The sequence below is a fragment of the Saccostrea echinata genome, unplaced genomic scaffold, assembly GCF_033153115.1.
Source record: "Saccostrea echinata isolate AGI-Se365-2 ecotype Australia unplaced genomic scaffold, CSIRO_AGI_Sech_v1 ptg000002l, whole genome shotgun sequence".
Taxonomy (NCBI): Eukaryota; Metazoa; Mollusca; class Bivalvia; order Ostreida; family Ostreidae; genus Saccostrea; species Saccostrea echinata.
Genome location: NW_026889751.1, coordinates 1 through 50,935, shown reverse-complemented (window position 1 = coordinate 50,935; position 50,935 = coordinate 1). Strand labels below are relative to the sequence as shown.

Sequence of the window (50,935 nt, the reverse complement as noted above, 5' to 3'; positions counted from 1 at the left end):
AGCATTCCTTCATTTTATCATAGTAACGAGTAGCAAGTAAAAATAAATTTAAGAGACAAAGAAAACATTGACCTACTTTAATAATTGTATTGTAAGTCAGAAATATAGAAAAAGCTTGGGGAACATATCTTATTAATGTCTTGTTGCATTGAAAAGTCTATCAGTGCTTGGAACCGATCACCACACCAGATTAATTGCAGGAAAGAATTAATGACTGAGAGTTAAGTTTTAAGGAAAACTTTACGCTAATTCAAAATATACCTCTTTCCCTTCATTAAAATGTCATCAATTACAACATGATTCTGTTTTATCGAACTTCCCATGTTAGTATAATTATAGAATATATTAAGGATGAAGAACAAGCTTCTCGAAGGATTACCATATTTATCCAAAACTTTGTATCTTTTAGAGGATTCTTGGTACTTAAATCTCCTATAATTACAATATCATGTTTGAAGCAAACTAAAAGAACATGATATTCTCCCAAAGTTGGCATTAAATTAGTTTAAAAAAAAGAAAGAAATACCCATGTTTCATTCAGACTTCCAGTTGAGCAGTAAACCATTCCTTTTTCCTTTTTCATGCAGGTTGTAACCAGTAATTATCTGATATTCAGTGATACATGTATTTTCAAACATATTCATATCGTGTAAAAGTTGTCATTTCATATTTCAAATAATTTCTAGTCTGTAGAATGCAAAGATGCTTTGATATAAGAAATGTAAAAACAAATGTGATCATATCTTACAACTTTTTAAAACATTCTTTTAAAGGCGTTCTTGTTTATTCTTGGAGGTTGTTCGTGACCAATAATTGGTATCCAAAGCAGAAACACCTCATATTAAATAGTTTTCAAAACAAAGAAATTTTGTTAAACAAAAGCATTATACCAGTGGAGCGTTAGAAGGCGTTCACACATTGTATATTGGACTTCTTTCATAGTTGGACTTATATACGTAATTATGAAAGCTTATTCAGATTACTTTTATTAAAAAATGTTTGTTTTCATGGTACAGCAGTCAACATTTACTATATATAGTTCATACTTTTACTCTATTAGATGTTTGATGTAATGTGCGAGTAAAATATGGGGTCCATTCCCTATTGCTTGCTTCATTTCACTTTTCAAATTCTAAACTCCTAGAACCAAACTACACAGGAACAGGAAATGTTATGTGATCACAAGTACAATTGTATGTACGTCTTCTACCTATAAATTTCACTTTGCAAAATGCAGTCGGAATTGAATGTTTCAAACATAACTAACTTAACTATTGTGACAAAGATATGGGAATCAATGGTCCCTCCAGCTTTTCAGTTTGTATTAGGGGTAGCAGGGAACGCTATAGCAGTGGTTTCTCTAGTGTTATCCAGGAAGAGGCATAAATGGAAACCATTTTACAGACTTGTCGGGGGTTTGGCTTTGACAGATGGAGGGGGGATTCTACTGATTGGTGTACCGATCATGATGAGATATTTCTCCAACTTTACGTACGATTTTCCTCAACCTTTATGTGACTACAGTGCGTTTATCATATCATTTATGTTGACATCTTCAGCTATGATTGTTTGTGCAATGTCTTTGGATCGTTTCATGGCTATTTCGTATCCATTCAAATATAACGTCATTGAGAGGGAGCGTCGTGCAAACATCATATTAATTTTTGTGTGGGTTCTTGGCACGGTAATTTCTAGTCTAGCTCTGATAGGAATCGGTTCCAATGTTATTTACTATCCAGGTTCCTGGTGCTTCATGAATTTTGTGGGAACCTCTACTTTAGACAGAGTTAATTCATACATATATTCAATATTTGGACTCTTTGTTTTGTCTACGACTATTTCCCTCAATTGTTTTGTAATGGTAAAACTTTGCAAAAATGTCAACGAAAAGAGAAACGATCAAAGAAAAAGACAAAGCACCATATATAACATGATTTTACTGCTAGTGTTTGTGATTGTTTTCACCTTATGTTGGAGTCCACAAATTGTGAGTATTAAAAGTCTCGCCTGATATAATCCTATATTTCATTGAAATGTTAGATTTTTTAAAGAAAAACTATAGCTTACCTAAGGTTTTTCATTCAAAAAGACTACTTTCTTCTGGCGACTCAATAACTTCACCACCAATAGATAGCTAGTTAATATTGGGTTGTAATGAATTTTTCTTAGAAGAACTTATTGAAAAAACAATGTAATTTTTTTTTAAATCATGCAATCAATTCTTTTTAAAAAAAATGAACTGATGAACCCTCAAATTAGTTTGAATAAAAACGAAGTACTCAGTGGGGAGACGAGAAATAAACACAATTTTAATTTTTCAAACATTTTCCTTTTCAGTTCTTGATACTTGGGTATGCTGCACTGTTGAATAAAGAAAATCCTTCAAGAGATTTATTAATAGGCAGGATTGCAATGACAAACTCTGTGATTGATCCCTGGATCTATATTCTACTTCGGAAGGAAAATCTCCAAGCACTCCAGAGACGATGTGGGAGATTCTGCTGCAAAGTTTCCTCAACAGACAATGACAGACAGAGTGATGCTAATTTCTATTTAGAGCAGTCAGAGTCTATATGAAATGCTTAAAATAATGCCAATTCAGGCGAATGTTGGAGTCCACAAATTGTAAGTATTAAAAGTATCGCCTATGATCTCATATTTCATTGAAATGTTTTTTTTAAAACAAACTACAGTAAAACTCGTTTAGCACGAACACGGATATTGCAAATTCACGGATTTAGCGAAGTCTTGGATCCCTAGCTATATAGATTTAACGAATTCCCAATACGGATATAACGAATTACGGATATAGCGAAATAATTTCACAGGTCCCAGTGACTTTGTTAAAACCGAGTTTTGCTGTATAGCTTTGCTGGTACTTTATTCAGAAAGATTTTTTTTTAAAAAGCCTTTGTCTTTTTCTCGCGACTCGATAACTTCACCAATAGATAGATTGTTAATATGGGGTTGTCATTAATTTGCCTCAGCAGCAACTTACTGAAATAACAGTATGATTAAAAAAAATCAACATGCAATCAATTCTTTTAGAAAAAATCAACTTAAGCAATAAATTAGCTTGAATAGAAACCAAATATTCAGAGGGGAAAAGAGAATTTTAATTCTTCAAATATTGTCTTTTAAGTTCTTAATACTTGGATATGCTGCACTGTTGAATAAAGAAAATCCTTCAAGAGATTTACTGTTGGCCAGGATTGCAATGGCAAACTCTATGGTGGATCTACTTCGGAAGGAAAATTTCCAAGCACTCCAGAGACGATGTGGAGGATTCTGCTGCAAATTTCAGTCTTCAACAGACAGTGACGGGCAGAATAATACTAATTTCTATTTAGAGCAGTCAGAGTCTACATGAAATGCTTCGAATAATGCCATTTCAGGCGATTCATGATTATTATACATAGGAAATTTGCGAGATCGTGTTCAAATGAAAGAGTTCCTGTATGTCTTATCTGTTGACAGAGAACTCAATCAACAGAAGCAAAAAAAAAAAAAAATTAAATAAAAAAAAATGAATATATATATATATATATATATATATGTATATATATATATATATATATATATATATATATATATATATATATATATATATATATATATATATATATATTGCATGAAATGATTAAAACTATAGATATTTACATTTCATACACATTCAGGAAAGTGAGGTTCAACTCAGAAATCTATTGCAACAACTCCGTAAAATGTGAAATCTGAATAAAGATCAAACTACTTTAAAAATGTTTTTATAAATACAATACATATGGTGGAAGAAGAAAACATTTACTTTAAAATTTGATTTATCTTATTTAATTCGTTGTCCACAGAATGACAAAGATGAATACATCTTTTCAGACTTAGGACAAGAACTTGAAACATGGCTTGTACAGGAGTTATAATTACAATGAAGGGTTTGACTACCCCCTTGTATATAATGGTTCGGTGTTTTCTTAATGTTTCATTCTTGTTTATTGGCATTTCCTTCCCAATTTTAAAAAAGAATGCATCAGCCAGTTCAACAAGAGATTTCATTCAAGATTTGTTTGTTTGATTGTTTTTTTTTTTTTTGTTTAAAAAATATTTTTAAGCTTGCAAATTGCATTCTTTTTATATTCTCTTAAGACAAATAATGACTGTCAACCTATATCTGGTGTTTTATCGATTTTTGTTTTTACAAATATTGCTACTAGTAAAATTCTTTTTTTTAAAAAATTATTCACTGAAATTGAAAAGTATGATATACAGTCAAACCTCGTTATGTCGAACTCGAAGGGACCGAGAAAAAACTTCGAGATACCGAGGATTCGAGATATCGAGGGTAAAATACTTAAAGAATAAGTGGTTGGGACATGCAAATTACTTCGACATATGCATGGTATTCGAGATATCAGTGTTCCAGATAACGAAGTTCAACTGTATTCTCACATATTCAACAAAAATGTAATTTTAAGATAGATTCTCATTCATTCTGATTTGTTTTTGTTTTAGATGTTCTTTATAGTAATTTATCTGTGATGTAGCTGTTCTTTTGTAATTTATTTGTGTTATAGGTGTTCTTTATGGTGACTTATCTGTGTTTAGGCGTTCTTTCTGGTGACTTATCTGTGTTTAGGCGTTCTTTGTGGTGACTTATCTGTGTTTAGGTGTTCTTTGTGGTGATTTATCTGTGTTTAGGCATTCTTTATGGTGACTTATCTGTGTTTAGGTGTTCTTTGTGGTGACTCATCTGTGTTTAGGTGTTCTTTATGGTGACTTATCTGTGTTTAGGTGTTCTTTGTGGTGACTTATCTGTGTTTAGGCGTTCTTTGTGGTGACTTATCAGTGTTTAGGCGTTCTTTATGGTGACTTATCTGTGTTTAGGTGTTCTTTGTTGTGACTTATCTGTGTTTAGGTGTTCTTTGTGGTGACTTATCTGTGTTTAGGCGTTCTTTATGGTGATTTGTCTGTATTTAGGCGTTCTTTGTTGTGACTTATCTGTGTTTAGGTGTTCTTTATGGTGATTTATCTGTGTTCAGGCATTCTTTGTGGGGACTTATCTGTGTTTAGGTGTTCTTTATGGTGACTTATCTGTGTTTAGGTGTTCTTTGTGGTGACTTATCTGTGTTTAGGCGTTCTTTGTGGTGACTTATCAGTGTTTAGGCGTTCTTTATGGTGACTTATCTGTGTTTAGGTGTTCTTATGGTAACTCATCTGTGTTTAGGTGTTCTTTGTGGTGACTTATCTGTGTTTAGGTGTTCTTTGTGGTGACTTATCTGTGTTTAGGCGTTCTTTGTTGTGACTTATCTGTGTTTAGGTGTTCTTTATGATGACTTATCTGTGTTTAGGTGTTCTTTGTGGTGACTTATCTGTGTTTAGGTGTTCTTTGTGGTGACTTATCTGTGTTTAGGTGTTCTTTATGGTGCCTTATCAGTGTTTATGCGTTCTTAATGGTGATTTATCTGTGTTTAGGCGTTCTTTATGGAGACTTATCTGTGTTTAGTTGTTTTTTATGGTGACTTATCTGTGTTTAGCTGTTCTTTGTGGTGACTTATCTGTGTTTAGGTGTTCTTTATGATGACTTATCTGTGTTTAGGTGTTCTTTGTGGTGACTTATCTGTGTTTAGGCGTTCTTTGTGGTGATTTATCTGTGTTTAGGTGTTCTTTATGGTGACTTATCTGTGTTTAGTTGTTCTTTGTGGTGATTTATCTGTGTTTAGGTGTTCTTTATGGTGACTTATCTGTGTTTAGGTGTTCTTTGTGGTGACTTATCTGTGTTTAGGTGTTCTTTATGGTGCCATATCAGTGTTTATGCGTTCTTAATGGTGATTTATCTGTGTTTAGGCGTTCTTTATGGAGACTTATCTGTGTTTAGTTGTTTTTTATGGTGACTTATCTGTGTTTAGCTGTTCTTTGTGTTGACTTATCTGTGTTTAGGCGTTCTTTATGGTGACTTTTCTGTGTTTAGGTGTTCTTTGTGGTGACTTATCTGTGTTTAAGTGTTTTTTGTGGTGACTTATCTGTGTTTAGGCGTTCTTTGTGGTGACTTATCTGTGTTTAGGTGTTCTTTATGGTGATTTATCTGTGCTTAGGTGTTCTTAATGGTGATTTATCTGTGTACTATGTTTTTTGGTGTTCTTTATTCTAATTTATCTGTGGGTTATGGGTTACTCCTACCAATGAATTTACATTCCCACAAACAAACTTTGTCGAAGTAGCAATTCATCGAATCTTTGGTGTCTACTCGAGTTACCCAAGAACTAATAAAATATTGGTTATCCACAAACATTGACCCCCAGGAATTAAAATGATTCTGTAGTATTAATTTTGTGTTTTAGATTTTCTTCATCATTAGTTATCTTTGTTTTAGTTGTCCTTCATTTTAAATTATCTATGTTTTAGAAGTCCTTCGTTTTGAGTTACAGATGTGTGCCAGAAGTGAAGATAATTTTATTTTTTCTCTGTATATTTCATTGAAAACAACATTTTGTAAAATCACTGGAGTGACAACATTTCTTGACAGATTTTACCACAAAGAAACTGGGGGGATAAGCCGAGCCATATGCCTACATAACGATCGATAAAAAAATCAATAAATTCATTTTACAAAAATTTCACTTTTTGTTGAATTAATGTAATGCTTATTACCATTTGCATATAAATTTGACAAAACCTGAATACTGTAACAGCGAAAATGATTCTGATTAACACAACAAAATGGCATCACGCTCAATTTTCACAGAAACTGACATAAATTGGATGATATAACTACATTTTTTAAATAGAGTGGGTCATCGTACCATTTTTTTGAGAACGATTAATGAAAGGCAATGGAAAGATGTTGCTTTTTACACTTGCAAAAATTTGGTATGAAGACCCACTCTACATAAAAAATTAAGTTAACTTACTTAAATTTTCACCGTGGTCTTAAAAAATTCTAAGTCCAAAAACGCTTGCTAAATATAGAGAACTGTATGCTATTTAAATGGAAATGTTAGTGTGACTCTGTGGTCTAGTAGTTAGCGATGAGCTCTTTAATGGGACGTTTATTGAGGAAAGTGTTCGAGTCATGCTCTGATTTTTTTTTTTTTTTTGGTTTTAATTTTGTTTTACTTTATAAAAATGTATATAGGAATAACATATTTTTCACTGGAAATAAAATATATACATGTAGTAATGAACTTATTTACAGTAAATTATTTAAAATGCCGGATAAAAATAATAATAGATATTTGAATACTTTTATTCCCGTTTTATTTATTTTAAATAAAAGCGCTTCTAGATCACCATTATCATTATATACGATGTTAACATTTTCATAATATCTCCACAATAAGTGTAAACACTCAATATGCAGATTAATTAATAGAAGTCCTTACCCATGTTAGACATTTGTGACAGTAAATGAAAGTCAACTGTTTAGCTTGTTTAGAATATAAATATCATTTTGAAAACTACGGTAAACATTAAAATGCTTAAGTAAATTCGAACAATTGAGAGATTTTTTCCAATAAATGTTCTTGCATAGCCGAAAAATGGGCATGGGCACATGGCTCGTCTTATCCCCCCAGATTCTTTCTCAATAATCCAAGAAATTGTTATATTTGATAAAAACAATAGTTTTTATCTGATCAGCATCGATATTTAAAAATATTGTACTTAACTTAAGTGCGACATGAAAATTTAAGTCATATGCTAGTATGCACAATGAATTATATAGTCAACATTGATCTAACTTTAGAACTGATGTAAAAGATGAACTATCTTTTTCTAAAAACTGAATATGTAATGATCTTTCAGAAAAAAAGATAACTACACATTTCCTGGTTTAAGTACTGAAATAAATAATGAAATTAGACAAAAATTGACCATTTTCCAGCGATTTAACTATATGTGCTTTTCATTAAAATATATAAAGAGAAAAAATAAAATTATCTTCACTTTTGGAACAGATCTGTATCTATATTTAAGATTCATCGATTCTGATTTATTTATGTTTAGGCGTTCTACCTGATTAACCTGTGTTTTAGATGTCCTACATTCTGATTTATGTGTTATATTTACTGTAGTGATGGAAAAACTTCGGACGTAGAAATCCTGGAATGAAAATCTGCCTCCAGACATATGCAACACACTATACACATTGTTCTTCTTTATAATTAAATATTCTCTCGTCATTCATTGTCTTGCAGCTGTAAAATAAGAACCAGATTTGGAAATATTTGATGAAAAATGTTATACGGTTTAGTTCAGAAAACAAGCTGTAATTTATTTATATAGAGCTAATCATTGTATTTCTTACACAGGACAAAGTTTGTAGTCTACATTCGTTTCCTCTTTCCTCGTTCACATCCATGCCTTATTTCCACATGAAGAACCTTTAAGATGTTCTAATTACAAATGATTTAATTTATCTGGTAAAGGTAAATCGATTAAAAACCTCAACCTTACAAGATTTCTCTATAAAGTGCTGGACTTGTATTATTTCACCAAATCCAACGCAAACGTAGATATACACATTTTGACTCTGTATGATTTGAGAGTTATCAGGATAATATACATTATACTTGTTCAGTTTTTTGGCGGTGAGAATGAATATGCCCTCCCCTTTTTTACAAAGTGCTAAAACCTGAAAACTGTATTAAGTACACGTACAGTAATTAAAAAAATATTATCCAATGCATCAAAACAGATAGAGAGGCAATGACACTTTACTGTGTTGTTAAACATAGACAATATTTCCATTTTTGGAAAGTTTTACAGGCATATACCTAGTCTATTTACAATGTAATAATGGAGTTCATGACAAGAATTAAATGTGTTGATAATCTCGTTATCGAAAAATCAAATGTTATCTCAGTACAGAGCTGTAAAAAATAAACCAGGTGTTTAATGAATGTCAATTTATTCAAATAAAAATGGGAAAATTAAGATAAAAACAAATGAATAGCCCACATATGTATAAATTATTTTTGATAATGTATTTTAAATTTCAACTATCAGCTATTCGTTCTGTTATTTAAAAAATGAATCATGTAGTATTTCTCTCATCCTGTCTGATTTAATTTTCTGTCTTTCCTGTCTAGTGGTTTCGCATTTAAGTTTTTTTTACAAGAAAAAGATGTAAGGCACATTACGTAAAATACAGGTATATATTGTGGTTACTCAATTTTACCTAAAACAGTCCGTTATGTTGGTGAAAACAATACCCTGAAACATTTTATGAATAACTTGAACACTAGCCTTTTTTGAAAAAAACATTTTCTCTTAATTTTTAAATAAATGCAAATGGAATTTTTTTTGAAACATTTTTTAAATTTATTTTTTATGTTGAAATTTTTTTTGCATATTTCCCCGGGAAGTATATGCAAATCGCCGTGATCAAATTTGAATTTCACCTAACAATGTTGTTTAATATATATATGGAAGAAAGTAATATTTTCAAGTTTCTCAAGAATTTCTCCTCCAATATTTCATTTGAAAGAGAATAAATCAAGTTTATTATTTGTTAATTTAAAAAGCGAATAGCTGCAGACAAAGTCATGCTTTTTAATATTCATGATGACATGTGAATTGCTAAACTTTCATAATTTCAATGAAAGAGTGAATTATTATTATTTTTTTTTTTAAAAAAAAGATCCTTTATTATTTACAAGCATATTGTTTGTTTGTTCGTACGTTTAGGTGTTGTTTTGTGTCTCTTTAAATGCCTTGATGTCTGTCACTAATTTTTTCACTTTTGGATCTGCATGACGTTTGAAAAATTGATATAAATTCATGAACCCACGTTCTCCTGAACAAAACAAATCAGATAAAAGTTTTAGTCTTCTTCTTTTCATAGACATACATTCCAGAAAGAATATGAGACACTTAAATTTAAAATATATTAACCTGATGGGGAGAAAGGGATCAAGATAAACATGGATAATACGGTAATACAATGAAATGTTACGTGTCATGTTCATGGTTCTTCAGTAGGAAAATAACGAGGTTAAGCACTGAGTGGATTCAAATCTTGTTCATATTGCCTCTAGATATGGTTATGTCTGATTTGTCTTTGCTGTTTCTGTAAAAAAGAAAATGTAGAAAATTTAGAACTATCAATGAAATCCTTAAATTATTAAAGAAACACATGAAAGAATTAATCAAAGATAAATTACCTGTTTGTATATCAAGCTGAAGGTGTATATAATTGGATTCAAAGCAGAATTAATTGGTAGCACAAGAACGATAACCCATGCATATATATCAAATGAAATTTCCAGTCCCGCATATGCCGCTATTCCTAAAATGAATTTGTTTTTTTTTTTCAAATTGCTACTTCTTGCGTATTTATGTACGTTTTCAAAGTTTACATATATTTCTTGAAATATTCATATGTCAATTTTAGCACACAATACAATACAAAAACAATTTCTCTGGAAACACATTTTCTTGAATTAAATAAGCATTCTTTAATAAAGAATGTGGGATGTTTTATAAAAAGTTTTTATGATTAATCTTAAAAATAGCATTTCAACTTTAATTGTTTAGAACAACCTTTCCAAAAAGAAGATTCTCACCAATCAAAATAATAGGAATCCAGCAAAACGTATCGGATAATACAACATATGTCAGAGATCTTAACACAGCAATCTCTCTTCGAGTGTTGTCGTTATTTAGGGCTTTTCCAGTTTTCCTTACTTCTATGAATATCAGTATCTGTCCAATCAGTATAGCCATGAAAATCAATATGTTAAAGCCAATGAAACCAAATGTAGAATACTTCCAACCCTCCAACCTCTCTGTAGTTAAAGGAAGAGAGATACATACTGTGGATCTGCTGTAAAAGTCATGGTAAAATAAAATTGGAAGTGTTGCAAATATAATACCAAAGAGCCACACGATTATTGTAACGCCTAAAATTTCTTTTTTCCTCCTCTTAAGTCCTGCAGTAAACGGGTACCTCAAAGCTAAGTATCGTTCAACTGTAATGAGAAATACAAAGAGTACCGATGTCTCACTGGAAAGCATTGCTAATAATCCAGCAACTGTACAGGTAATGCTGGATCTCCATTGGCTATCGTGAAATCCGTATACGTTACGATATTCCATATCTGCTAGTGCGATAATGAACAAGTAAATACCCATCAATAAATCAGAAAAACTTAGATTCAGAATGAAAATTCCTTGTGACAGAGTGCTTCCTTCTTCGCTGCTTCTAATGCGGTAATAAATTACGTAACTGTTTCCTACCAACGAGAAAAGGGCCATGTACCATATCATTTGTGCAAGGAATCTTACGTTGATCAACTGTTCGCAAGAGGAGATTCGGTCTTGTGGAGAAATACATTTTGATGCATCAACAGACAATGGTTTGGCACAACAAATAATGTATGAGTCTGTCGACATCCATTCAAGGTTACAAAGACCTTGAAACATAGTTTTTGACACGCTTAAGTTATTTCCATGTATATATAGATATTTGACTTCCTCCAGTCTTTGAAAGGTATTGTAGTTCAAATAATAAATTCCATTGTGTGATAAGTCCAAAATCTGAAGCTTTATTAGGGCGACGAATCTTGCGGAATCAAGAATTCTCAATCTGTTTCCTGTGAGGTTCAAGGTACTGAGTAAAACCATGTTCTCCAGAGCCTTTCTGTGTATTGTATGGATTTTATTGAAGGCAAGATTAAGTGTACGTAAAGAAATTAGTGATGAAAATGAGAATCCATTTAAAATTTCAATTTGATTGTTTTTTAGGTTTAAATCTCGGAGTCTGCTTAAACCCGAAAACATATTATTCGTGATTACTTTTATCAAATTAGAGCTTAAATCTAAATCAGATAGCGTTCTCATTGAGTTTGTAAAATACTGCTCCGTATTTGTAATTGTGTTGTGACTTAAAATTAATTTTGTTATTGAACCTAACAAGTACAAAGATTTAGGCATTATTGTTCTTATTTTATTGTTTCTTAAATCCAAATATTTAAGTTTAGGATAGAAGATATTACCCATTTCGTTAGCTTGAATTATTTCTATTTTGTTGTTTCGAAGATTTAAATACCGTAACTTTGGAATGGAGCTCATTAATAAAATCTCAAAACTTTCAATTTGGTTGTGTGAAATATTAAGATATAATAGATTAATCATGCCACCAAAAGTATTCTGATTCAAATGCCGAAGATTGTTAAATGAGAGGTCGAGATTTTGAAGATTAGATGATCTTAATTGATATCCTAGATTTTTCACTGTGGAATCGTTTATAGAACATCCTGAAATATTTAAATGTAAGAGGAAACTAAAATTTCTTAATTTTCTTGTATCAAAGCTGCTTAAGCTAAAATCAAGTACTTTGACCTCTTTTGGGATGTTTTCCGGAGAATGGCACCTGAAGATTACACCTTGACATTCACATTGAGAAGGGCAAGGTAGAATACACTCATTTTTCATTTGAACACATTCTGAGCTGTTATATCTGCACATAAATTCGTCCTCGTTATTTGGACAATTGTTTTTCCTATTGCAAACTTTGTCAACATGTACACAGCTCCCGTCATCACATTGAAATTCGGTTTTATCACAAGGACCTTTATCTAGATAACAGAAAACATTCATCTCTGATTTTGCTATCACGAAATTTTAAAGGATATTTGAAATCAGAGGATGAACCAACTTGCAATTATATTAATTTTAAGAAATACATTGCTTTGAATCTTTGAGTTACTAATTTTAAAATAACAACAAACCTTTACAAATTCCATTTTCGTGGCTTATTTTTTCTAGTTTTAAAAATCCAGGTGATATAGCTTGAAATTTTGCAACAATCACTACCTACAATAGGTGTGTCAATATTAAAAAGATAAAATAATTATGTATATTTCACTTCATTGTGTTACATTTAACACTTAGTTATTTTTGTGCAAAATATTTAACTTACCATGTAAGGGGTACCAAAAGGAGTCTGGAAAGTTGCTATAGCAAAACTTTTCAACTCAATTATTTGATGCTGAAAAACTATTTTATCTGATGTTATAGTCGTGCCTTGTGTAATAAATACGTTCAAACTGACATTAATTCCAGAATATGAGATTGTTATACAACCAAAACTAGACGATGAAGGTTGTGGTGTACTGTATAAGACAGCCCTCTCCTCCATATCTTCATTCAAATGTAATTTACTTTCAGCCAATGCAAACATTTCGCCTATTTTAATGATATACATATATTCCAGCATTTAAATAACATTAAATTTAGCAGTATTTTTCTAGATGTAAAAAATTCTCATCTGTAACATAATTTTTGATACACATATGCTCATTACCCGTATTTTCTGCTATTTGTCGATTCCATTTTATTCCATGCTGCATCTGTTTCCAACCGCACAAGTCATTTTCAAATTTGCAATCTAGAAATCCAGTGTCTATAATAAAATTCTCACAGTTTGAATGTAGACAAAATTTATTCATTGCTTGAGAATTTTTTTTCCTTAATGACCTATCATAATTTCAAAATTTTATTCTTAATTTTATTTATTTATTATATTTATTTTTATTGTATTCATTTTAGCTATTTAATGTAAACTGAAGATTATATGTAGTTTCAATATTTCACTCTTTCGTATTTTTATATGAAAACGTAATTTTTCTTCGTAAATTCATTTTGCTTACTGAAGATCATAATTCTTGTTCTATCGATTTTGAAATTCACTGTCATTTAGTATTGATTTATCTTAGGACTAATTACCTTTTTAACGACGAATACATCTGAGTCTTACCACATTTTGGAACGTTACATTCCTCCCACCTCTGTTCAGAATTCACGAAGCATCCTAGCTTTTCTTTGCTTTCATCAAATCTGCATGTATTTTCCGCACCTTCCATGCATCGGTGGAGATATTTTGTTTCTTTTCGGTATCCTTTGTACACGTTTTCATAGTAACACTCAAGAGCTAATAATTGTAGGAAAAACTTATTTTATTGACTTCATTTAACAACTCAACTACAGACGAAAAATTCGAAATGTGCTCACCACAGTTTTCCTCATCAGTGGAGTCAGGACAATCCAGGTTCATATCACAAAATCCCTCCCTTTCAATACATAGGCCATCATGCAGACAGGCAAAACAATCTTGGAAATTTATTACAACATTTAAATATACATTTATTTTAATCAAAAATATCATTTTGATTTTTTAAATAGGTACCTTGACAAGTCTTCTCTTGAATATCGATTAACCTTATGCCCACTTCAACTAAAGATGTGGTGGAAAATGGTACAATTAACACCTAAGAGAAAATCATAAAGGTAAATTTATAGCAAACTCAAAAATATCTTTTAAAAAAGGGATGTTTGAATAAAATATGTTGTGAAAAAATATCAAACCTCGTAGTTTTCAGGATGAAAAGGTATGTTCACTTTTACTCTCTTCCACTCTACACTTTCTGGAAGTCTAGTCAATGTGTGAGTGGTGGTTTTTATTACAAGGTTAATACCCTTGCTACGATATTCCAGCTGCAAACAGCCTCCAGTGTAGGTAGAACGTAAGAGGGGTGATTTCAATGTAGGCAAGTTTGATAGTGATCCGGATGGCTGTGCCGACAGACGAAATACAAACTCTGTATTGGCATAAAAACGATTAAACAGAATAACTGAATAAAAATAATAATAAAATTCAAAGAATTATGGTCCCCCGCCTTCGTGTCTTAGTGGATGCGATGCAGTTATTTTTGGCACATTATAATTCAAGGTCATAAAGTCAAATATCATAATACAATCCGATAGGAATTATCACAAGTAATGCTCATGTGAAAAAAAAATAAGAAAGCCCAGTCTTTTCTAGTTATAGTTATGCCCAAAGATAAAATTTTAAATAAGTAAATCAAATTTCTAGGTCAAGATTATTATTGATTGATTGTATGTTGTTTTACGTCCCGTTGGAGGTCAATGTTATGAAGTAAAATATATTTTATCTGAATGGTATTGGCACAGGTAAAGTACATATAAAATATGAAAGTCTTATCTTCTCTCATTCAAACGCTATGACCAAAATTAAAAAAAAATGAAAAGTACTGTAGGTCATACTTCAAGGTCAAGAGGTCAAAAACCAAAGTACATTCGGAAAAGCCTGTAACAGGTAATGCACATATGTTATTCAAGAGTTATCCCCAATGATAATATTTTAGAGAAGTAGGTCAAACTTCAAGGTGAAGGTCATGAGGTAAAAAATCATAAAATATTTGGAAAGGTCTTATCACAGGTAATACACGTGTAAAATATGAAAACCCTATCTTCTCTCATTCAAAAGTTATCACTATTTTTTTTTTAAATAGGTCAAACTTTAAGGTCAAGATCACGAGGTCAAAAATCATAGTATTTTGTCACAGGTAGTGTACGTGTGAAATATGAAAGTCCTGCCTTTTCTCATTCAAAAGTTATGACCATTGTTAAAGTTTTTGTGACAGATGGACAGACAGGCAGACTGACAGACTGGAATTTTATGTTTTGCTTTTGCGAAAAGCGGGGGACAATAATAATAAAACAATTTTTCCCCAAACGTATCTGAAAAGAACATCTTAAAATTAAAAAAAAGAAAGAAAAGAAAACGGAATTTTTTTTTTTAAGTTTTAATATGTTTGATTTATCTGAATTCTAATTAATAAATGTTAATACAGGTTAATTATGATTAGGCCTACCATTCCTTGATCCAATCAACACCCATCTTGTTAATGTATCATTCTGTTCTAGTCCACAAATTCCATCCGAAAAGTCACATTTGAATGATGCTTTGAAAAAGAAAAACTTTTCTTTTCAGAATAAAATGAATTTGGCCACTCCGATCGTACATGTCTGTGCGTCTATTTGCATGTTAATTATTCCAATTAAGGGAAACAGTTAGCTTATTGTTTTCAAGGTAGAAGAATTACAGAAAAGAGTTAGCATTTATTTCTTATTATTTTTAACAAGAAGTTGTCTTTATTACTGGTAACATTTTATTGAATTTTAGAGGAGGTCTGTCGATATTTAGAGTTGCATGATGGGGCTTTCAGAACTTATCAACCAATGGATATTCTAGAAATTGTCATCTAAAAAAAGATAGGTTCCATAAGTCCTCTGAAATTTATTGCCTAGAATTCCCTTCCCCAAAGAAAGACATACAATATGTTGAGTGTTCACATAGATTAATATCTTCCTCTTGCAGGTAACGTAAAGTTTTGAAATCGGTCGGTAGATGTGGCTTATTTTCGGAAGTTAATGTTCACATACATTGTTATTGTTCACATACACTAAGTAATTGTTCACATACATTAAGTTATTGTTCACATACATTACTGATTCCACATCGAACTTCTTCAGCTACCTTCTGAATGACTTTCCCAAAGCTTTGAATTATATACACTTTGGTTTGGCTAGTCCATTCCAAGGGTTGCCAGGTCATTCCATTATTTGAAGTTTTCAATGCGTTTTACTCGAATGCCCATTAACATTACACCTATTTTTTCCTATGTAAAACTTTGATCCACTGTTTTGCCCCCGTTCTACCCCCAGGGGTCATGATTTGAACAAACTTGAATCAACACTACCTGGGAGTACTTCTTTATTAATATAAGTAATAATGGCTGAGCTGTTTATGAGAAGAAGATTTTTAAAGATATTTCTATATATTCCTGTGATAAACTTTGGCCCCCTGTTGTGGCCCTGCCCTACCCCCAGGGGCCATGATTGGAACAAACATGAATCTACTCTACCTGAGGATACTTGTATTATAATATGACTTATCATGGCTTTGCTGTTCTTGAGAAGAAGATTTTTAAGACATTTCCTACATATTTCTATGTAAAACTTAAACCCCCTGTTGTGGCCCCGCCCTACCCCCGGGGGTTATGATATGAATCTAGAGTATGAAATGAAGCTTTCACATACATTTCATCTTTTCTTACCCAGAGGTTCTCGAGAAGATTATTAAAAGATACCACCAAATTTTTAAGAATTCTTAATTATCTCCCCTTGAATGAGGGCGCAGCACTTCCTGTGAACAAACCTAAATCCCCTTTACCCAAGGATGCTTTGTGGCACTTTTGGTTGAAATTGGCTAAGTGGTTCTTGAAAAGAAGTCGAAAATGTGAAAAGTTTACGGACTACAGACGACATACGGACGCCAGACACTCTTTGATCAGAAAAGCTCACTCGAGCCTTAGGCTCAGGTGAGCTAAAAAGGTAACCCTGGAAATCTTTTTCTTGTGCATGACTATTGACTTTCATAAAATACACATTACATTCCTGTCTCACTTTAAAACCATTGATCTAAGAACGAAACCATTTTTAAAATGCAACAGTTTTCTCCTCTTTAACATTTAATGGTTTTTTTTTTGTCCAGTGCAGTTATTAGAATACAGAAAAAGAAATAGAATCCTACATGAATGTAGATATTCTTACTGTTTAAACAAAAAGGTATATCACAATACTGCCAGCGTATATTTGGATCCGTTGTGTAGCACCAGGGTGATATATCGTTCTGCGGGTTTCTACAGTAGTTTTCCTGTGCAGACAAAGATGATCCAGGGAAATTTATAGTGCCGTGTGGCCTGTGTGGAGTGTTCCTGTCCCATCGCTGACAAAGTATCCCGTCCCGAGTAGTATCTCGCTTTCCTCTGTATCCCACGCCGTTTTCTGTGTCTTTACAGTCCTCTGATTTATAGAAAAAAAACCCTCCAATGAATCGTTACGACTTTAAATATGACGGTAGGTTTGTCAAAGCTAAGGCCAAGACAAAGGTCACAAAGTGATTTTTAAACTCTAAAGACCTTGAAGCAATAAATGAAGAAGAGAATTATCGAATTTACACACATACACACCCTCACACAAACAGATATATACATATAAAAGAAACAAGACCTTATTAAAATTCAATGTAATTAAGTCAGAAATTTATTAACCAGTGTTTTTCAGTATTTTTAAATAATAATAATTTTATTTTCCGAAAAAATAGATAAGTATATTCTTTAAATCATTTTACTAATTCATTATTGAAATGATCAGGGAGACAAATTCGGGATGTTTTTTCAAGAATGAGCGATGTACTCACTTTCCTTACATAAGCGAATATCACAATATTGAAAAGGTATAGTAGAATTAACGGTGTAGCACCAGGGCATTTCGTCCTCCTCTGGGTTTCTGCAGTAATTCTCATGTTCAGAGGCATTGAGTCCCATAAATCCCTTAGAAAAACTGTGCCAATGTGGCTCTAGTACATCCCAGCGTTGACAAGTTAGGCCATCTTTGGTTGTTGATTTGGTACCAAAGTACTTTACACCTTTTTCGTCATTAAGACACTCTGCATTACCTTATGAAATACAATTTATTGAATTAAATTGAAGAAGTCTACAATTTTCACACCTTTGCATAATTTAGCCATTGGATTCAACCCAAAATTATTCAATGAAAGCGTAACAATGGTAAAGATAAAAAATAAATTAGCTGAAAGTGGTAAAAAAGGCCTAAATAAGTACATTACATTCATGTATTTTTTGTTAATTATGTACAAATTTTAAAACATACAATGGCAACAAAAACTTTGTATTAGAAATGAATAACCTTGTTTATATTTTTTTCTTAAAATGCGAGTATTGCCATGTATAGAATATCTTTTTTAATTAAAGTACATTGTAACGATTTTGCTTATTTACTTCGCATTAAGCGATTGAGGGGCAATATGAAAACCATCTATCCATCTGGGTTCAATAATTCAGAAGTGAAAAAAGAATTAGATAGACTATACGATTAGTATGTACTGGTCCCAGCTGACAAAGCCGGTAACAACATTGTCTTAGTGTGTAAGGCTCATTATTTTAATTGTACTTTAGAAGAACTGGGATTTAATTCTACAGGTGGCAATCCAACTAATTCCCATAGCTCCCTTTCTAAGGAGGAAATTCTGCAAAATTATTTGCCTGTTTTGAATATTTTTTAATATTCCCAACAACCAAAGTGAATTTGAATTACCATATTTATATTGGATTCCGAAACTTTAAAAACAAATCCTTACAAACAAAAACGCACAGCGGGTTCCAGTAAATGTTCTACCAAGCCTCTTTCTTTCCTCCTCACTAAAATATTAGCAGCATTGAAGGAGAAACTTCAGGAGTACTGTGCAACAATATATTCGAGAAGTGGTGTAAATCAGATGTGGATACTTAAAAATTCCAAAGAACTTTTGGAAAATTTGAAATCACAAAATTTTACCAAAATCGATAACATAAAAACTTACGACTTTTCAACTCTATATACAACCATTCCCCACGATACATTAAAGTCCAGGCTTTTTGACATCATTGACAGCCGCTTTTTCAATAAAAATGGAACTCGTAAATTTACTTACCTTTTCAAAGGTCGTTTGCAAATTATTTTGTTAAAAAAAAATCTGATTGTACACACAAATACTCTGAAATTGATATTAAAAAGATGCTTGAGTTTCTGATTAACAATATCTATGTGGTCTTCCAACAATCTATTGGAATTCCCATGGGTACCAATTACGTCCCGTTGTTAGCAGACCTATTTTTGTATTCATATGAAACAGAATTTATTCAAAATCTTATACATGAGGAAAAGAAATCTCTTGCTGTGGCCTTTAAATCGACATTTAGATATATCGACGACGTATTATCAAATAACAATAGTTATTTCCATTCATATGTCGACAGGATATATACCAGTGAGCATGAAATAAAAGATACCACAGAGTCTGACACATCTTTACTAGAAAAAGACGTTAATGGTAATCTATCAACAAAGCTTTATGATAAACGTGATGACTTTAACAGTTCATTCCTCAACTTCTCTTACTTATGCAGCAATATAATATACCCTTATCATGTATCACATGCATATGGGGTGTATATCTCTCATTTAATTCGATACGCAAGAGCATGCTCTGTGGCAATGCACTTTGAAAAATTACGCACTTTGAAAAAAAAAATTTAAATTGCGTTAAAATTGGGAACAAAATCAACGAACTTTGAAAACAAATTTGTGCGTTAAGAGTGTACATCGACATTTTTAACCATAAAATTGAAAAATAATAGCAACAATTAAGACTTAGTTTAAAGCAAGTCTTAAAATATTTTACTCATGATTTTATACATGTAATCATTAAAGAATTGTTTTACTGAACTAATAAAGAAATAACGTCTCATTTCTCCATGTGCTCTTTCTAACACAACCACAAATAGATCAGCCGCTGCTGCGGCCAATAATAAATTGTGACCATCTCTCTTGTATATGAATTATTATTAAATGGTAGTCCTAATTATGGACTTAATATCAATATCGAAATATTTGAAGCGTTTACGTTAATAATAGCAACGACAAAACGATTTATTTAAACACTGTCATATACAAGGATTGTCCATAAAGTTAGTAGACAGTGTTATAATATTCTAAATAATGACCAAACAGCCAAACGTGTATGATGATATTTTAGTAAATTTGTATTGTTTTAATGGACTTTGAGTTTGACTACTGTTCGTTATCTCCATATTTCATGTATAAAAATAAAAACATAATACACTATTTTGCGAACGCTATATATGAGTAAATACTTTATATATGCAATAATATTAATTATTTTTATTATTAATTAATTGATCTGTTATTTTCAATGCAACTCCTTTTGTATACTTCAAAATCATTTTGGAGCTGATCCGCTCCAATTCGCTACATTGCAAGTATATGGGACGTACTCTAACTGTGGTAAGGGCTTGTCCTGAGACACAGTTAGATTATTCTAACTACAATGAAGTATGAAAAAAATTTGTTAACTCATTAGGACCAGTACATGTGCTTTAAACATCTCTTATATGGAGATCCTACTGGGAATTATTCTTTAGTACTAAATTTTTAAACAATTAAATCATTTTATTTCTGCATCAAAAAGATTTTAAGTTCAATCTTATCGGAGTTTTCGTCCTCGTGGCCTAATTGTTGAATTTGAAATGTATAGATTGTTTACTCCTTAATTTCTGATCGTTATATTTATAAGGGTATGTACTTATGTAATGATATCTCTCCAAAATATTAGTTCAGATACTAGTTCAATTTTTTTTTGTTTTTTCTTCAATCCTTTTTAAATTTTTGTTTCTATATATATTAGATTTGCAATGAAGCAAAGGCAAATGTATGTTTATAGTTGAAAGTTAATATAATGAAACGGATTAACATAAGTTGTAACAACTTGTTTCTGAATCCTGTATGCATTATTTATTGTGTAAATATGAGGACTTATTCAAATGAAATAGTTTTAACAAAACAATTAATAAATTAAATATGAATATGTACTGACTTTTGGAACAAAACGGGATGTTACAATAGCCCCATGGCACATCCGGCACTGAAGTAAAGCACCAGGGAAGTTTCCCTAGATCCTCGGAATTTCCCGGATTCCTGCAATAATTTTCATGCTCACTGATGTTTCCTTCTAGTTGTTTGGCATAATAAGAATCGGGAAGAACTAGACTGTCCCACCTCTGGCAGTCGTAACCCTCCATTGTTTGAGACATTGTTCCTCTGTATTCTACCCCTTTCATGGTCTCTCTACATTCTTAATCGAAAAAATCATTTTATTTTCATAGTTGTTGGAAAATTATTCTTCTTAATACAAAATGAACATTAGTTTTCTTTTTTGAATTAATAAGTTTTGAAAGCCATAAATTCACTTAAAGCTGACATATGAAATTCTTATAACATTGTATTTGTAATTTCTCATCCATGTACGATAGACTACTTTTCACTGAAGGTCATTAATCGAAATAATACTTCTTGTTTACCTGAGAAGAGACAGGGATAAATGTGTGGAAATTTAAGGAAGAAATGTGAACCTTTAGCCAGATACGCCATAGCACTCCGTGTTATAGATGTACTTCTCTTTTTCGAATAAAATTGTAAATATATAGCATATACATGTAACTAATATGCATTACGGGTATTGTAGTATTTTGTGTAATGCCTTTGTTAATTGTTGCATTTTGCAATATATAGGTTGCAATATTACTATTTTGAATTAAAATTAATTATTATATATGTTTGTATGAATACACAAAATAGTATCACCACTTAAAGAAATTCAAATTTGACAATTTACCTATAAACAATTAGTCACAATCTTCGTGTAATCTGAGTTGTAAAGATACAAATTTGTTTTAATCTTTTAAAAAAAATCCATCTGATATTCTGACTAAAAGGATATAAAATGACTTTCATCATCCGAATCTATAAAATAATTATTGAAAAAATGCTAAACCAATGACACGAACAAATAATGAGTATTACATCTGTTAAGCGGGATAGAATTACCACAAAAGGGAATATAGCATAGCTCCCATCTCGTATCGTCATCTGTTGTATAGCACCAGGGGCCATCTACATTTTCTGCAAGTGGGTTTCTGCAATAATTCTCGTGTTTGCTGGCGTTCCCCGGAAGTAGGTCAGCGTAATCATGTGAATGCGGAGTTTGGCTGTCCCATCTCTGACAAGTTTTACCGGTACTGGTCACTGACTTCCTTCCTCTGTATCCTAAACCTTCAGTAGATGTTTTGCAGTCGTCCACTTTAAAATATAAATGTACATTGCAAACTTTACCTTTATAACGATATGTCATCTATACGTCTAAACCACTGAGTTTTTTTTAACTTTCATTGTTTAGACTAAAGTAATTATGGTTCCAAAACTACTAAATCCTATTTATTTTCCTCTTTACCACTAGGTCTGAGGTTCGAAATGCATTTATTAGAGGCATCGGAATTTTTTCACTAATGTCAAGATGCGATGGATTTGCATCAGTAAAGTGACACGTGACACGGAGAAACAGTGTTGCAGGTCTCATCCGAAAGACCCGTTAGACTGAGTGTGAAAATGACCACCAGCCTAACACAAGGCGAAAGGTCTGTCCACTGAGTGGCAGCTTAGCTCTACAAGAATGGTTTACTAACTCAACGACAGTTTAACGTCATACGCAACGTACCTTGCCTACTGATAATTTTTCAAGATATTCTTAATTTAAGATTATAGTACCATCAGATGTTCGTAGAGAAAAAATCAGCATGCATTACCAGGGGTTTAGAAAAGATATCAATTGATGGAAATTTGTGTATAATTCAAAGAAAAATATGGAAAAATTACTAAACGTATATTCTAGATGTTTTGTTTATCCAAACTTGTTTTAGAAGAAGCGTACAACAGCATATACATGTATAGACATTAAAATGTAGCACACAGTTCCTTTAAGTATCGAAACTCTTCAACCCCAGGGGAAAAGACAATAAAGTTCAAACTACGTTGCGTATGTCCGTAATTGTACAATGGTCTACTACTGAACATCCCGGTGGCTTAACTCTACTTGAGCGATTTATCGACATAGCCACCGAGGCAGCTTAACTGTTCAAACAAAGTCTACTTTCGGAGTGACAGTGTATCTGTGTATAGCTGTACAAGAACTGTGTACTCACCGAGCGACAGGAACTGTAAAAAAACATTCTCACGCTGAGTATCAGTTTAAATATAAAAAAAAGTGTTTACCTACTGAGCCACCATGCCAGTATAACTGCAAAAGAACGTCTACTCACTGAACAACCACTGCAATCTAACTTAACAAGAGAAGGATCTACCCTCTGAGCGACAGTTTAGCTTTACAACAATGGTTTACCTTTGAGCGACGTTCTAACTCTACAATAACCATCTACTCACTAAGCGACAGTTTAATTGTACAAGAAACGGTCTACCCATTAAGTGGCATTCTAACTGTGCAATAACGGTCTACTCACTGATATTTTCTAAAGAGTGCCTTGTTTACCATTCTAAACTTATTTTTAAATACTTTAATGAAATATTTGGAAAGAAATTAAACTAGATTCTTTAAGTACATTGCTTTTTAACTCACAAGCAACAAAGACTAAAATGAGCTTTTCTGATTGAAAAGTGTATGTCGTTCGTTTATATGTCTGTCGTCTGTAATTTTTTCAATTTTTAACTTCAATTACAGAACCATTGAATCAATTTCAACGGGGTAGGATAGAGCACAATAAGGGATCATATAGAGTGATTCCACTTTCAAGAGGTCCCAAAATCAGAATTAGTCATGGATGTTTTAACAAGCGAAAACAAAATCATCTTGTTAATAATTGATATAGAAAATAAAACTCTCCAACTCTTGATATTAAGCATTATTTTACCAACCTGTTAATGTTGTCTTATTCACTAAACATAGAATTACAACAACACACCATTTCCCCTTCATGTTAACCTTGGTCGTTTTCTTTTTTTATGCTGTATCCCCTGATTTTTTTCCCCTCTTATACCATCCTTATTGTAGCAGCCTTTTCAATAGATATTAAATATGTTAATGCATGATAAATCAATGATGGACAATGCATCCTCCTTTTGTTTTTACACTGGTGTTACATTTGGCGGTTGTTCAGCTCCCTGACGATTACAGATCTCCCGACTTTTATAAATCAAACTACATGACTGAAAGACACATAGACTGCTATTATACTAATTTTAAAGAAAATGTCTATATATTTTAGCAAGTTGTGAATAGTTAAATCTTCGCTCAAAATTACTGAATTGTATTCGATCACAAAACAATGATATTATGCTATTTACTTTTTGGACAGATTTGATGAAGCACCACTTTCTAGGTATAATCTGACTTCCAAAGCTAATTTTAGACCCAAACAAAATGAAAGAAACACAAACATCTTTTAAGCAGTTGAGCGGGAGCTAGTCCAGATTTGAGAGAGCATTTCACAAGCCTTTTTTGAACAATTTAATTGCATTAATGAAACATCTGGTCCCATTATTAATCAATGTGATTAACAGTCACTTCTGTTATTGTGAATTTTTGAAAGGCATCTTTTTTTTCTTCTTTCTTTTTTGTTTTACATCAAATACTGTAGACATTTAAACTACCTGATATCAGTACATGTGTTATCAGTATATGTATAACGTCATGTGAAAAAAAAAATTAAAAATTAAAAGATACTTACCAAGTAGAAGTTTCATTGTAATTCTCCGAAGTAAACGCAAGAATTCAAACTTTAAAGGTGATGTGGCCACAAAAAACTCTCAATAATGGGTGGGTGAGGTGTGGCACCTGATCTCTAATACGTTTACTTTGGAGAATTACAATCAAACATCTTGGTAAGTATCGTTTAATTTTTAATTTCTCCATCAGCATACGTCAGTATCGAGATCACGTGAAAGATTTAAAGCGTGGCCACAGCACTTCATTTAGAAAGGTAGTTGAAATTAACTAATATATGTTAACTTCCACTAAAAACATTAATAAATTGTAAAGATTACCAAATTTATTACAGCAATCAGTTTCAACAGATAATTCAACATTATTAGGTTGTATTGTTACTTACTGTGGCATGTTTAGATAAAACCTGAGAATCCAAAGTTATCACTTGTAACAGTTCTATCATATTATAACCGTTTGTTTAGTCGAGATGCAAATAAATCAGTATGTGTTTGAAATATACACAAGTTATAGTTTTAAACACTTTTTTGTTCAACATCCACTCTGTTTCATCTCTAATCATCCTACTCTCCCTATCTACCACTACATTTTCAACATCTGGTAAATGAACCGCTGTTAACCACATATTATTTCTATGCACAAAAGTCCATATTTCTAGAGCTATTTAGTTATATGCAGTTGATTTTGTACCACCCATATTATTAATATATGCAACAATGGTGGAATTGTCACAATTTAGGCATGTTTATAACACAATTTTTTATGAAAACTTTTTAGGCCTAGGAAAAACTGCATGTAATTCCAAATAGTAAATATTAGAAGAGTACTGTTTCACTTCAATTTCCTGTAGAAATATCATTGTATTCTGCCCCCAACCTAATCCTGATGCTTAAGTGGTAAGTGTTGCATTGATACTTGTTTGCTGAATGAGAGCTTTAACACCACTATTTATATGTATTGGTCACCATTTTAAATCTTGAAGTGACTCTGCTGATAATGTTATTTTTGAATCAGAATTACTCTTGTTACATTTGGGCTTCGTTTTTTTTTCTCTTTCAAGTATTTTGGGTACAACATTCCTAAAGGAATAGCTACTGAGGAGGAAATAAGATATCCAAGTAGTTCTGCAACTTGTCTGTTCGAATGCATTTGTTTGAACAGAACGTTTGATAGAGATTATTACATTATTTTATCTTCTCTGGATTGAGGCTTATCGTCATTGATTTAGAATTCAAAACAAATTCAAAGAATACAATTTCATGTGTAGGTACAACCAGTGATTTTTCCCTAATGATCTTAAACCTCAATTGTTCAAATAGTTCTTTTTGTATCTTTTATATTTTTTAAACATTGTTCATATGTTTCTCTTTGTAAATAGGAATCATCAATATTTGCAACAGATACTTATCCTTTAGATCTAAGTGAAGCATATAAGGCTTCAGAAGCTTTGTAAAAATCCTGGGCTAACTAGGAAGGTCACTTGGTAAATAAGTGTACTGATAAAGCGTTCCTTTCCAGATGAATCTTAAATATTTTCGGTCAGGAAAAGCTACATTAACAGTGAAATATGCACCACTTAGGTCCACAGAACCCATGCATATAACATCTGGGTTGAATCCTTCTTAAAGATGTATACAATCTTTCCATTTTGAAATAAGCATCGATGTTTACATTTAATTGTTTAAAATTCAAAATAACTCGATAATTACCATCTTTTTTGGACGTTGAAACACATCAGCTGAGTGAGAAACTTTCTCCACTACCCCTTTATCAATTAGCTTTGATAACTCTTTGTCTAAAGCAACTGCCATAGCAGCATTTAGTTTAGTTTTTCTCACTGAATATAGAAAAGGTAATGAAGCAAATTCTAATGAATATCCTTTTACAGTGTTAAGGATGTATCTATCGCGTGTGATAGTTTCCCATACAGGTACAAATTGACATCGGCCCAGCATGTTGGGTGTCTACTACCTTCTCTATTTCTGGTGTGACACACATTTCTTCAGGTAGCCTTTCTTTGTTTCGTAATTGCCGTGATGGTGGTTCCGTATGTAAGTCCCCAGCTGGTAGTGTTGGGGTCCTCTCCGTAAAAAATTTACCTCTTTCTCTGAACATTAGACGAGACTTGAACTTCAGTCTTCAGTCTAGTTTTGGAAGTTTTTTTTTCATAAACAAGTATGCAGTGGTTTCAGTCTGACTTATGCACAGTTTTCTATATTTTTGTTTTATATTATTTTTCATTCATGCTTTTCTTTGCAAAGAAATTCCAGTGTTAGCTGAGGCCAAAATGGCCACGCTATCGAGTAGGTCTTTGGACACTTTGTTTTTGTCAAATCATTGTTAGGTTTTAGAAAACTATCTACCACCTTGATTAACCAATCAAGTCCTTTCAATAGGATTTTCTGAATTTTATATACCAAAAAACGTGCGTCAATCTCGTAATTTCGTTCATACAGTAATTCCAAACAAAATCATTTACTCGAGGAAATTCCAACTTAAGTTTTCTGGCCGTACATGCTTATCAAATAAGTCATTTTTCTTTGCATCAAGAATCACTGTTCGGAAGAAAGGACATGTATTTTTTTTAATTTCTATCCATTCATATCATCTCTAGTGACTCACATAGCAAAGCACAAAATATTACTAAGTTCCTTCACTATATTCTAACTTGACAAATTGTGAACCATCGATCAATGGTTAGAATATTTATATATTCATGTATATTCATGTATCTTTTTCATATCACAAAAACGTATAGAATTTAAACGAGGATAATTACATAACTTATAACCTAGGTACAGCAAGCTTTATTGATTCTTTTTTTCAAAAATCGTAAAGGTACTGCTTTTTGGAACGAAAAGAGAAAAAAAGAAATGAATACTTCCGAGATTCAAACAATTATTTAATATAAAAATGAGTTCGAAAATGGTTTTTCTCATTCCCTTTTGAATTTTACTTGTAACACATCCTCAATTTGTTTGTTTTTTAAGAAATCCCAAAGCTGTTGTAATCCATTCACTAATAAGTATCATTCTTCCGATTACAAATTTGATACCTATTTACAAGCAACCTCAGTCGTTAGATAGTAATAGAATTCCACGAGAGCATTGATTTTTTTTTAGATTTACTTAATAATATCCATAACAAAGTACTTGTAAACATTTGCAAATTTTTTGTCAGTAAAAACTACTCCAGGGGAATTTGGTCCTCAAAATGAAGTTCGTGTAGGCGTGGTTATAGATTTTTTGATTGAGAACAGAGAACTGGATAGGAAGAATAAGAATGAAGAGTCAATATAAGGAATGTGTGTGTGTGTGTGTGAGGGTGTGTGTGTGTGTGTGTGTGTGAGGGGGTGTGTGTGTGAACAAAATAACTGCGTCTATTGCGATTGTATTTCAAAAACATACGTATTTTTTTATTGGGAAAAATTATTTGAGACAGAAGAAAAGTGAACCTGTTTTATAGTCATTTTTGATGGGGAATGAATTATCAATGCGGTTACACTTTTCAGGATACGTACACTTCCAAATCTCAATTGTTTCATGACGTTCTGCTTGCTTGAAACCTAATTTATTTGGTAAAATATAATTTTACTAAAATTTTATATTCTTCAATTGTGTTAGTGCATCAGGATACCATTAAACGCCGCCCAAGAATCTCAACTAAACGCCACCATCAATAAAAACTTTTTACTAAAGGGGCTTAGACACAGATTTGATGTTAATATTTTCTCAAATTTTCTGTGTAATATCATGACTTATATGTTGCTATAGCATTTCACACGGAAATAAAATAAAAAAAACTTATTTTATCTGGAAATTATTGAAACTACGAATTTCGGGACGTGTTTGATTGACACATCCTTGCACTTTCACAAAGTAAACGCTATCCTTAATACTTAAGAAAAGTAGAAATTTTGTTGTGTAATAATGAAAAATATTAAAACTATAATCCAGAAAATTCAGAGTAGAAATGTGAGAAAGCAAAACCAACTCACCAGTATTGGCAGTACATGCTCAGTGATGTGTGCAGAATTTAAAAAATTGAACACATCCCGTGAAACATAAACATTAACAATAACAGAGCTGTTTACAAAAACAGTTTACGTTTCACGGGTGTGTTCAATTTGTTATTATTACTTGGAGTTGCAGCTAAAATAAAGACCATTCCTGAATTTCAAAAGAAGAATAATCTTTTTCAAAATTTATTTTGTTGCAATTTTCATATGTTATTAAGTGAAGTCATCCTGTGTGACACTCATAATAATTAATTAAATATCAAATTAATTATTTATTCTAGTGGGGTACCCCAAACGGCACCGTTTCGTAGCTTTGTATTATTGTCAGTATCTGATTACAATGGTTTTGATACAATGAACAAAATATTTCATATTAAATACATGCCAGAAAATACATTAAAAAGGATATGCATATGGCAATTAATGAAAATGTTAAATAAAAATACATGTATATATGAGAGGATTTGTGAGATCTTTAATCAATTATTCATTTATCAATCTAAATTCAATGGAGTCAGCTATCTACCTTTATGTATATATTTATTTGTAATGAGGTTTCTCAACTGTATTGTTAATGTTTTCGCTTTTTCTCTCAGTTCTACACATTAATCAATACCGTAAGATCATTTTAAATCATCTAATATTTATAAAGCTTCCCTGTACACAGGTAGGCTTCTGGGCTCCATCAGTCCTTTCTTTGTTAATATTTTTTCACAGATTCAAATACACAACCAATCTGTTCATTCTTCTCGGACAGATTTTTATACCGAGCTGTCCTTTGTTGTGAATGGGTAAAGCAAATTGAAACATAAGATCGTATGTATTTACTATACTATAGTATTATAATCATTCAATAATTAATCACCTCAATTGCAATAGAGTTAACCAACATGTTTAAAACATTTTTTGAAAAGATGAAAGAAATACACATATTTTGTATAGATATTCGTTTAATTTTCTTGTAGTGGTATTGATTACACATAAAACATCGTCTGCCGAAAAATGATCAAAACACTAACTGTTGAAAATGGAAATTAATGTTGGAATAAAAGTCAAGCAAAAACAAAAAAAAGGGATATTTTAAGTTTGGATTTTCCTCGCATTTTGCTTAATTGTCAACGTGTATTCTCATTTTTTTTTTACCCAAGCTTTAAAACTGTTTGAGTTACAAACGTTTTAACCCCTATTGACATAATTTCTGAGTAAATGCATTCCATTCGATGATTTATTGTCCACTTTGATGGGCTTTCCTCTTGGCAATAGGTTACCATTTGATTTTGAAGCAATCAACCCAAGCAATTTTCTTTTCCAGCATTACGCTACACTATAATGTCAGGTTTTCATTTGAATTAAATGTATGAAATGATATATAACACGTAGGAAACTTTAAAGTTACATAGTGAGTCAATATCATGTGTTTCTTTTAAGATAATTGTATCATAAAGCTAAAGATTTATGAGAAATATGAATAAGGCGAAGTTTTGAGATCTCAACTGCACGGTAAAAGCAAGAAAAGACTGCAAAATGTAAGTGCCGGAAAAAGAAAAGTCGTATCTAACTATCTATGGCGTGGTTGTTATCGTCAATGTCAAGGTCATGTGTCTTTTATTTCTAGCGTGAAACTTGTAAACAACATTGAATTGGAGCAATCAAAACTGAGGAATAAGTTCTGATAATCTTTTTTTTTTGAAGATTATATCAAAATTCTCGGTCATCCGACATTTATATCTATGGAATTGACACCATGGTAACTTCTTCAACTTTTCTGCGCATGCGTACCTTAAAGAGGAAGAAGTGAAGCAATATTTTCGTGTTGAGGCAAATTAAAATTATTTTTACTTATATTTTTCTCCATAAAAGTAGATTTTTTATATTCTGACACCTGTAATTTTCTGAAACCTAATGCTTTAAAGAATTGAATAAAATTTGCATGTGTCTTGCAAAAATTATACTTTTTTCAATTTTCACGTTTGTCCGTCACGGTGTCTCTTTAAGGAATAATGTAAATTAATCGAGAATTAAACATCTACTGTTGTTTATGAGGTGGTAATCTGTTGTAAGCGACAAAGCTACTTGCTGCTACATGTAATACAAGAGTTACCTTGTGCTTCATTCTCCTCATATACACATCACATATGTTTACGTTTCAACGAATATCATAAGCCCTGAATGGATCCAACCTTACACATATAGGTAGCACTATTCCTCCAAAACTATATTTATATGTGTGAAAAAGATGAAAATAAGTGATCAGTTTTCAATGTAAAAGGTGAGAATAGCGAACAGTGATCGATCTCAGAAAAAAACCTAATAAACAATACAAATCTGTAAACAATGCATAAAACACGAACCCTCAGAAATTCCAGACGTAGAGGACAGGTTGCCTGGAAGGAGTAAGCATCCCCGTAAGTCCTATGTATTGATCAAGTAGGCAGAACATTCCGTACTCAAATACAGTATTAAAACAACGGCCCAAAAATTGGTATGAAATATGTCAGTCAAAATACAACCCAATGATAGTTTATATTTGCTAATAGGTCATTATAACGATCATATAATTGACAAAATGCTGATTTTAAACGAGGCGGTTGACATCCCTGCAACATCAATTTATCTGTTAGTAGCCTACCTCGGTTTAAAAATTTGTCGTACTCAGAGCATGCTCTTGAGTTTCAAATACGTCTGGAGTCTTAAACACCATATGCATGTGATTGTGGAATATAACTACATATATAAGGAAAGTTGATGATGGAAAAGCTGTAGTCATCTCGTTTGTCATACAATTTAGTTGTTAGTTGATTCTTATCGTCTATAGTCAATAAAACATCCAATTATGAAACAGAACCCTTCTCGTCTATAGTCAGTAAAACCTCCAAATATTAAACAGATCTGGCAGACTCTGTGGTGTCTTTTATATCAAGTTTACTGGGATATGTCGAGTCGACATATGAATGAAAGTAACTATTAATTAATAAAATGTCGTCGATATGTAAGTGTCGAGTTGAAGACCACAGCAAAAGTTTTCGTCTTCTCATGTGGAAGTTTTTGATTAAATTCTGCTTCATAGGAATATGAAAATCTCATAAATCCTATAAATAATACGAATTGTTAACAGGAAAAAAAATAGAGCCTCGGAAATACTTGAGGTAGGATCAGGTGCCGAGGAGAAGTAAGCATCCTCTGTCGACCAATCACAACATCGGTGAGTTATTTAGTTGCCAGTAAAACGTATCATTGGAATGGTACTCAATAACCTACTTTTAATTGATTAAAAAGTCAGTATAAGAAAAAATCTTATTGAAGCCCAAAAATAATCTTTTATACCTCATAAGAATATAAAAACATGTCAGGTTATAAAGGAGCACAATTGTTACCCATTTGAATTCCAACAGATTGTTGGAAGTCCTTGTCTCCGAATAGTAGATATTGTCCATGAGGAATTCCAGCATCTTTGTAATATCAATTTCAGAGTATTGTATGTAGTACCGGAATAATTTTTACGATAGTAATGATGTAGATAACTATTGACAAGATAAGAAAATTTCCCAGTTCCATTTTTTACAAAAGGTGTTGTTTTTAATGTCAAAGAGCCTGGTCGTAAATATATTGTGAACAATGGTTGTATAAAAACGTTTGTATTTGAACATATTTTATTGTTTAGATGTTACAACAAAAAGGATCGGACACAAGTTCTTAAAACTTAGAACGTCCTCTCCTATAAAACGTTAGATAATCATACGTTTTCATGCTATTGATTTCGGGGGGGGGGGGGGATGCAACTTCAAATATTCCAAAAGTTCCAAGAGTTTCTAAGAATCCACATTTAATTAACACCAGTTTGTCTGAAGTTCTCCTTCAAGGTTTTAATATTTTTATTAGGAGTGAAGATACAGGGTTAGTTGAACATTTACTGGACCGGCAGTGTCTGCAAGGATTTTTATGAGGTTTTGGAATACATTTTAAGTACGGTAATGCAAAGTCACTTTCGTTGACTGGAATATTAAAAGTATTAAAAATTAAAACATGAATTTGAAGAATTTCATCCTCTGGAATTGAACTGTGATACCATCGGAATCACCAATTAAATGAGAAATTGAAGCAAAGTTATTCTATAATGCAGTTGTAATAATGATTCTTACAAAGACTTTTTTGTTACAAAATTTATCAGCTGGAACAATAAAAGTAAACTCAATTATAATGGATTTTTTGTACGTCTCTGTGATGACCTGTTCCTTTTTATTTTGCTTAATTATCGTCATACTTTTACTCAAATTGTCGATTTTCACACAAAGGCAAACATTAGCATATTGTCAACAAGAATATGATGAATTAAAAGTTTTTAAAATTCTACCGGCGAGTAGTGGCAATCTCCATCGCAACATTTCATTGAAAATAATCCATTTCAAATATATATATATATATATATATATATATATATATATATATATATATATATATATATATATATATATATATATATATATATATATATATATATATATATATATATATATATATATATATATAAAATTTTCAGTAAGAAGTGGAATAGATTTGATTTAAAATTTTCTCCCCGAAATTGTCGATGAGTTCCTGCTGAGCTGTCGCCCATTTTGTCTTTCACCCATCGATATAGTTTGACACCTCTGTAATTCCTGTTTCTGGTAAAAAAAAAAGTTTTAATCAGAATAAAAGGTAGCTATTTATATTACGGGTAAATACCGAAATAAGACAAACAGTGTGCTAATGAAATTACCTGTCTGTATATCACAATAAATGTGTAAATGAATGGATTCAATGCAGAATTTAGAGGCAGCACGAGAATAACAACCCATGCATAAACATCAAATGATATATCCGTCCCTCCGTATGCCATAATTCCTGAATATTAAATGATGTAAACACATATGAGGTTTAATATATGGACACTTAATCAGTCTGGTCGAACCCCAAAACGGGGTTAAACGGAAATAGAAAAACCATACCCCCAAACGGGGGTATTTCACGCAAAAAGTAGAGGATTACAAGAAACGCCGGTGGAAACTAACGGATCATTTTGCAAATGTAAAACCACTCGGAAATGATAGATTAAAGGTGTTTTAAGAATTTGTATTTTACAAAAATAAAACTTTATTGTACAAATCGGGATTTATTCACTGGCAAAGTTGGCGATCTTTTGCTCCTTGACATGCAGGTATTTAAGATAGAATATTCAATAAACAGACAAAACAACAAATATTAGATTGAAATTATGAAAGAAATATATTATTCTACCTGATATCTTTTATTTTCATAATAAAGTGCACAAAAATATGGTATAAATATCGATTTATTTATGATCGCAGGTTTCAGTCCGCGTTTCCTCTAACAAGCATTCGACGGTCTTTATTATCATGCTCAGAAAGTGTAACAAAAATACAGTTAAAAATAAAATTCAAATGCAATTTATCATATTCATTGTCTTTTGTATCTTATAAGAATGAAATAAATTTTTGTAATTTTTTTTAAACGATTTTTGGGGGGGGGGGGGGCACGGTTATATTTTATTTTATTTAAATCTAAATTCTAAATTCATATTTTCCTCATTCTTGGAATATTTTTCCTTGTGTTTTAAATTCCATATCTTTAAAAAATCTTAATAAAGACGTCACACAATATTAATAAATTATTTCATGAAATGACGGAAATATTTCGCTATTCCTACAGTATAGATTCAGATCATGGAAAACTTCACCTGTTGATTTTTTTTCTGATGATATTTTACCAAGTTCATAGCAGAAATAACAATATTATCGATCTTTTTTCCTAACATAGATGATATAGGCAAGTTTGTTTATATTGGATACGGAAAGAGTTACATGTATGTTCTAGCGCATTGCATGACAGGCCGGAAAACATTCGTTTGAAAGTATACCCCCGTTTGAGGGTTCGACCAGACTGTCAATGTTAACTTTACTTCTTGGTGGGTTTTTTTTTCAGTCTTTTTCATATTTATACTTCTATGTAAAACTTAGGACTCTATACAGACCTTGTTTTACATAACGTTAAATGTTTCTATGTCAATATGACACACGCGTTTGCACAGTAATTTTTAAAGAGTGTTTACTTGAGCAAAGGTATAGTATATATAAGCCTAAACCTGTGTATTCAAATGACTCTTACCAATCAATATGATAGGGATCCAGCAACACATGTCTGACAACACGACATAAGATAGAGATTTCAACACAGCAATTTCTCTCTTTCTGTTGTCTTGTTGTAAGGCACCTCCAATGACCTTCACCTCCACAAATATCAGTATCTGTCCAATTACTATAGCTATGAAAATTATTAAGTTAAAACCTATAAAAACAAAGATTGCATATTCCCATCCAGCAACCCTCTCTGCAGTTAACGGAAGAGAGATACATACTGTAGATCTGCTATAGAAGTCTGGGTAAACAGAGATGGGAGAAGCTGCTAGTAAGATGGTCATAAGCCATACCATCGCTGAAATGACAAATTTATGTTTCTTCTTTCTCAGTAATTCGGTAGAAAATGGATATTTTAATGCCAGTAATCGTTCCAAGGTTATTAAAAACACGAAAATCACTGATGCTTCACTTGAAACTGTTGCAAGTAAGCCAGCAACGGTACAAATATTGCTTGATCTCCATTGACTATCGTTAAAACCGTAATTATTACGGTATTTCATGTCTGCTACTGCAATTATGAACAAATAAACTCCCATTAATAAATCAGAAAAACTGAGATTTAAAACTAAAATTCCGTCTGCATTATTCCCTCCTTTGTAGGTAGTTCTCATGCGGTAATATATAACATAAAGGTTTCCAATCAGCGAGAAAAGGGCCACGTACCATATCATCTGGGCTAAAAATCCAACACTGATCAACTGCTCGCAAGTTGAGATTCGGTCTCGTGGTGAAATACATTTTGATGCATCAACAGATAATGGTTTGGCACAACAAATAATATAAGAATCTGTCCATATCCATTCAAGGTTACAAAGACCCTGGAACATAGTTCGTGACACGCTTAAATTGTTTCTGTTAATATATAAATATTTAACTTCTTCTAATCTTCGAAAGGCATTATTCTCCAATACAGTCATATCATTGTCTGATAAATCCAAAATCTGAAGTTTTACTAAAGCAACAAATCTTGCAGGAGAAAGTTTTCTTAACTGGTTTCCTGTGAGATTCAGTTTGGTGAGTGATACCATGTTCTCGAAAGCCATTCTGTTAATTGTGTGGATTTTATTGAAGGCAAGATTAAGTGTTTGTAAAGATGTCAGTGTTGAAAATGAAAAGTCATTTAAAACTTGTATTTGGTTGTGTTGTAAATTGAGGTATCCAAGCCTCCTCAAACCTGAAAACATGTTATCTGTGATGATACTTATAGAATTAAAACTCATATCTACTTCAACAAGCATTTTCATTGATCTTGAGAAATAGTCATCAGTATTTGTGATGGAGTTGTTGCTCAATAATAATTTTGATAAGAAACTTAGCCAGTGCAGTGCTTTTGGCATAATTGTTCTTATTTTATTGTTTCTCAAGTCTAACAACTCAAGGCTAGAATTAAATCGGTTGTAGGTTTCTTTTGAATGAATTATCACTATTTCGTTATTTCTAAGAATCAAATGTCGTAACTTTGGAATAACTCTGAGGAAGTCCAAGTTAATACCCGTGATTTGATTATGTGAAACATTAAGGTATAATAAATTTGAAAGTTTCTCAAAGGTAATCTGTTGCAAATTTCGTATTCTGTTGAAAGAGATATCCAGAGTTTGAAGACTGTGAGATTCTAGTTGTTTTCCTAGATTCTGAAGTGATGAATCTTCTTTCGAACATCCTGATAAATTCAAATGTAAGAGGAAATTGAAATCTCTTAAATCCTTGAGGTTGAAATTGCTTGAACTGAGATCAAGAACTCTGACTTCTTTTGTTACATTTTCTGGAGATTGACACTTGAATACTACTCCTTTACATTCACATTGATCGGGACAAGGTAGAACACATCCCTTTTCCATACGCAAACATTTGGATCTGTTGTAGTTACATAAATTTTCGTCTTCGTTATTTGGACAATCATTTTTCTTGTTGCAGAACTTGTCAGCATTAATACAGCTTCCGTCGTCGCATTGATATTGTGTTTTGTAACAAGGATCCTTATCTAGAAAATTCATCAATTTTTGTACTTAAGTACTTAAATTTACCATTTTCAGAATATTTTTCAAAGAATTTAGTATCATATACTCAGTAAGTATTTAAGACGTTGACTCTAAAGATGATTGAATTTACCTTTACAAATTCCTTCTTCGTAACTGATTTTTCCAAGTCGCATGATACCAGTAACATTTACTTGGAATGTTGCAACAATTGTTACCTAGAAATGATACTTTCATACAGAGAAATTATATAACTAACCAAATGCCTTTGAACCACAACGTTCACCCGAGTCATCTTTCCCTTTAAGATAAATGTGTAGATAAATGAATTCCATTATTTTTGCCCTCAAACACAACAATTTTAATTAACAGAATTTTCATTCTTAATGTCAAGTTCACAAATTGTGTGTAATTTGAGAACCTTACATTACTTTGATTGTAGCTGTATCCTAACTACGGGCGTTATCTTAAACAAAGAATCTCTACATTTCATTCCTAACTATTGACATGCTTCCAGTTAAAAACAACGGATTGTGGCCCTCTCGTGTTCCATTAAAGTTTTGTTTATTCTAAAAAGTATAATATGTAATACAGTTATCCCCTATTGTGACCCTTTTCTGCAGTTGATCACAGTGATCACAGCCGATTCTACCCGAGGCATCAGGCATGTGTAACTTACATTGACAAACTACTTTGTGTGTTGTAATTTTTTCATGACATAGTTTTTATTACATATAAATTATATAGATGATATAGTTTTTTTCGCCTTAATATTCATTTTGAGATGCAAACATTCATTTATTATTACATGCAGATTGTGTATACACGTGTGATTCTTCCGGTTGCGCAGAAAAATTCTGTTCACTTCAGAAGTTTAGAATGTACACCTTTAACACCTATGAGGAAAGATAATTCAATCAAATTTCAACCGAACTTAAGTATTTCGGGGAAAGTTGTTTCATTCATGAAAATTTTTGTTATCTGGAATGCACTGTCATGTCATTCTTACGTTAAAAATTGAGGAGTAAACAATTCTAATTAAAACGTTTCCCGATCACTTTTCCTTTTTCTTTAAAAATATGTCCTTTTTTGCACATTTGCTTCAAATAAGCAAAAGGGTTCAAAAGAAATCAAGGATTTAATGTGAAAACAGGCGACACACACCAGACAGATAGACGACGGAGACAAGGTATAATCAAACCGTTGGCTTTGATTATCTAAAAACGGTAGTATTAATTATCAATTACACAATATTGGAGGATGCCGCCACTCCTCTTACCAAATAAGGCACGTCAATAGGAATCTGAAAACTTGTAGTGGCAAAAAGGTCTGAATTTATATTCTGTCGCTGGAAAATCATCCCATCAAAAGTAAGCATTGTGCCTTGTGTTAAAAATACGGTTATTTGGACATTTTCCCCAGAATATGTCATTGTTATACACCCAAACTCGGACGATGAAGGCTGTGGTGTGCTATATAAAAAGGCCCTCTCCTCCGTTTTCCCACTCAAATGTTCTTTCTTTTCAGCAGAAGCAAACATTTCACCTGTGAATTAGATAAACATAAACAGGTAAGTATAAATTAACAAGAGTCCCAGAGGCCACATTGCTCACTTGAGTAACTATGGCCCTATTGTTCTTCATCAGCAGATTCTTTTCCCAACATTTTCTTACGTAAAATTTTGATCACTTTTTATGCACCCCCTACCCGAAGGGGGTCATGATTTGTACAAACTTGAATTTACACTATCTGAGGCTACTTCCATATAAATATGATAAATCATGGCTTTGCTGTTCCATGGGAAAAGATTTTTCCTATATATTCCTTTGTTAAACTTTGATCCAAATTTTTGTCCCACCCTACACCAACGGATCATGATTTGAACACACTTCAATCTGCACTACCCGAGGATGATTCCATATACATGTACATAAAACTGATCATGCCTTTGCTGTTTTGAACAATCTTGAATCTACACTACCTGAGAATGCTTTTATTTGAATATGACTTATCATGGCTTTGCTGTTCTTAAAGGCCCTTTCACAATTGGTGCACGAGCACTTTACAATACTTTGCGATCGGAATTTTTTAGCTTCGCACGAGCTCTCGCATACGATGCACGATGTCTCGCATTCGTTGCATGCGCTTTAGTGGTTGCATCAAGTCTCCTCAAAATAGTGGACATGCACACTATTCAAATGCGACCAAATGCAATCCAAATTATCGCAATGCAACGACGAACATTAATACGAACGTCTTACAACGTTTTGTGTATTCGTAAGAGTGATGCACGATTTCTAAAGGTCGTAAGATGAATCGCAGCAGTGTTTTGCGACCATGAGATTGTTGCTCAACGTGTCTCATGTCATCTTGCAACGTTTTACTATTATTGCACGATTTATCAGCTTCAATTTGCCATGCAAATATTATATATATACACCATATATATTATATTTATACACCAATACGATATCAAACCGCCGAAACACTTTGCTGTCATGATGATACAGTCAATAATTAATTACGCAAATCCTAAACGATAACAATATAAGAAGAAATAAGAAAAATCACAGCACTGTGTCGGGTTCTCTAAATTTAGATTTGCATGGCTGATGTGTGTTGCATAAATGCACTCGAACGAGCATTCGAACCATGGAACACATGATCGCACGAGCGCCGCACGTCCAATCGCATTGGCGCACGTTCAATCGTTCGATCACCTGATCACTCGCGCGATCCTATCGAATTATCTTACAAAACTCGCTTTCATTGTATATCAGTCGCATATAGACGCAAGATATATCGCAGGATTTACCAGGTAATGCGTTTGCATCGCACAACGGTCGATTTAGATCTTGCGAATTTGGTACGAACGCTTTTTCATATGCGATTATTTCGGCAACAGTTTACGATCCAAATCAATTTTTTTTCGGTCGCACGAATATTTTGTCGCGTCTGCTCTTCGCCAATTGTTAAAGGGACTTAAGAATTTTTTTTTTTTTTAGAGATTTTTCCTATATGTCTCTATGTACAACTACTATCCCTGTTGTGGCTCTGTCCTACCCCCGGTGATTATGATGTGACAAGCGTTAATCTGCACTACCTTAGGATGCTTCAGTATTATATGACTAATAATGGCTTTGCTGTTCTTTAGAAGAAGATCTCTAAATATATTTCCTGTATATATTCCATTGTAAAATGATGACCCCTTGTTGTGGTCCCACTCTTCCCTAAAACATCAATCTAAAACGATCTGAGGATGCTTCAATATTAATATGACTAATAACCTTCTGTTCTTCAGATGAAGGTTTTTAAAGATTTTTTCCAATATATACCTATGTAAAATTTTGATTCCCTGAAACTCTGCCCTACCCTGGGAGTTTTGATTTGAACAAATTTCAATCTACACTACACTACCCGAGGATGCTTCTACATTAATATAAATAATAAAAGGTTTGCTGTTCTTTAAAAAAAATATTTTTCTTATATATTTCTATGTTAAACTGTGACCCCCTATTGTGGCCCAACCCTATCCCAGGGGGTCATGAGTTGAACAAACTTATATCTACAGTATCACTGTATGTAGAGAGGCTCTCTCACAAGTTTCATCTTTTCTGGCCCAGGGGTTCCCGAGAAGATTTTTTTTTTACAGATGCCACCAAATTTTCACGAATTCTTATTATGTCCCCTTGAAAGAGGTCATTGCACTTCCTGTAAACAAATTTAAATCCCCTTCACTCAAAGATACATTGTGGCTAGTTTGGTTGAAATTTGCCAAGTGGTTCTTGAGAAGAAGTCGAGAATGTGAAAAGTTTACAGACCACACATGACAGACTGATGCTGTGCACTCTTCGATCAGAAAAGCTCACTTGACCCTTCGGCTCAGGTGAGCTAATAATATATAGAATACATTCCTACCATTTGAACGTCATTGAAGATGATCGATGAAAATTTAATTCTTTATTATAATTATTTATGCTTTTATAATATATATTATCAAATATTCTATTGCTATATTACATATATACACAAAAACATATATCAAGAAAAGCTGATGAGTACAGGGCTCAGAAACATACCAGTGTTTTCAGCTATTTGACGGTTCCATTTTATTCCACTTTGCATTTGTTTCCAGTCACACATATCCTGTTCAAAGTCACAAATTAAACTTCCTATGTCTACAAAATACCAAAATAATAATAATAATAATTAAAAAACCTTTTACAAAAATCAAAATAATTAAACATATCCCCAAACCTAATTTTTACTTTTATTTCAGCATGAATTATGTTTTCATAATATATATAAATTATATATATACACCGCTGTGAAGTTTTAAACTAAAATTTAAAGGCAGGTTCACAATTGTTTTTGGGAGGAAAGGGGGAGGTCTTTAAGAAGCCTCAATTTATTAGTCTGTCAAAGCATTCATTTGCTTAAAATAAATATCTAGCATTTAAATAAGTTAAGTGAATTTTATTCTAATATCATTTAAGATCCAGACACATGTACATTACGTTTCCTCAACTCATGATAACTTTTCGATTTAATTTTTACATGCAGAAATTACCCTCCCCCCCCCCCCGAAAAAAAAGCTAATGCAACAATTCTCACCACACTTTGGTACACTACATTCCTCCCATTTGAACTCAGAATCAACAAAACAACCCGGCTCTCTTTTGCTTGACAAATCGAACCTACAAGTATTTCCCATTTCTTCCACGCATTTATGAAGGTACTTTGTTTCTTTGCGAAATCCTTGGTACATGTTTTCGTGGTAGCACTCCAGAGCTGTAAAATATGGATAAAGTTGATTCTTTTCTATTCGCAAATTCTATAAGGGAAGGAAACTCCAAAATGTGCTCACCACAATTTTCCTCGTCACTGTAATCAGGACATTCCGGCATCATATCACAAAATCCGTGGCTTTTACCGGTAATACATAATCTGTCACTGAGACAGGCAAAGCAATCTTTAAAAAAACAAGAACTAAATTCATTAGAAATTATCAACAATTAGTGTATTATTCATTTGAATTCAATAAGAAATTGAATTTGTCCTACGCATCTACCTGTACATGGCCCATTTTGAACCTCCATGTATTCAATAGCCGCTTCTGTTGACGATTCAGACGAAGACGCAGTAAAATGTGGTAAAATAAAAACCTGTAGATTTAAAGAAAAATGTTATGATACTTGTAAATATACTTAAAGCAATGTCTCAAGGTACCTAAAGAGAGACTGTATCAGACCTTGTAATTATCCGGCTGAGGGTTTATGTTGACTTTAACTCTCTTAACCTCAGAGCTTTCCTTAAGCTTTGTCAGATTTTGTGTGAAGGTCGTCAGTACTAGTTCAATACCCTCACTGCGATATGCCAATCGCAAACAGCTTCCAGTTTTCGTAGAGCGCAAGAGAGGTGATGTCAGCGTGGGCATAAATAACTGTGGACTAGACACATTTTTCGGAGGACGGAAAAGTAAGTATTTTCCTGAAAAGATATGGTGCGTAATTAAGATATTATATTTTTATAAGCTCTTTATTTTTTAACAATATCCGAAAATTATGTTCAGCCACACAGGACTGAGATTCACATGTGAAATGTGATCTAAATTTGAATTAATAAAAAAAAAACGTGAAGTGATTCTTCACACCATGCTTACGCTGTCAGTGAAAAGACTAAACATGTCTGTGTTTTAAAAGGAATCTTTTAACGATATAAATAGAAATAAGTAGAATCCTGAAAATACATTTTGTGGATTCTTAAAGTGACTATTTAAAATATTTAATTCCGTATACCGTCTTCGGAACTGTTCAACAACCAACTCGTCTCTGTATGATTCAGTTGCTCAAGACCACACATGTCTTCTGAGAAATGACATTGAAATGATGCTAAAAATAGAAAGATTCTTTATTGTTCCTGAATTGATAATTATGGCTAATAGTGGTACAATAACAATGTTTGATTTTTTTCAAACGATTTTATTTATTACACCTATTCTAGTTTAACTTCTTCTTTATTCACATTTATTTCCCAGACCTATAACATTAAAGATTATATATAGGGCACCTACCAGGGATGGGGCCCTGACTAAACTCCCTCTATAACAAAATATAATATTAGTGCCTACAGCACCACGCAGGGTGCTCTATATCTAAATATCTATATCTAAATACAATGTCTCACATAATTTATTCATATCATACATTCAACATATATATTAATAAAATTGTATAATATATAAAAACAAAGAATATCTATCCGGATTCAATTTTGGTTCTAAATTTCTTGTTCGTATTTGCAACTTTTTAACTTCTTAATTAAATAAAATAATGCAAATTTAGCTTCAAAATGAAATTTCTTTAAAGCAAAGTTATTATATTCAAATATATTTAAATATCTATGATTTGCAAAAATGAACGCATCATACAAAATGAACTCGATATTGAAAGCCTGACTTAAGAAAAACTTAACGATTGTCTTATACTTTTCTTACTCCTAAATATGCTGTACATCATACACGTACTTAATGAAATCTTTGCTAAAGGAACATTTGACAGGAGTTTTGTGCAGATCTAATATTAGTTCATCAGACTGACAACACTTATAATTAAAAAAAAACAAAAACAAAAAAGAAACAAAAAAAAACAAAAAAAAAAACTACCAGTAAATTTGTGGTACTTCTTCCTATTGATGCGTTATTAAGCTTTTTAAAATGCTATGCCTGGTCCCCAGAGCATATAAACTGAGAAGAGACTTAAGTCAAAATGTAGATTTTGATTATCTTGATTTTTTTCTTAACAAACATATTTTAGAAATCGCAAGTTTTATAATACTCAAATAAAAATGCATGATGAAATATATGTTCAAATAATACATGAAATATGCTTTTGAAGCCGTCATTAAAATCATATACATCTAAAGTCATATGTTCGAGCTCCTTTTTACCTACACAGTGAAAATGCATAATTTTTATGCAGTAGCCTTAATTGTATGATCATGCCATATTGTCCATCCCTAGTTTTAGCTTTTCTTAAATTTTTCATACTTACCGTTTACACAGAATGGAATATCACAGAGCTGCCAGCGTACTTTTGGATCCATAGTGTAGCACCAGGGGGATGGTTCTCCGTCTGGGTTTCTACAGTAGTTTTCCTGTTGCGATAGAGTCGTCCCAGTGAAACGTATTCTGCTGTTAGGTATATGGGGATATCTACTGTCCCAGCGCTGGCAGGCTATACCACTTTGTGTGACATTACGTTTCCCTTGATATTCCATACCTCTCTCTGTGTCTTTACAGTCTTCTAAAAATATTATCATTTCTTCTAAATTAGAGTGATTTTTATATTCACATCAACTGACAATCAAAAAATAAATTTTTATGCATTTTTTGATTGAAAATCAAATGTTGCTTAAATTCCAAAGCAAAGGTTACCTCTGACAAAGTATATTTTTTTTACTCATAAATCAATCGAAATTTTTTAATGTCCTTAAAAACCCTTTTTTTTTTTAAAAAAAAAAATCTTATTGGTTTCATCGATTAAATATGGAAACTTTGTTTTAACATACATGTAAAATACTGAGAGATAATCTGAAATTAAAGATAAATTCATCTTGGTGTTTAGATGTACCTAAACCGTGTACAAACGTGATGCAAAGTACTGTTTCTTTAGGGGTTGTTTTCTTATATGATTAATTAAATATAAGATTTTAGAGATGTCGATTGTACTTACTTTCCTCACATAGCGGAATATCACAATACTGATACCGGACTGTGTCCTTTACTGTGTAACACCAGGGCTTTTCCTCATTATCGGGATTTCTACAGTAATTATCATGTTCAGAAGCAGAAAGTCCCATGAATCCAACGGAAAACCTATGTCTGTGTGGTGTTTGTTTGTCCCAGCGTTGACATTGTATGCCATCTTTGGTTTCAGCTTTAGTTCCAAAGTAATGTTGACCTTTTGTGCTATCTAAGCATTCTTTATTATCTTAAAGACGAAATATTAATTATCAAATTTAAAACAGTCTATAAAAAAGAATGTTTACATTCACTGCATTATTTGTTTTAAATAACAAACATACATTATGTAGGACGTGGGTTTTCTGAGATAATAACATTACAGAAACAAATATATAATACACTCTATAAATGTTTTAACAAATTACAATCAAGGACACGAACAAAAAGAAGAAATGTAAAAGGAAAAAGTGTATGTGTACTAACTTTGATAACAAATTGGTATGTTGCAATAATCAGCTGATATTTCAGAGGAAACTGTAAAGCACCACGGTTGTTCCCCTTGATTGCTTGGGTTCCTGCAATAATTTTCATGCGAACTGGCATTTCCCTCCAGGAACAGGGCAAATCTTGGTTCCGGAGAAAGGGGGCTATCCCATCTCAAACATTTTAAACCTGTCCTCGTGTGTGAAACTGTCCCTCTGTATTCTTCACCTCTAATCGTGTCTCTACATTCTTCGTAGAATAATACACAAGATATAATAACTACACGACATGAATACACATAACATTGGAGCTTTCATTTAAGAAATTAAAGTTCATGAAAGTACATTTTGTTGAAGAGTGTGAGTGCTTTTTGGAAAATATGCCTGGGTGAAGAGTATAATATCTATTTAATATGACATACATTACTTATATTACATTACATTAATTACATCACTTTTTTGCATTTCAACTCTTTTTTATTAGCTTTAAGCACCGTCTGATTACAATTATTACCATTCAAAAAGATGGCTTATTGCTTGTGCATTTCCTTATTTTTTATTCAGATTTGCTATTAAGTCAAAATTTATAACTTTTTCAGCAAACATCGTTTCAATTCAATCTATAGGTTGCCTAAATTGTTTAACTTTGGGTTAAAATTCCTCCTCCTAGGCACCTGATCCCATCTCTGCTGTTTCCATGGTTCGTGTTTATGCCTTGTTTACGATTCGTTTCGTTTACTATATTTATGAGATTGATCACTGTTCGTTAACTTCAAATTTGACATTTGATAAATAACTTATTTTCCTTTTGGCAACACACAGGATATAACCTGAGCTATGCATTCACATGTCAATCCATTTCCATCTTTATTTGAAAGTAGAGTTGTGTTTGTTAATATTTCTGTTATGACTGATTCTTTATAAGTCTCTATCGTTCAAACTTGAGGGGAACTATAGGTTGTCTGTCCGTCTGTTTGTCCCTTTATCTGTCAGTCAGTCTAACCCATTTGGTTTCCCTTTTTTTTCCTAGAAGCTTGTATGTATTGATCTGATTTCTCGATGAGTAACAGATCAATTTTGAATTTCATTTTGTTTCCATGATTTTAGACAGATCTGACCTTAATCTCTATATACTGTATACACTTAGTGTGCAAAGGTCATAAGAAATTGAAGCGTGACAAAAATTTGATTGATCTTTCAGAAATCCCAAGGCATAATTAAAACATGGTAATTATTATATAGGGGTTTGTTCATTTAGATAAAATTGATTCACACTTATCAACGTTTCGATAATTGATACTTTGTACGTGAACAGCAAATGGTAAGTATATAATGACAAAGATAAATGGCCTTTGGAATGTTCTGGATCCCTTACACTCGTCTCACTCGGTATTATGTTTATCAATCCCTGAAGTAGTGCTGTTTTGGTCTTTATATGAAATATTCACTTCATTCATTGATTGTGTACCGTTTGTTTACTAGCAGTCTCTGCTATTACTCTATAGATATCAGTTTGTTAATGCGTGTAATCATGGAACTCGTACCCCTCAAGGATACAATATTTTAGACATACAATAAAGGAAATAATTGACTTCGCACTTTTCATGATATTGCTCTCTGTATTTATCAAGAATGTGGTCTTTGTATAACGTCAAGATATTTCAGATATAAATAGTACTTTATTAAACAGTAAATAGTAAGTTTTGAGGAATGTCCAATTGAAACTCTTTGATAGAATACTAGTAATCAAGATATATTATTTACAATGTCACTTTAAAAGTTATATTTATATTTTTCTGAGTCATATTCTTCAGTATAATTAAAATCCATATATATCACTGCCACCAAACAAGCTTTTATGTTTTTTAGGTAATAGAAATGTAATTGTTTTATAACAATGGTATGACATTATTATAATAATTGGAAAACTAAACTTAAAAAGCGGAGTTTTTAAAAAAACAAACATGTTTTATTTATATATGTCAAGTCAATGTTGTGTGGCATTTCCATTTACTTCTACTGAGTTCATTTTGATAGAGCAAGAAATATAAAAATCGTCTCATTCAGCTTACAACATCATTGTGCAGTTTTGATAATTCAAGTAACTGATATTAAAATTTACAAGGGTATGTATAAGCTTAATATGTTGACGTGCATGACAAAGTGAGGAAATCTTTTATTTTAGTCCAAAAAAAAATCAATAATTATTATTGAAATCGAGTACCATTTCAATAGTTCTTAGTAGTTTTAGACTAAAGGCCCATAGGCCACAACACTCACATGAGACTCTATGGCCCTTCTGTTCTATTCTAAAGGAAAAATATTTTTTTTTCAAAAATTTTCTTCTCAAGAACGACAAAGCCATGGTAAGTGAAATCTATATAGAAGCATCCTCAAGCAGTTAAGATTCAAGTTTATTCAAATTATGACAACTAGGGGGTAGGGTGGGGCCACAATATGGGATCTTAATTGGAATCTGTGGGTAAAAATCAGCTGATAAAGAATAGAAGGGCCATAGTGTCTCAGGTGAACGTTGTGGTTCTTTATTTGAACAAATTTGAATACCCAAGGATACTTTGAGGAAGTTTGGTTGAAACTGGCCTAGTGGTTCTGAGGAAGGAGATAAAAATGTATAAAGTCTACGACAATGACAACGCCGATGACTTAGGTAAATTTAAAAAAAAATTATCATGTCATTTGGATCATTGCAATTCCGTAAGAATAATATTAGTATCGTATTTATTACTGGACATTATAGTGAGAATTAAGCGTCGCATTTTTTTTCTTAATACAGATGATAATTTTTTTTTTAATTAGAATTACACAATTATCATTATCCAAATAATTTTAAAGTGAATCAGATAGAAAGCAGTATTTATAAATATTGGCACTTTCAGCACCTAAAAATATATATGACAAAAATATTGTAATAACAAAAAAATGCCCAGGGGCCTTGACAGTCAACTGAGTATAACAATGTTAAGGATGCATAGGAGTATAAGATAAACATAAACTGATAGATGAATATATGTTGCCAAAAGCAAGAGAAATAGGATGATCAGGGATCAACAAGATAAGTTTGTCTAGTACTAATTAGCAAATCATAATACTTGTCAGTGCTATTACACTTTCATTTTCCACTTTCACTATGCAGACCAAATAAACAGTAATGCTTGAGCTCATATAGTAATCCCATCACATTGGCCTCTCACATTGGCCTCTCTTGGTCTTTGAAGAACATTTAATGTACAAAGATAAGGTATTTTGTCTCATTTTTATTAATCTATTATTTACAAGTCTAATCTGAGTATAGGTGTCTATTAATGCATTTTTATTTTCAAAAATATTTTTATAAAGCAGAGATTGGTTTGTATTTAAAGGAAACCACTGTGATTTGATATATCAAATAGCTATTAAAGTTCAATGTATATCGTGTAATTATATTTTATCTTTTTCCTTGTACATAAACACAAAAACATGCACCACGTAATACATGTTGTGTTATGAGTGAGGAATCAACTTCACCGATGACGGAGAAGGGCGGAAGACCTTCTTCATGCCATGGCAACACGTTTTATTTGTGTGTGTGTGTGTGAGAGAGGTGTGTGTGTGTGTGTGTGTGCTTGAGGGTGTGTGTGTGTTTGTGTTGTTGTTGTTGCTATTTTTTAATTGAAAAAAAAATATTTTTACATCCGAGTTAATCTTACTATGGACTTTAAAAAAGTTTTGCAATTTAAAAGATAAAATTATATTACTGATATCTGAATGTTTAAATATGCAAATCAAACAAAAGACTCCCCATACTGGATGTACTCATTACCACAAAATGGAATATCACACAGCTCCCATCTCGTATTCTGGTCCACGGTGTAACACCAGGGAGTAGGTTCTATCCCAGATTGGGTGTTCCTACAGTAATTTTCGTGTATACTGGCGTTCCCCGGAAGTCGGTCAGTGTAATAATGTGAATGTGGAGTCTGGCTGTCCCACCTCTGACATGTTTTACCGGAAACAGTAACTGATATGTTTCCTCTGTATTCCAGACCTTCCACGGATATTTTGCAGTTGAGTACTAAAACAATAAAAAAGACAATGTCAAAAGACCGCAAAAAATCACAAAAAAACACATTTTGTAGATTTTGTTGATTTTTCAAAGAAAGAACTACCCAGAAAGCCTTCACGCAATGCAAATGTTATTCTTTGAAAATTTTACTTCGTATTTAGAATTAGATTAATTAATGAAATTTTTTCGAGAACAATGATATATAATCTTCTATTACATAGGAACAGGCATTTATAAACCGGAGGGTTTGTTTATAAGAGACTCTCAGAAACATGAATCCAATCGGACAACCATTGCTATTTTTAAAAAAAATAACAACAATGAATAACACGTTATCTATAAACGCAGTTTTGTTTTTAATTCTGTTAATAAGCACCCTTGTCGACATCTTTAAATGACATGGATTTGCATATTTTTTTTTTGTTTTATGAACACAGTTGAAAATAAGTCAATTGTACTTTGGAAAATGACTTTCTAGAAATGTCATATTACTCCATCTGATGTTATCCTGTTTTTCCTTTAACATCCTTTAACATACTAGTATTCGAATTTTTAATCTATTATAACCACTATTCCAATATCTTCAAATTAAATTTAAAAATCCTTGGAAAAGATTTTTTAAAAGGGGTTTCAAATTATTTGGATAAACAATCATCCCATACCATTCAAGGGGATATTGCAGAAAGAGCAAAAAAAAAAAAAAAAAAAAAAAAAAAAAAAAAAAAAAAAAAGAAGAAGAAGAAAAAAAGGGGGTAAGATCATTTAAAAATCAATGAACAACAAAAGACAGAAATTCCTCGAAAAGCAAAGCTATAATCATTTTGGTCAATTTAAAATCTTTTTTTACGTAGGTTAAAATATGGTCAAATCCAGAAGCAGATGTTAGGGTTACAGTTGTGCGATATGGGGACAAAATTTTTCCCCCCAGAAATATCTAGCTGCGATTTTTGATATTAACTCGCAAGCATTCTTATACGTAATAGTTGAAGATTTTCATTACTTCCAACTTAAAAACAAGCTGCAATGGGTTTAAATTTGTAAGTAACAAATACTTTGAAAAAAAAACTCTTGCAAATTACGGAGCAATAATGCTACAATACAATTTTCTCCAATTCATTACCCCTGATTGTACGTAAGATGGCTCTGTACTTTGACTTAACAGTATAGATAGGAATAAAAAAAAAAAATAAGAATCATATTGTACAAAGCTACTTTTTGCTACGAGGTCAGGAGTCCATAATAAAGAGGGTTCAAGGTATATATGACTCTCTCTCTAGTTTTCTAATCCAGTATTCTTCACGTTGTCTATGGGAAGGTGTACTCAATGATGGGCAATTAGTATGACGGTAAATCTATTCTAGAATTCTCACTTTCATTGACAAAATAGAATGATCAATTAAATTAAAATACTTGTATAGAAGCTGCTTGCCCCCGTTGTTAATTTGAATT

The 50,935-nt window shown here is 32.2% G+C and overlaps 3 protein-coding genes across 3 annotated transcripts; 1 reads left to right on the top strand and 2 right to left on the bottom strand.

Moving 5' to 3' along the window:
- The first annotated feature begins 1,231 nt into the window (after positions 1-1,231).
- On the top strand, positions 1,232-3,279 carry LOC133203265 (prostaglandin E2 receptor EP4 subtype-like). Its single transcript, XM_061339081.1, has 3 exons — positions 1,232-1,987; positions 2,338-2,625; positions 3,143-3,279. The coding sequence occupies exons 1-2, from the start codon at positions 1,232-1,234 to the stop codon at positions 2,575-2,577; spliced, it is 996 nt and encodes a 331-aa protein (XP_061195065.1). The 3' UTR covers positions 2,578-2,625; positions 3,143-3,279.
- A 6,612-nt stretch (positions 3,280-9,891) lies between these two features.
- LOC133203254 (uncharacterized) lies at positions 9,892-27,124 on the bottom strand. Its single transcript, XM_061339075.1, has 16 exons — positions 26,938-27,124; positions 26,719-26,846; positions 23,475-23,487; positions 22,324-22,575; positions 21,314-21,571; positions 18,059-18,316; positions 17,390-17,661; positions 14,180-14,261; positions 14,005-14,103; positions 13,751-13,924; positions 13,298-13,396; positions 12,914-13,179; positions 12,723-12,807; positions 10,557-12,569; positions 10,155-10,279; positions 9,892-10,060 (listed from the first exon to the last, which is right to left on the bottom strand). The coding sequence occupies exons 1-16, from the start codon at positions 27,122-27,124 to the stop codon at positions 10,025-10,027; spliced, it is 4,347 nt and encodes a 1,448-aa protein (XP_061195059.1). The 3' UTR covers positions 9,892-10,024.
- A 6,462-nt stretch (positions 27,125-33,586) lies between these two features.
- LOC133203245 (uncharacterized) lies at positions 33,587-49,495 on the bottom strand (the record flags this gene model as incomplete). Its single annotated transcript, XM_061339068.1, has 15 exons — positions 33,587-33,688; positions 33,784-33,908; positions 35,190-37,202; positions 37,331-37,415; positions 38,477-38,742; positions 41,277-41,375; positions 41,812-41,988; positions 42,065-42,169; positions 42,269-42,362; positions 42,449-42,687; positions 42,996-43,088; positions 44,250-44,501; positions 44,931-45,188; positions 45,425-45,673; positions 49,244-49,495. Coding segments are annotated over 15 exons (4,409 nt in total), but the record flags the coding sequence as incomplete, so codon positions are not given.
- Between the last annotated feature and the right edge of the window lie 1,440 nt (positions 49,496-50,935).

Excerpts from the sequence above, each read along its gene's own strand:
- LOC133203254 (XM_061339075.1), bottom strand. The coding sequence starts at position 27,124 with ATGTTCAGAGAAAGAGGTAAATTTTTTACGGAGAGGACCCCAACACTA. Across the intron at positions 21,572-22,323 it reads ATGCTATATTCCCTTTTGTG|AATGTAGAGAGACCATGAAA; the intron begins GTAATTCTATCC and ends TTTTCGATTAAG. Across the intron at positions 13,925-14,004 it reads CACTGATGAGGAAAACTGTG|CTCTTGAGTGTTACTATGAA; the intron begins GTGAGCACATTT and ends TACAATTATTAG.
- LOC133203265 (XM_061339081.1), top strand. The coding sequence starts at position 1,232 with ATGCAGTCGGAATTGAATGTTTCAAACATAACTAACTTAACTATTGTG. Across the intron at positions 1,988-2,337 it reads TATGTTGGAGTCCACAAATT|TTCTTGATACTTGGGTATGC; the intron begins GTGAGTATTAAA and ends TTTCCTTTTCAG.